This window comes from Uloborus diversus, unplaced genomic scaffold, assembly GCF_026930045.1.
Source record: "Uloborus diversus isolate 005 unplaced genomic scaffold, Udiv.v.3.1 scaffold_387, whole genome shotgun sequence".
NCBI classification, from domain to species: domain Eukaryota; kingdom Metazoa; phylum Arthropoda; class Arachnida; order Araneae; family Uloboridae; genus Uloborus; species Uloborus diversus.
This window is the reverse complement of record NW_026558557.1, coordinates 52,731-124,819: the sequence shown is the minus strand read 5'-3', so window position 1 is coordinate 124,819 and position 72,089 is coordinate 52,731. Positions and strand designations below refer to the sequence as shown.

At 33.6% G+C, this 72,089-nt stretch overlaps 1 protein-coding gene across 1 annotated transcript; it reads left to right on the top strand.

The window, feature by feature from the left end:
• Positions 1-31,184: 31,184 nt before the first annotated feature.
• LOC129233406 (transmembrane protein 104-like) lies at positions 31,185-50,791 on the top strand (the record flags this gene model as incomplete). Its single annotated transcript, XM_054867435.1, has 9 exons — positions 31,185-31,306; positions 36,081-36,216; positions 37,653-37,719; positions 37,826-37,890; positions 40,697-40,727; positions 40,810-40,909; positions 43,118-43,223; positions 44,637-44,730; positions 50,010-50,791. Coding segments are annotated over 9 exons (1,503 nt in total), but the record flags the coding sequence as incomplete, so codon positions are not given.
• Positions 50,792-72,089: the final 21,298 nt, after the last annotated feature.

Below are 72,089 nucleotides of genomic sequence, written 5' to 3'. Positions count from 1 at the left end.
TGGAGAAGCTAATTTCGGCCATTATTGGCTTATGGTTAAGATATATTGAACTTAAAACTATACGGACCAGCCAAGTACATACCATGCTGAAACGTGTCTGTGATGTTATAATGTCTCGGGGGGGGGGGGGGGCACTTAATTATTAGTTTTGAATATTCATAGAAAATGTGAGTAAAACTGAATTTTAAGCCAAAAAATGCTTTTTTTCATGTTTATGAGGCAGTAAAAAAGTTCTTTGTTGCACATTTATAAGCCATGAAAAGAAAACCATTAAAAATGTCCTCTATTATTTCTTATTAAATTGATTAATAAAAACTAAAAAAAAAAAAAAAAATGTATCTATATTGAACTTGTTTTATCTCAACTTATTATTACTAGAGAGCTCCTGGCATGAAAGAGGTTTAAGTAACATTTTTAGTCAGATATAACACTTCTTTTATTGGAATAAAATGATTCGTCACTAAAAATTTAGTTTCTTTAATCAAAACAGATAAGCAGATTAAAATTAACTACGTTATTAGTATCAATACAGCCTAGATTAAAAAGAATAGCTACCTTCATTATTTGAAGAAAAAGATTATTGGCTTAGGAAAATAAACTGAAAATTGGTCACTACCCATCTCCCCCCCCCCCCTCCGAAGCTTTATAATAAGTTTAAATTACATCTGTAATTGTGTATGCGTAGATTCAAAGAAATAATAGAAGTAATACATTTGTTAACACAATTGGCTACTCAAATTTAGCTCCACGTTTTTACTTACGCCTCTGACTTTAATTTAAGAAAATCTTGAGATTATATTCTTTATTTTGTTTGGTAATGAACTGTGTTCATTTATTTTTTTCAAATCAAAGAGAGCAAATGCTATCTTCCTCTCGCAGCACGGAATGAAACAGCAACGGCGAACGGTCGTCCAGAATGTAAACAAAAAACGTAGAAAATCATGTGATCACTGTTGACCAATAGGATGCGTGGTGTGCTCGCAAAGTTGAAAAACCACGAAGTTGGGAAACTCCGGGGTCTTTTTCGCCGGTGAATACTGGAAATTTCACCTCGTGGTTAAAATCTCAACCCCGAGTTAACGAACCGCGTGGTTAAAGGCGTTTTGGTTAGGTTAACGGTGAATTAGGCGGTAAGCCTTCCTTGTGATACTTCTCGTCGTCGTGGTAAAAACACTTGGAAAGAAAGTCTAAAAATCAATATAAGCCTGATTTTAGGTTATGAAATCAACTTAAAATGCCAAATTAGGGGGTATTCGGAACTCCAGCGCTCGAATACGCTACCTTGCGGTGATTTACAAAACTGCAAATGAAACTAAAACATTGCCACGTTGCGTTCCACGTGTGTCTGTTGACGTAAACACAGGCAGTTTGTTCTGAGTATTTATTAACGCAATCGATGTGTCTTAGTTTGCTTTCAGCTACAGAAATTAATTCGTCCCTTAGTAGTATTCTCGAGCTTCTCAAAATAATGTTAGTTTTCATTATTTCCTTAATAATTAATGAAAGCGAAAATTCTGGATTAACAAACTTGGGTAAAGTTAGGCAAGGTAAAAAAATTTATTGTTTTGTATGATTTTGTAAGAATATAGGGTTTTTTTTCATCTTAAATTAATTAAACTTACCATATTTTACAGCAGCATTTAGTTGGAATGGACAGTATGCAAAATATTTTCTTGAATATATTATCGTGGAACATAATGAATAACCGAGAAAGAATTTACTTTATTCCTTTTATTCTCAGCTGAAAGGTTTCGCCAAATTTGTTTAGGGTTATAGTTTTAGTATAGTGCGAGCAAAGTAGCATCGGCGAGATTTCGCGTTTTTAGTTAAACCATTTTTAATTTTATCATGAGTGGAATAAAATGGTAGTAAGATTACAGAATTCGATAAGTGAAAAGAAATAATGGTCAATCAACTGAAAAGAAAACTACCACCATATATCCGTGAGAATTTTGTTGATGATTTGCATAACGTTGCACAATTAAATCGTAACTCAGAAATTAGAAAAATCGAAACAGAAAATTTTTAAATTAACCGATTCGGGAATTCGAGAGAAATAACTCAGCTACAAATGGAAAACAATAAGCGCTAGCCAAGCAAGGCAAAAAAGTATCATCTTCTTTCGATAACAATTTGTAATGTCATATTGAATTTTCTAGCATTAATTGTTATTCTTGTCAGGCCACAATTATTATTTAGTTTTATCAAGAATTGATGAATATCGAATTCAACATCGTGGAAATGGCTGCTTAGAACTACGAACTACGTAGTTTGCATTAATCTTTGATGTTTAGTAATGCTTCTTGAATTCTCATTTCTTTCTACGTGGGCCAGAATATCCACAAGACTTTGAAAATTAATTTAAAAAGAATAAACCAAAAAAATCATACGTACGAACAAAAATCACAACACTTTTAGCATTTTCTTCGTTACCATGTGCGTTTGTTTTAGTTTTTAAGTCCGCCATTAGACAGTGACTTCAGTGCCTCCTATAGTTCGTTGGAGTTGCGAATTCCAACAATCCCTCGAACTTCGAGTAAAGTTCACTTTGAGCAGCTTTTAAAAAGCTTTAACATGCTGCAAAAATGGATCAAATATGATTTTTTTTTCGATGAGATATTCGCAAATTTATGATTTTCTTTAAATTGGAATACAAATCATGGAATAATTTTCTTCTAAATGAAAGGTACCCTATGTTCACCCCGACACTCATGAGAAAACGTGTATACGAAATTTCATTATGATCGGTTGGGTAGTTAAGGAGTGAAAAGGTAACAAACAAACAAAGTCACTTTCGCATTAGTAAGGATGTGTTTCTTAGTTTCTTTTCAATTGTATGCATACAAAAATAGTATATTTATTATTATATAATAATTTATTATATAATTATTATATAATAACCGGTCGCTACAGGTTGGTTGATCACGTGATAGCTAATGATAACGTGATTCAATCAACCAATCAACAGCTTTAAAAAAGGGGGATTTCAAGGGGACATTTGCCGTGGCGACAGCACCTCCAAGAGCGAAATGGGAAGATTGGGCGGCGGGCATATTGGGTATCGGGAACAGAGGGCCCAAATGTGCTCGGCGACCAATTGACGGCGCCCAAACTTCCTAAGACCGTCCCATGAGGGGGGCAAAAAGTTAAGATGCTAATTTATTTTCAATTTAATTGATCAGGGACGTGCGCAGAAATTTTGGGATCCGGCACACATGACTTTTCCGGGCTCCCCTTCATATTGTTTACCCCTATATTTTACGCCTCGTTTCAAAAACAATGGGCCCCTTTCAGGCTCCTCGGGCCAGCAGGTGTCCCTTCTCCCCCCCCCCCCCCCCCCCAACGGTGTGAGTTCGCAGAGCATGTATCCTCCACCAGTCGTCCGAGGTTAACTGCAGAGATTAACCGGTCCGGTTATTCTATGCGAACATACCTAATGCGTTCGCACTCCAGGTAGTTCTGTCCTCTGTCAGTCAGCTGTGTTGAAAGGCTGCGCCTATTGACACGGAAAGCCCGTGGCAGTAAGTAACCAAAATAAGCTATTGTCACGGGCGACGGAAGTGTGACGGTTACTATAATTGGCAGTTTATCACTTTTTTCTTTGCCAAGCACAGAATCTTGGGGAAAGGGAAAATCTTCGTTTTTCGTATGCAACGTTCCACGTGTTGCATTGTTGCATTGCTGTTTGTAGGTATTAATTCTGAGTCGATGCGCGGGGGTCGTCTATATAATAAAATTGCGTTGTTGTTTAGATTCTTAAATACATTTTATCCATTACTTTTCACATTTTTTTTTTCTCGCAATTGTTTTTTAAATTGTTTGAGGATATTTTACAAATTATGATTGGGGGCTGGGTGTTCATTAACATTGTTTTTTTCGCTACATTTTTTTTACTTCTTATTTTCTATCTCGGAAAGTGTACGTTATAATAATGTAGACATTCCGAGTTATGCATTGCCGAATGACGCATAATGCATTTTTTTTTATCCGGTTTTACTTTGTAGTTAAATTGTAGTTCATATACGATTTGAGGTGAGCAAGAGGATAAGAGGATTGCTTTTAAAGATTGAAATTCATGTTGCTGGGGCAGGGAAGTGCACGGGGGGGGGGGCGCCTATTGGCCTCGGTTCGAGCCTGAAGAGGGCCCGAGATTGTCAATATGAGGGGTGAAATTCTTTCTAGGAACGTAGGGGCAAACAGTATGGAGAAGAGCCCGTATAAGTCATTTGAAACGGGGCCCAAAATTTCTGTGCACGCCCCTGTGCACTGAATATCAAAAGATTTTTATGCCTACATATACATTTTGTACATTATATCAAAATTATTTTTGAATTAATTACTTTATTTAATGGACGAGCAAATATGATTTGAAGTGCTAGTAAAGGGAAGATAGTTTTAATGCCTTGCAGCAGGCCCGACAATTAGGAGGTTCATTAGGGACCATTGCCCCTCTGTCTAGATTAAAATTAATGAATTTTTACAAAAATGGTCGCGTGTTTTTTTTTTTTTTCTTTTTTTTTTTTTTTTTTTTTTCGACATAGTTTGCGTTGAGTTCTAAAACCTCCCAGAGAAATTTGAAATGACAGGACTGACTTTGCCAATTATTCGAGAGCAGGGAGTCTTGGAAACCCATATATAAATGTAATTTTTAGAGTTGGACTAAGAAAATTTATGTTTCGAGGCATTAAATTAAACGGGACCGCCGAGAGCCAAGGCAGGCCCCTTTGTCATTTTGGTCGGCGCTCCCCCCCCCCCCCAAGCAATATATAAAAAAAATCGTTGTCATTCTAAAAAGTTAAGGTTTTAATTAGTTTCATTCACTACGATGAAATGTTTTGAATTATATTTATGCTCAAACTTTATTTAAGAAATTGGCTGTGCCAGTACCTAGGGAGACAAAGGTGGGATAGGGGCCCCCTCCTCTTAAGGGCGACCATGCACAGAGCTATACTACCATGCTAAACGCAAAAGTTGTATGCATCTGCAGCTCAGTTCAAAACGAGAAATTGCAGTTTAAAGTTCTGCGCGTCCATGTGCTTGATTTAAATCTAACTTTTTTTTAAAAAAAAATATTTCCCATTGTCATATTACCGTAAAACATTTTAGATAGGTGAAATATGTGACAAAAAGAACCACATGGTGACAGTAACTCAATTTTGATAAAAAGTGCAGATACGACTTTTGTGCTTAGCACTGCAGTATTTAAGTAAAAATTATGGCCTGTGTTTAATCGATGTTTTAAAATAATTACTTTATTGAACTGAGAGTGCATATGAGGCAGTGAGAAGCAAAGGGATAAAGTGGCAAAATCAAAACTGGAAAATGTCCATTTAAAAAATAGATCCTTGTGCAAATCTCAAAGTGACTCCAAGTTGAGTCTGTATTTACTATTAAAAGCTATATCATAAATACCTTTGATATTGATGGTAAACTAGCAAAGTTTAACCCCATTTCATATTATTATCGTATACTATATCTCTTCTACTTTTTAAACGTTGTGATATGAAGTTACCACTAAATTTAGCATGGTTGTGTTAATACGGAAGTATCGAAATATTTATTATAATAAGCCGAAATGGGCCGAAGTCTGATGCGCGGGGGGAGGGGGACAAAATGAATTTCATGCCCAGTGTCTTCAAAAATCTTTAGTCGGGCCCTAGGGGGGCCCTGAAATACAAATGAGCTTCATGTCCAATATCAGAATGATCGGGCTCTGCCCCAAACATTTATCATAATTTGAATCTATAGATTTCTGCAATCTGCCAACTTTACGAAACTGAAACGCGTTTTCGTAATTCTTAACCCCCATCCACGTACTTTAAATCACATATATGTGAGGCAGTGAGAAGCAAAGTGATGTAAGGGGAATTTTTATCAACAAATAAAGATATTTTTTCCTTGTCTTCGCTTTTGCGAAAATATCAATGACATCATTGTACTCTCAATTCTGAGTGAAACCATTATTTATTTTTAATTAGCATGATAAATTAAGGAGATTTTGGGCCCCTCTGAAATCTAAGAATAGGGGACCTGTGCCCTGCGGTAATCAGGCTCTGGTTTGGGATGCCATTAAAAGTTTTTGGGGTCGTGTGACTTTGCATTTTGATATTGGTTTCGTTTTGGGTGGTCTCGCTCGGGGGGGGGGGGACAACAAGGCACCGAGAACAAGCCGCCGAGAGCCAAAGCGAGCCCCTTGTCAGTTAGGTCACCGGGCCCTGTCAAGGGGCTGGCAGAGTTACCCACTAGGCTGACATGGACTCGCGTCCTCCTTGTTTGAAGATGAGCAATCTTGCATATATGTTAAACTAGTGCAGTAACGCACATTCTTTCTGGAATGTTTTTGAATTAATTTATGTATTACTTCATTCAATGAGGGTGCGTAGTGCAGTTTTTAGTTAGAGGGAAATGTTTTAGCCCCTTATAAATTTGCATCATATAATGTGGGATCAGTCGTGAATGTCTGCTCGGTAAAAACTTTGGACTCGTGACTGGAGGTTCGCGGATTCGATAGCTGCCGTTGCTGGTCAAAGACCTTCGTGTACGCAATAGTGACGAGTGCGCGTTAAATTTACAGTGTTCACAAAGTTCTCCTAGTTCTCGTTCCAAATCAATACCTCGTTCTGGGTGTGCTGCAAGTGCGGTGCGGCTCCTAGTCTTGAAGTCAAGAAACAGAGTCGTCTTCAGTGCCCCGTATCTAACCAAGCCACGTTATAGTATAATAGTTAGAAGGTACGGGGGAGGGGGGGGGCACACGGAAAGGCACTTTGGTGCATTGTAAGTAATTGTTTATAAACATTTATACAAAAGCAATTTATCTTATCATTTTGCGACGCGCGCGTGTATGTGCGTTTTCTTTCTGCATTACTAGTAGCTCAAGTGTATACAAGTATGTATCATCTTTTTGCAGATGAATTTTTCATCTTGAATTGACAGACAATCATTCAGGGCAGTTATTTCCAAGTTTTTCAGGAAGGTGGCAAAAAGTGCAAACCCAATACAAAACTACAAGGGAAAAACAACAAAACACAATAACACAGGTGTTCTCAAACTGGATGCTATAGAAAGAGGTGCGGGGGGTCGCGAACTGTCCATGGTATTAATATATATGTATGGTAGGTGTGGCCAAATGCCATATGAATCAGTTCGGTCATCCCCCCCCCCTCCTAATTGAGCGGAGAAAAATTCGCCAGATCGTGATTCATTGTAATCAGAAGTCCAACTGATGATATAGCTTTATTAACAAGCAGATTGCCACAGAATAATTTAGCGAAAGTTATTGGAGGATCAGTATGACAAAAAAAAAATAAATTAATAAAAAGAAAGACTAAGAACATTCATTTGAGATTGATGTCTTGAATTCAAATTATGTTTTTTGCCATCACAAATTTCAACAAGACCCAACTGGTAGGGTTTCTTGTTTTTACAAATGGAATAGAATGGAAATGGCCAAGAACTTTGCACCCGACATATTATGACTGCTGATTTTCTAGAATAAGTAATGTGGGGCATATCTATAAAAAAAAACCGGAGATTAGGAAATAGAAATTTCAGGGAAAGCAAAAAACTTTTCTTATTATCGATAATATATTTCTTTATTTTTCCAAAAATATTATCAATTTCTCAGCGCAAAAGGTCCCCTATGCTTGAATAACTTTTCTTTGTGTCAAGGAATTTTTAAAGTTTTTTTTTTTTAATACATATTTATTTACTTTATGGTACAGTCGATCCTCGTTTTACGCGGATTTATTTTACGCGGTTTAAGATTTGACACCTTTATTTTATTTTACGCGGAGGAGTTTCGGTTTTACGTTCGGTTTGATGGGGCAATGCTAACAGATAAAATCCCCCCCCCCCCCTTTCAAAATTCAAACTCCTAAAGATTTCAGATTACATGTAATCAATTTTGAATTTTGGCGTGCTAATAATCGAGCTTGGGCTACTGGAGACATTTTATATGGGATTGTTCCAGAGCTTCTTCCAGAAGTAAAGTTATTAAACTCACACAGTTCAGAACTCACTGGAAGAAAAACTTTTAGGAGTGACAAAGGAGGACAAGAGCAACGAGGATACCGACATCGATGCCACAGAACCAAGAACGTTAACATTGAAAATTTTCAGTCATTCCTTTACACTAGAAATAATCTTTCTGATTTGTTACTGTAGGAAGATTCTATCATGGAAATAATCATGGTGCGTCAATGCTATGCAAAGAACTGCAGAGTAAAATTATTAACTGCTAAAATACTATCATAGCCAGCTCCTTTTCATTAACACTAAATTAATTTGTGTTTTCTTTATACATGTTGTGCCCAGAAATTGATTAAGTACACATTAAACTTGTTATGCAACATTAGTCATCACTAGAATGATTTTTTTTTTAATCTACGGAACCTAACCCCTATTTTAACACTAATGTTAAGTCTTAATTTACGCAGCCTTTCCGAGGAACGTAACCCCCGCTTAAAACGAGGGTCTACAGTATTTGATAAAATTATCTTCAATTGTTTACATGGGCCAGGGGGAGGGACAATTGTGCACAAGCCTGGGGTACATATGAACAGGATAAATAAATGAAATACAAGCAGGTCCGGATCTACGTACTCGCAGACCACGCGGTGAGGGGGGCCCATAGCCCAAGAAACTGACAAAATAAATTTTTAAAAACTTTACTCAAGTTTTAACATTAACAGTTTAAGAATACATTTTTGTAATGTTGTTAGAAAAAAATTGAGGAAAATTAAAATTCAACAAATATTACTAAAGCACATAAGCAGGGGGGGGGGCTGTAAAGTTATGGGAGACTTGCTTTCGTGCTGATGTAACATACAAATGAAATGAGTTTTCAAAAATCAGTGTAAAACCCACACAGCTACTCAGAAACGTAAAACATGAAAGTTAAAAACTTTAAAACAATAATAATAATAAATAAATAAAACATGCAAACAAATGAATTCAAAATTGAACCGTTAGGGGCCCTGCTGATTTTTTGCGGGGAGCAAACATTATATTTCAAGGAAAAAACTCCTTAATATCAAACCTTTACTATGTATCTAACAATTACATATTGAATGGTTTTTAACCTATACTGTGTCAGTTTCAAATGCACAGCAATGGCACTGTCAAATTTTAAAAGTCTCGTAGCCAAACCCAAATCTACGTACCCGAAAAACCCCACGGTGCGGGGGGGGGGGGAGGCTCGCCTTTTAGGGGCCCCAAGGCCAAGAAAGCAAAATAAATTTTGAATATCTGTACCAAAGTTTTAACAGTTGAAAATATTTTTTCAGTGAAATATTTTGCCCTATGTTCACATGACCCCCCCCCCCTCTTTCCGCTTCAAATTTGTAAAAATTTTCAATATTGTAAAATAGGTTTCATGAATAAATATGAAAAAAAAATTTCGAGGCAGGGGCGGATACGTGGGGAGGACCATGGGTGCCATGAACGCCCCCCCCCCCCCACCTAAACCGTCGACAATATTACCATCCGTCGATAAATTTAATAACTGCATACGAAATGGATGGATGTAGAATATCATGCAAATGTAATATTACACAAATTACACATTACGTTCAAATAGTACTTTATGAATAAAGTGCAAGTATTTTTCATAATCTTTTCGATTTATTAATTATTTTTTCAAGTAAATATTTTAAAAAATTGGTTCATTTTATTGCTTCTGATATTAATTAAGAACGTTTGTACCATGCTAAGCTCCTTATTCCTCCCCGATTTGGTACATTCAGAAAATTTTCGTACTTACAGCTCCATACTTTTCATCATCCCCCCCCCCCCCCCCCCCCGCTTACATTTTAGTCTGTGTCCGCCCTTGTTTGCGGGAACGCATCCTTTTTCGAGGTAAATGTGAAATTTGACATTTTTTTAGTTTGCCCAAATAAAGCTCAGTTTAAATTACTTATAGTCAAGTGTCCATAGTTGGGACAGTACCCTAACTTGGGACATTTTGCCGAATTTAGTTTAGAGGGCTGGTACACCTGCCAGTATTTCATCAGTATGAAATAAATGGTGTTACAGAATAAATGAATAGTTATCTTTTGAGGCTATGAGAGCTAAACTCTAATGTTTTAGCTTTATGGGTTAGTTTAATGATTTTGAAAATTTAAAAAACATGCGATCTTTAAGAATGGAAATAACTCGGCTGATGTACCTGGTGTCTTATTTGAGTAAATTCATTTCCACTTAACTAATTCGGTTTAACTAATTTATTCATAAATTTAAGAAATTGCAAATACGCTCCAAACTTGGGACACTGTTCCAGGTACTAAGGCATAAAGTGTCTATAAGAAATATTGTGAAAATAAAGTATATAATTGCATCAAAAAAAAGCATAGATACAAAATTTTAAAAAACGAAGATTTTTCTGATGACGATAAATGGGTCATACAGTAGCAGGACAGAAAAGTGTCATTGTTAAAAAAAAAAAAAAAATGGAATTAATTGATGAGCAAAAGACGTTTTTCCAAAATATTACATATGTTAGTTCTACTAATGAAAATGAGTCTCAAAATATTGATTCGACTAATTTATTTGTTGTGAACTTTACGTGTTATGAAGTAATGAAAATGAATATGAAAAGATGTGAAATGAGGAACATGGAGAGCTAAAAATCAGCTGCATTAAGTATTACTTGGGTTCACAATTGCTTTTATGCTTCCAGATATAGAGGAAAACGTTTATTCAGAAGCATTAAGATGACTAGGGAGGCATGCAATATTTTCAGGGGCAAGTATAAATTCTAAAATCTTTGAGCGTCTACAAGATTTTATTATTTCTATCTAATTATTTTTTTTCTTTATTGAGTTGTAAAAATAATGTCTGAAAAGTGATAGTTGGTGTCCCAAACGATTATCTTTTGCTGCATACATTAAAGAAAGATCAAAATATTAAGTGTCCCAAGTTAGGGAGTGGGTTCCCTAACTTGGGACAATGAACATTTTTTTGCTGTATTTTTAAAGGGACTTATCAACAAATTAATGCCCTGTCCTTAGGGGAAGTACTAAAGCACATTCTAAAAAAAATAATACTTCGTTCAAATGGAAAACAAATGATTAATGTGCTACTAAAGGTAAAATTTCAAAGCTGTCCCAAGTATGGGCAATTGACTGTATGCCTTCATTTTGTCAAAACTAGTTTGTTTATTTTGAAAGAAGTGATTTTTCATAAATTTACGATGTATTTGCATTATTTTTACAATAATAAAACACATTTTGGGGAACCGAACCGGTACAATATATATAAAATACAGCTTATGTTCAGATCTTTAAAATATTAGTTGAAAATACAATGTAATAAAATTTGGAAGTATGAAGTATGTGTTAAACTTGCAAAAAAATCTTTCTTAAGCCGTTCTCTTTTTACAATTTACACCAATTTCATTTCTTGTCTCTTGAGAACGTTCCCACGTGTCTGCTGAAAGACGGGATGTCGGCAACTAGGAGGACAAAAGCTTTTTTCTGAAACTCTCCGCACGTGTGGATGATCTCCCCCTACCCCCTGCATTCTTTGCGTTTGTGGTATAAAACGAATAAAAGAGTTGTTATCGCGGGGTCACTCAAGGTCACTGTCCGGTCTTAGATGTTGAAGAATGAGAGAGATGACTTCCAGTGCCGTAATGGCTGAATTAGAATAATTTTTGAGAGTTTTTTTTTTTTTTTTTTTTTTTCAATTTTGGTCCTTATTTTCTGTTTTTTAATATTTGAATCGATGAGCAACAAGATGCTGTAGAAATTTGAATTTTTAGTGAAAATGAAAAATAAAAATTCAAATCAAGGACCTTCGATTTTTTTTTTTTTTTTTTAAAGGAAAGAGCGCGGTTTTATTTTAAAACAAAAGAGTATTAGTTTTTCGTATGGAGTATGGAGTCGTTTTTCAGTGGTTTCAAGACGAACTTAAATGTAATTTGGTGAAATCAAACCAATTTATACAAAAATGTTTGATTAAAGGGTTATTATGATAATGTTTGATTAAAGGGTTTGATTATAAGGGGGAAATTATGAAAACAAGGTTTTCTTTAAAACGCTTAACATATATAATTTTAAAAATGCAGTAAAAAGTTACGGTAGTACACTAGCGCAGCCAGAATTTACCTTCGGGGAAGATCATATCAAGTCTTTACACAAAGTACTAGGATTGAGATTTGAGAATATGTCTGAAAATTTTTAGTTCTGCATGGTCACAGAACCCATCCTATCTTAACTCCTTCTTTACCCTAAAATGAATGTGACTCTACGACTTCTATTCTGACTCAGCATCCGTGACTATATGCAGAATTGTAGAATACATTAGTACATAGCAAAAATATAATAACAAAACAAATCAATTAATTCACAATGTTAATTGCATTACCTAATCTCCTTAACAATTAAGAGCGGCTCGTTGTCGTAAGAGGGAGGGGGTAAGAGGGGCAGACTCAGACTTTCAAAAGAAAAGGGGCAATGCCACTTGCAACAGATACTGAAATAGGAAAAAAAATGTTTTAACTTTTCCACAGGTCAGAAAAAATATCCTTCAAATTAGTGTTAGAAATGAGAATTTAAATTTAGGCGTCATGTTGGATGCCTAAGTGGGCGCTGTTTTCAATTCGTCAATTACATATCACATCCAAACATAAAATTTGTTATTAAACACGCTGCCGATAGGACATTTGTAAAATAATCAAATGGAAATGGTTTTCGAAGACAAAATTGATTTGCATTTGAAAATTACTTTTACAAATTCATCAATTGAGTCAATCACGGGTCTTTTTATCTTAATCACAATAAGACAAGAAATAAAAGCTTCAACGTGATCCAAAATGCTCTGCCCTGGTACCTATAGTTAGAAATCTCTAGGCATCAAATCAAAGTTTTTGATCTAAAAATGAGACTAACAACCGCTTATTTCAAAAACTGCTTCAAATTGATTTCATCAAGGAACTTTAAGAAATTGATCAGATATACATTTTCTTAAGATAAAAATGTCTAGTTTGAATTTCCACTATAGGTACCGTTTTAAAAGAGTTTGCACGAACCAATAATAATAATTTAATAAATAAATAAATGCAATAATAATAAATAAATAAATAAATAGTCCAGCTATAATTTTATTCATAACTCTAATGTAAATTTTTATTCTCCCCTATATGTCTACTCTCTCTTTCATTTAGTAGAAGTGACCCTTTCCTGATCATTAACGTTTCTAAAGTAAAAATTGATCACCAAATTTTTATTTAAAAAAATGAAATTTTAAGGAAATATGAACTAACAAAATTCTCACCACCATGTCTTTTTTCAGAAAGAGCTGAACTCATTCACTTATCCCAAAGTTTAACTTTTTTCCCCCTTATATAAGAATTTTTATTTATAGAGCTTTACCCATCAAAAATGCAAACAAGAATAATAGAAAAATATCAAAATGTATTTTTCAAACAAAATATTTATGAACAATATAACGTGCAGCCATACGTGGCTCATACGGGGGAGAAAGGGGCGACTGCCCCGTTACTTTTTTCAACAACAGAGGGCCCTTGCTCCTCCACTTTTAAATTAAAAATTATGGATCGATCAATTAAAGCTAGTATTGGTGAATTCACGCGTTGAAATAAAGAATTGCCTTATAAGTGCGCGTCAGTGGCGCAGAGCGGAAAGGGGGGGGGTGTTTTGCACGCATGCATTGTTTTGAGTTTTGATCAAAAAAAGAAGAAAAAACCCTCCAGAAAGAAATTCTGGCTGCGCTAGTGGTGTGCGTTTCATATTTTTCTCACGGTTATTATTTTCATAAAAATTGCCAACTTGGCCCAATGGAACTTTGAGTTGGGAGGAGGAAGTCTACTGTGGCCATCTGCTTCGATTTTTGAGAGATCATTTTAGTGAATAATTGCGTTGAAACTGGCCGTCTATGCATCCAGCATTTGTTTGAATTTAACACCTTGAGTTCAAATTATGTTTTTCGCAATCACGAATTGCAATAGCACCCTACTCGTTGAGTTTCTTTTTTCTACAAATAGAATGAAACGGAAAAAAATTTGCACCCTTCTTCTTATGATTGGTGATTTTCTACAATAGGGCATACGAGGCATATCCATAAAAAAAAGAAATAATGATTAGGATGCGGGGGAAAAAGATAGAGATTTTGTGGCCGATATCGACGAATACACTTATCATAAAGATCATTTACAGGGTATACCGTGTGTATTTTTATTTCTTATCAATCATAATGATGGGAATAAGTCATTTGGAAATTTTATATTTAGATGAAATTTAACTGTTTAAAGTTCATCTAGGTGCTTTTCTCTAAAACGAAAAAACGTAATTTTACACAAAGAATCCTTTTTTTAATGTAAAGTCTGCTTGAGTTAAGCCCCCAAAAAAATATGAGTAAAATCAAACCGCAGGTGATTTGAAACTCTAACAACGGAAATTGCGCTCCCTAAATAAATAATAAAAACAATCGGTTTCAAGGTAATCTGAAAAATCAGAGCAACATCAACTTTGGTCAAGTCAGGATAATAAGCAATTTCTGATTTTTCAAAACAGTTGTGAGTTTTTTTTTTTTTTTCTTTTTTTGATGTTTTGTTTTAATGGACCTTGAAAATTATATGAAGGGTAAATTTTTCTCCCCAATAAATCTTTGCTGCTCTTGACAGCTCTGCGTACTCGGTCTTAGAAATTTGGCTCTGCCTTTATAGCCGAGTGGGATCTCAAAGTGTGTAACATCATCGGCAGTTCATTTCATCTCTGTCCCAACATTAAAAGTTTTACATGTTTTTGGAAAGCATAAGTTATATTTGCTCACATATAGTTAGTGATGTAAATCATATCGATAATGAAATACAATTTTTCGAAATTAAACATACGCCTCAGTGTTGAATTTTAGATATAGATTTTTTGAAACGAAATTAAATCTTTTACATTACATTTAAACTTAAAATAAAATTTAAAAAAAATGAATAAATAAATAAAATAAAATCTTGAAAGAAAAAAAAGCGTGAAATGAAAGCATGTGTCAAGTTTTTTTAGAGATTTTATTCAGAAAGCCCAGGACAAAGCTATGACAATAAATCAGGTAAAAATAAATACTCATAAAAAATAAATAAATAACTGTTAAAACTGATTATTCTGGAGCGTGAGTCCTGAAACTTCGTGCGCCCTCCCGCATCTCGGGTATTGCGGGGGCGCTATTTACGCCACTGGAGAGTTATAAGTTTTATGCGGGATGGGGGAAGGGAAGTAAACGACCAAACTGACTATATAGTGGCCCGGTTCGGGCTCCTAGGCAGAGTTGAAATTTCTCCTCACCCCCTCAAAATAATAGGAGCAAAATTTCCGGGATTTAAAAAACGCAAAAATGTCCCCCCCCCCCCCCCAAAAAAAAGAGAAAACCTAATTCGGCTATTTTTGTTGACGATTCCGCGAATTTGGAGAAAAAATTGTCGCTTTAATATTTTTTCTTTTTAAAAATTCTTTGTATTTATTTATTTATTTTTTTTTTTTTTGTTATGCCTAATTTTCTTTCTCGTTAGATGTTATTGTAAGATATGCACGCACTGTCGTATTTCATCATTTTGTGAAATATTAACATGATTCGGCAAAATGAGGTTTGGCGAGCGAAGCGAACAGGAGGCGGCGCTCCCTAGTAGTTTCATAACACTTGTTCTCTTTTATCCTTTGAAGTTTAAAACATTCCATTCTTTGACCGCGCAGATGAAATTTTTTAAAATGGTTTAAACATGAGTAAAAAAAAAAACGAGTACATTCCAAATAATTCTGGAGTTTTTTTCAAAATCAGGCATTAGTGCTGTTTTGATTAAAACCTGTGTTTTAAGATCGAATATCTAATCAAGCTATTTTATGCCTATGAAGCTGAATCTAAGCTCTGAACTTCAACAGTTTGTGCGTTCCGGGCCTAATTACCGCACAGGCCAAGTAGGCCTGCTGATCTTCTTACGGGGTCCGAAATTCTTGCAATACTAATGCGTAGCATTTAAGAATCATGTATTTTTAAGAAAAAAAAAAATTAATGATATATTAATTGGAAAAAAAACTGTTTTGATACTTCGTTAGTATTTCTTTTAGTTTGTAATTCTGTAAGAGAAAGACTTAAATATGGTTCCTAGTTTTCTTTTTCCTTAAAGTAAACTGACTAATTAAGCTCAGAAGACTGAAAAAAGAATTATTTGGCAAAGTAATCTTTTTTTTTTTTTCATTTTAAATGTTTGAGTGGGAGTTTCTAGAAATGGAATGGAACGGAAATAGCCAAGAAATTCGCACCCATCATATTATGACTGGTGATTTTCTAGAATGGGTATTTCGCGGCCAATCCATAAAAAAAGGAATGATGATTGGAATACGCTAATAAACATAAAAATTTTATGGCCGCAATACAATTATCATAAAGATTATTTACCGCGTATAACGTTATGTACCTTTATCAGTATTAAATGATGGGAATGTATAATTAGGTTAATATGTTCTGCATTTTAAATTCATTTATATGGTGGTTTTTTTTTTTTTTTTTTTTTGGTGGTGGGGAGGGGGCAATATCCTCTTCGCTATTTAATTGGGTTATAAAAGTTTTAATTTATAAAATGAATAATTAAATATAAAAAAGCAGTGAGCAAACTGACTGCACAGGGCCCCGCGGCCCTATATGCAAGGGCCCCGCTAGAGCCAGTACCGATAATGCGGTAAAGTTCAACAATATTTTGGTTTAACTTAAAGTGATAGAATAGAGACAGAGAGTTTCTCTAAATTATTGTGAGCCTTGGGCCTCCCTTTTTGTTAGTCGGGCCCAATGTGCGTTTACCATTTTATCATAGCTGTCATCTTTATTTATAATAGAAACATTATCCTGTTATTGAACAATCGCGAATTGTTTTTATCATCACTTGACCAAAGTTGATGTTGTTCGGATTTTCCAGATTACCATGTTAACTGTTGTTTTTATATTTATTTAGAGAGCGAAATTTTAGTTGTCGTGTTTACAAATCCTCTACGATTTGATTTTATCAATATTTTTTTCGGTGCTTAACTCAACAGACAAAAAATAGAAAAAGGGAAGGGGAAAGGGGTGTAAAATTAGGTTTTTCGAAAAAAAAAAAAAAACACCATATAGATGAATTTAAAATGCAGAACTTCATATAAACCTAATTATACATTCCCATCATTTAATACTGATAAAGGTACATAACGTTATACGCGGTAAATAATCGTTATGATAATTGTGTTGCGGCCATAAAATTTTTATGCTTATTAGCGTATCCCAATCATCATTCCTTTTTTTTATGGATTGGCCGCGAAATACCCATTCTAGAAAATCACCAGTCATAATATGATGGGTGCGAATTTCTTGGCCATTTCCGTTCCATTCCATTTGTAGAAACTAGTAGGGTCATATCGCAATTCATGATTGCGAAAACGTAATATGAATTCAAGACGTTCAAAATTCAGATGATGTTTCCTTCATTTCTTTCTTTTCTTTTCTTTTCTTTTTTTTTCATCTACGTACGATTTGAATAACTTCTTCCCCCGTCTATTTGATTAATCTCCCAGTCATTGCGTTCACTTACGTGAATTTCTTACCACTCCTTACTTTTCGATTTTATTTCCTTTGTAAATTGTAACTGGATTTACATTCCAGAGTTGAAAGTTTCCACTTTTGAAAACTGCCCATTTTAAAAACTTTTTGATGACTCTTTTCTGTTCTCCGGTTTTCATTTTTACATATTTCTTTACTTAAAAATCATTCCGCCTTTTTGCTCGACACTCTTTTTTATTTGCTTCCGAGGCAACATTAACAGAAGCTAATTTTTAAATTTAAATATTTTAAGAATATCAAAGAGAAAATAAATGTCAATCACTCAAGAAACCTCAATTGAGTAAACTTTAATACGGCACTGAAAATCTCAGTCAAACTCCAATCTTGTAGCGACTTCTGGCTAAACGCAATAACACCTGCTTTTCTGCAATCAGCACCAGCTTCTTGTTATCACTCATTATTTTTCATTAAAATTAAAAGAAAAGAATATCGCTATGGAAAATGAAAGAATGTTTCAGTTTCAAGAATAATAATTAAAAATAATGTGTGGTTAAAACTAATTTCGTGCCCAAGGCAGCTATTGGGAATTGCGGCCTGAGTATGATGTATGTGTGAAATGTGAAAACAGGAGTGCGTGCTCCCCCCCCCCCCCCATGTAATAGTTACTGGTGAAGACTGTGTCATTAAACATTTTAAAGGTGTTTAATCGGGTATCTCTTTTATTTTTCGGGGGGGGGGGGACAGGGGGGCACTCTCATTCCTTTCTTGAGCTTGATGGTCTTCGTATTTTGAGGTGTACCATTACTCTGGAGAGGGATGGGCAATCCTGGTGAAAAATGTCTGATTTTAATGACAAAAACTGGCAAATGTGTTAAGCAGAAAATGTGTCCACACGCTGATGCTGTTTAAATCTAAGAGTGTGATTAATACTCAAGCAAAACAATTCATGTTACTGATCAGTTAATTAATTTTAAAGCTTTTTAATGGGCATTTTTCTTAAATATTTTAACAACTTTAATTGGGCGAAGAGAATACAACATCGAAAGTAGCGTAAACTAAATAAATGTGAGGCCCAAGGCCTACAATGCTTTGGAAGCCCCCCCCCCCCTGTCTATTCTGTTACATTAAGTCAATGCAAATGTTTAACAATATTTTAGAGGTATGTTTTAATTAATAAATCATAAATTTTCATTATTTTCACAAAAATGCATGACTTTTTAATGCTAAGTTGGCCTGTGCGGTAATCTGGCCCTGCATTTCTCTCATTTAAAATACTTTACATATAATTTTTAAAAATGTCCTTCAATGCTTTTTTTTTTTTTTTTGCGCTCGCCGTTGAATAGGAGAGGGGCATGAAAGTAATGCAATGAATCAAATTCATAAAATATTATATAGTTCTTTCATTAAAAATGCTATGGCTAAAAGAAAACAAAAAAAACTTGATTGCGCGGGATCTTGATCCTCTCATTTGCGCGGGTGGGGGGTGTGGGTGACCTAATAACATCAAATCCTCAAATCCTCAAAAAAAAAAAAAAAAAAAAAAAAAAAACGCACACAGTTCTATCATTTAAAATGTTCTGCGCGTGTAATTAAAAAAAAAAAAAAAAACATCCATATCCTTCTTTTTTTGCCTTTGAGCGCGCGGCGGCGGGGGGAATTCAAAGCAACAAAATAAAATAAATCCGCAAAACGGTGGGGGAGGGGGCAGGGGAAAACGTTAATTCCATCACAATACGCAAGAAATCAAGTGGTAATTACGAATACAGGGATCACCGCTTATATGAATCACGTTTCATCAAAACAGTCGGCTAATACAATAAAGTTGGATTTTGTTCTGTTTTTGACGATTTGATTCATTAAAGCTGCTGTGATTTGATTAACCACTGATTCAATTAACTAGCGTACACTGTATCTCAAATTTCATTCATGAGAAGCGAGGAATGAAAAAAAATCCGTTGCTTCAAAGCGATTTAATAAATTCACTGGTCATTTTCCGCTTAGTAAACTTTGTCATCTGTAAAATAGCGCAACTTATTCAATAATACCTTTAAATAACTTAATACATAATATACGGTCCCCTCATTTTCCTTTTAAACGCTTGATTAGTCACGGAATGAGGAGGAGAATACTTGCGCCGCGCAATGCCACAGCTGCTGTCACAGACTATTCCTGGATGTACTTCCGGTCTTCTGTGGCAATAGCTGTTTTTGTTGTTTAGCGTCACGGGCTTTCCGTGGCAATAGCCAAAGCGGTGTTGAAAGTTTCTATCGTCGCAATTCTATCTTCTCATCTTTGTTTTTAAGCAATTATCTTTCTATTATGATTTCGATCAAAGCTTGCTAATAAAATTGATTCGAATCTACACATGTGGCGGTTGAAAGACGTCACTTGATAATAAACAATTTTGTGAAAATAACGGAAGAACTCATAAGTTTGATTCACGCTAAGCATGTATTTGTTTACACTCTGAATTGAAATTTTTTGATTGACAATTGTTGGACTAGTGAAGACAGCATCAGCACATGAAAACTGTACAGTTATGTAAAGCTAAACAATGTCTCTTGACAACTATGACGTCGCCGTAACGCCCCCTTTTTAATTCACATAGCTGAAATCACAAGCGAAAAGCAGAAGAGATGTAAGAAAAAAATTAATCTAATTCAAACACATTTTTTTAAAACTAAAAAGTATAATAATTGCTGCATGAATTATATTTGTGCAGCATATTTTGCTATGAATACCTTAATGCTATCGTTTTTTAGTTTAACATGATTTTCTTTTTAATAGATCGAAATCCATGTCTTCCCCATTCTGCTTTTTGATTATTCATCCACTTGTTTTGTGAAGAATACCTATAATAGGAAATATGCCTGCTGGGGTAATTGATGATGGAGAGGGATATTCCTCTATGGTATTATTTCTGAATTATTATTTTTTTATATATGGAAACTAAATGATTTGTGTCTTCTTAAGATTTTTGTTGTGAAAATTCTCGGGATAATTCATGATCACATGATGACAGGCCTGTATCTGTGTACCTGCAAACCCCACTGCAAAGGGGGGGGGGCACATCCTTAAGGGGCCCAACAACACAGGAAATTGAAGAAAAACTTGGAAAAAAAAAACGCTAAGGCTTATAAACACTGCTAATCTCTGGAGAGGGGCCTACAGATTTTTTTGCAGGGGATCCCAAAATTTATAGATCCGGGCCTGCATGATGAACTTACGAAAAGAATCTTATGCAGCCGTCTTTTCTTCTAAAATAGTATAATTCTAAAACATGTTCAGTTTTCAGGAGTCCGGAATTAATCATTTTGAGGTAATTATTGAACACCTTTTTTTTTGGTGAACAGGTATTTCCAAAGCAATTAAACAAAAATTAATCCTGTTGATTATATGTATTGCCTGGAGCAAAGGAGTATCAGAGGGGACATGATCCAGTTGTTTAAATTTATCAAAATGAATGATGTTAATGGATTAAATTTTTGCACCAAAAGCAGGATGAGGGTTCATTGTTTTAAGCTTTTCAAATCTCAGGCTGACCTGGAAATAAGGAAAAACTACAGCTTTAGTAGGGTTGTGGGCACTTGGAACAGCTTACCAGAAGAGGTGGTAACGAGCAAGGGGGTGGATAGCTTTAAGAGGGCCATTGATCTTCATTGGGGACTAATGAATTGATTAGGACTAGCTAACTCGGCCAAGAGCCTGTTGCTGGTCGTCAAATTTGTATTTATTTGTAATAATAAATAATACACTGCATCGAATAAATGAACAAAACCACTTGATTTAGTTAAGCAGCTTGATAAAATGAATTTTTGAAATTATATTGGTTTTTAAATATAGATTCTTAATGCATCCAGAAGTTTTTAGTCTGTTGGTAAAAGTTCTTTTTTTTAAATGTTTTTGTTTTCAGAAAAAATTTGATTTTAAAAAATAAAAATGAGGTTTCTTTATGTTTTTTTTTGAAGTATTTAAGTAACTTTTGATAATTTATTTATGAGGTGCAGGCCCACCATTTAAGAGGTCTAGCAGACTTAGATAAAATAAAAAGCTTTTTGCAAACACAAATCCCAACTGGGAAATTTTCTGCAAATAATTATTTTGCCAAACTCATCCTTGAATAAAAAATTAAATTTATATTCAAATATGGCAGAGGCAAAAAAAAGTGCTTTAAATCATTTAATTTTTTTTAACAATAACATATAGTTTGCGTATTTTTCACCAACTGAAGAAAACTGCCAAAACCATTATTTTTTTTACACATGTGCTTTAAAAGGCTTTTGGAGAAAGGCTTTAACAGAAATAAACTCGGGGATTTTCTTGAAAATTCGCTTAAATTTTTTTTTTTTTTTTTTTTTTTAAATCAATGTTAGCAGTTTGAAAAAAAAATTCTGCAGAGCCAAAAATTTTCTGCGAACGTCGTTCGCGCGTACGTCTATATTATGCAAGACTAGAGTCTAGAAGGGGCAACTGCCCCTTCAGGAACCCTCTTAGTTTAACCCTTTCCCCCTGAATTTGAGTATTTAATTTTTTTTGCAGAAATATGTTTTCTTTTTTAATACAACATCCTCACATATAAAATTAATAGCCAATGATCAAGTAATGTTCCTGACGTTACCAACAATGAAATTCTCGCCACGGAATGATAATTTGGTTATATTTTCTGGCGATGTTTGACATGCAGGGAAATGCTTTATTTTGATAAGGCCTAACTGGATCCGGTATCTTAACTGTTTTAAGGTAAGACTCATTTTAGGAGGGTGAAAAAATGGAAAAGTGGTCGACAATGAACGCTGTTCTTTGAACTTAGGGTTCATCCACTGGAATTTGGGTTAAAATTTCAACTATCAAAATATCTCCAAACATGCAAAGGCTTCGTTCAAATCTAGAAACAATTTTTACCAGTAAAACCTTGATGGGCGATTTTCTAGTACATTGAATAAATACCCTTTATGCCTCATAGAAAAATAGGAAATGACCAGCCTGGTCAGGGACACCCACAAGAGAGGTTACAGCCATGCCCGGATTACCCAATAGGCCAACTTAGGCCCTGACCTAGGGGCGCAAGCCAAGAAGAGCGCATATCACGGAGGAAAAAAAAACAGCTCCTTGAGGGAAAAAAGGAGGAAAGCAGCGTGTTAGTATTTGGAGTATAAAAATCCAGCTAGAACAGACTGTAACCTGCCCACTGAGCAGAAAAAAAAGGGAAAAACAATTAGAGAAGGGGCATAATGCTTGAGTCAAGGTACCGTTTCAGGTCAAAATAGATAATTTTCCAGGGGTGCCGACTCCAAAAGTGCTGCGATCAGGGTTGGCAAAAACCCTAGTTTTTTTAAAAAAGCACACGGACCCAGGGTTTTTTTGGGTTTTTTTAAATAAAACCCAACTAAAGCTGGGTTTTTTAAAAGAAATGTGGGTTTTTTGTCTTTTTTTAGGGAAAATATAGATACTTGTAGCATATTGTAGTGAAAGTATATGAACAAAGCACAAAAATTGTCTTGGGGAGAAAAAAGCTCGAAAATTCAGCGTTTTCTGAAAAAAGTATGAACGACGACAAAACCCAAGAATGGTGAAGTTTCAGATTTTTTAGTTTCCATGATTATCAGCAGTTAAGGCAAAGTTACTTCTCGAGTGATAAAATCTATTGTTCGTTAGTTTGTTTTTCATTACTACATTTTTTTTTTTTTTTGAATTCTACTTTATTGTATTTCATTTTGTTATGCAAAACTACTGTAGAACCTCAAGTAGTTTAAATCCCTTTCTACTGAATTCCCGCTTAATCAAGACATTTCTCTGAATTTTATTTGCCCGTTTTTCTATTTCTGTGTACAGGGTAAGAAATATTAAACTTTTTCGTAAGATAATGAAAATACTGTACATCCTATTCTGTTTTCTCTCCGACCGTTTGTAACACCTGTTAATTTCTAAAAAATATACCTTGTTTATTCGAGATTTGTGACGTGTTGGCTTGCAGAAAAGAATTCAAATGAAAACCTTTTAGCTAGAGTGGTTTCCTCTGTACAATCTACAAATATTGAGAAAATTAGGCGTGACAGGACTTAGTCAAGATAATTTGATTTATTTATTGACCAGTTAAAGAAAAAAGTTAAATATATTTAAATAATTTATAATAAAAGTATTTTTTTAATGTCATTAAGAGTTAAGAAATACTATTAAAGTTCAAAATTCATTTTTTATGTCCATTGTCTATGGTGAAGAACAAATAAAAAAGAAGTTTAAATTGTGAAAGTATTTAAATTAATTAATTTTTTTGGAAACTTCTTGGAAAATTTAAAAAAACCCAAAAGTGGGCTAAATAATGGGTTGTTTTAAATGGGTTTTTTCAAAAAAAAACCCTTTGGGTTCAACCCAATTGGGTCCAATCTGGCCAACCCTGGCTGCGATGCTCCAGCCTTACCCCTCCCCCCCCCCCAAAAAAAAATTGGGAGAAACAAATTTTCTCGATCTATACTTGAAAATTTGGACATTTTTCCAATTTTAGCTCAATTCTTTTAACTAAAAACTAAACCAATAAAACACATTTTGGCATAATTTAATATTATCTTCCCATTAATTAAAGACTTAAATTACAGTAGAAGCTAAACTGTGCATAAAAGGCGGGACACGCCGATTGGGAATTCATCAGTTTTTTGCATAGTTAATCGCTTGGGGGAAAAAAGCATGTTTAATAATGCTACCAGAAATTCAAGAGTAAAATTTTGTTATTTTTTATTCAAAACACATTTGGATCACATTTCTGATCATTTCGAAGAAAGTTCCAAACATTTTGGCTTTATAATGTTGGTTTAGCCAACAAACTTTTACAAAATGTATTCATTTCTTCTGAATAAAAATGATTTGTTTTTTTTTTTTTTTTTTGGAATCCGAACTCCTGCCCCCTACCTTTTTTTTTTTACGTCCTAGACAATTATTCGCTTGCAGATACAGTGAAACCTCCGAATAGCGACAGTCAAGGGACCAGAAGTTTTGTCCATTATTGGGAGGTGTCCGATTAGGAGAAACTACTTAATTTTACCTTTTTCAAAATGGGCTGTTGTTCCCTTTGTAGAACACAATCAGAACAATTGCAAAAGGTTTACTACATTTTACGTCAAGTGTAATTAATCTGTTTTTCTTAATAAAGGTATACTGACAGCACACACTTGTCTTGAAAAGCATTTAATCAATAAAAGTAATCAGTTAAAAGAGTTTGACATCTCTTTTTTGCATTACCAACGGCGGCGATTCGGCGGAGCAACCCCCCTCCCCCTACACTATTTATGGTTAATTTATTTATTTTATCTCGAGTATCACTATAGCATGATTGACAGTTGGCAATATGACTTTGAATATGGGCAACTCTTTTTCATGTCTAAAAATTAAACAATCCAACGAAACCACGGCGCCATAAAGCCGACTACTACTGGCGCCGGTCTGCTCAATTGCATCTCCCGAGAACCCCAGTTAGAAAATGCGCCCAGTTTCCTCTTTTTTATCTTAATTTTTGAATAGTTATGTGTACAAAATTCATTAAAATCTTAAGAAAAATGTACGTTAATTGTTAGACTGACATCAGTTTTCACTTATCTGCTTCAATACTCTCAAAACTAGCCTTTACAAAATTATGACTTTTTTTTCCTTTTTTCATTTTTTGCTGCCCGCAAAAAGTACCATGCCTTTTAGTTCTTTTTTTTTCTGCCCACAACTTTTAAGGGTGCTCTTCACTGAGAGTCTGAAAGATTCGGATCTAATGTTAACCTACGGGGAAAGTTGGAGCTTGTTTTACAAATTCCTGTAAAGTTTTCGGATCCGTTTTTTTTTCTGAGTATTTTTCAAGACCATGTCTGTTTCTTTTAGTTTTTACTTTTTTGATGTGTCCATTCTCCGATTTTTTAAAATTCGAGATAAAATGAATTTCTTCGAAAACGAGGTACTGTTGGACATTTCGCTCTGTAAAACATCTGCAACTCGTGCTATCGAAATTTTAAGAAAGCCCTGACACGCAAAATATTTCCAGCTCTCTTTTGAGATCTTGTTTGAAATAATGCGACCATTTTTTAAACAAATATCATGTTCTAACTATTGAAAAAAATTTCAAAATACGTTCACTTTTTGCATTTGCCCCGCCCTAGAATAGTTACCTCCCCTTTTTGAGGGGTAAAAGCTAATGGGGTGTAAGATTTATTACCCTCTCATTAGTTCCCCTCAATGACCTCCGCTGGACGTCCTTTCTTCTTTCCTCTTTTCCTAAGGCTTTCGTGAAGAATCAAGTGCTTTTGAAAGTGAATCCATGTAGATGCGTGCTATTAGCTGTTAAATTCGCAACATCTGCTTTTTTTCAAATTTGTGGTTTGAAAAGAAATAGATTTGAAAGGAATATTTCTGAGTCAAATTGTTTATTTACAATATAATGAACATTGTTACAATGCTGTCGAATGCGAAAAGTTGACATTTTTCCCTTCCAGTAGAAAAATATTTTTATATATTGATTAAATCGTATTCCAGATACTGGATATTTTGCATCGTTTTACATGTGTTTTATGTTACTACAAATGTTACACACATAAAGTGCTTTCCACAGCTCAACAAACATTTTTGAAAATTATTTGTCTTTAAGAGCCAGACTCGTCAAATTTCTTTAGAAGGTTTGGGAGGTGGAAAATTCAATAGCGGAAAACATTCCGTACACCAACATACTCATTAAATACATAGAAAATCATGAAAAATATATTAGCAATTTAATATGATTCAGTTAATGTAAAAAACACACCGTGGTAGAATTACTAAGCATTGTATGTATTAGTTTTAATGACGTTTTCAGCCTTATGTTGCCGACAAAGCTAACTAAAATGTGAACAATATAGAATGGGGGTTACAAGTTTTCACTGTTTTCTATTTTCATTCTCAGAAGCTAGATCAACATTTTAATACAATGTAGAAAAAATTAATTACAGGCATAAAGGTTTTCAGGTCACATAAGCACCCCCCCCCCCTTAAAAAAACATCATTAAAGATCGTCTTAAATTTCGTTTTTATGGCTTTAATTTCAAAAAATTTCGGGAAGGGAGTTTGTGAAAAGTCCTTCTTTGACCATAAAAAAAAAAAAAAAGTCGTCTAAAATTGCATTTTTGGATTTCAAAAACCTGCATGTCCCCAACGTTAATAAAGATGGCCTACAATCATGTTTATAACACTTTAAAAATTTTGCCTCCCCCCCAACATCACACTAAGACTGCGTTTTTAGACTATTTCGAAAAATTTCGGGGAAAGCTTTCGAACTCCCCGTTTCCTAACAGAATTGAAGAACCTGAAATTGTGTTTTTGGCGTTTCAAGTTCAAAAATTTGCTGGTGGAAGATCACAGGACCTCTTACTTACTTCCAAATACTACCAGAGATCGTCTAAAAGTGCATTTTGAAAATTTTTATTTTCGAGAAAATTAAAAGGCATAGCCCCCAAACAGAGTGCTTGGGAAAATAGGGAGTATTTCTGAGTAAATAGTATGCTTACGATAAAGATCATGTTAATTAAATATAGAAATGGTTCCCTCTCCTAAACAAGAAGCTAAATCCTTTCTCTCGCTGTATTTACATATTACTAGGAGTCAATAGAATAGAAAATGTGGGATCTCAAAAAAGATTTTTGTTCTATACGAATGAAAATTACTTGATAATCATTGGATTAGAACATTCATTTTATTCTGTGACTGAAGACAGGATACGATAATTTTTCGGCACAGAAGTGCGTAACACAGAACTTAAAAGAAAAAGTTTGTCTTGTTTGTTTTTTTTTTTTAATTGTGAACCCTTACTTGTACCTATAATTGCTTTCCTAAATGTAAGCTGTTCATTTTCATTTTTGTTTCAACTCTATGTATTTCCTGCAAATCTGTTTCTTGCCCTTTTTTTTATTTTTTATTATTGATTCATTAAATGCAAGATGCATGAAAACGAGGCAGAGCGATAAAAACTTTAAAATCTGGCAGAGCGAGGCGTTGAGATTTTTTTCATCTAAGTATTTCGAGATTTTTTTTTTTTTCAGGCAGATATACATGTAGGTAATATTTTCGTGCCTTCTGAGAAAAAGGACAACCCTTAATATTTATTATGACAACTAACGAGGATCAGACACCAACAAGACTCATTAGAAAATTTTAATAAAAACTCAATGTGTTGAAGTAGAAGCACTATATACACTATATGACCAAAAGCATTGGGACACTTTCAAAAATTCACGTGTTTAGGGATTTCTCGAGAAATAATAGACCAATTGCTCTATAATTTCTTTCGAATAAAATGTATACTCTAGTTGTCATTTTCCAATAAAAATTAAGTCTGCTATTCATTTAGGGGACCGACAACAAATTGAGTAAAAAAGTTTTTTGATAATTTTTCATTGCAAATTGCTGGGAATAAGCTATAATTTTCAGAAATGAGTTAAAAATCTATCAAAAACTTATTTTTATATTTTTGTGAAAGTATCTCTTATACCCATGGAAATATAAGCATTTCTTTCAAAAATGCAAAATTTTTTTGAAGGTTTTCGCCTTATATTACGCAGAGTATTTCGTCAAACGTTACTAAACTTTTAAAATATTTGACAGCATTTTAGAGAAACATAATAATAAAATTTGAAGTTAAAATATTGAAAATTTGTTGAAATATGAACAGTTAAAGCTATTAATTTTTCACTGCGCAGACACGAAAGATAGCAATTTATAACGTTCATAATTCAAAGCTCAGATACATCCTACAATCCATGAAAAAAATTCCACCGCAATTTCTTTAAATTTAAAAAAGTTATCAGCAATCTAATGAGCCGAATTTCTATAATTCTAGGATAGGCGACGAATGGTAAGGAATTGTTAGCAAACTGGCAACACTTTCCTGCCATCGTTATAGAGTGATTCATGATAAGAACAGATTATTTGTTGCTGGTCCCCTAAATGAATATCAGACTTAATTGTTATTGGATTTGACGTCTGGAGTATACTTTTCATGAGAAAAAAATTACAGAGCAGAGAGCAATTGGTCTTTTATTTTTTGAGAAATCCGTAAAATTGTGAATTTTTGAAAGTGTCCCAATACTTTTGGTCATATAATGCATGTAATACCTCATGTATTTTGCCGAATTTAGTAACTGGGAATCTGAGACTCTAAAAGTGCTAGGTTTAGTTTTATTGCAAAATTTCAACGCAAGATAGTTTACAAACATTGAGAGTGGGGGAAGGAGTGATTTTTGCCTTTGAGCTTGGAGCAGGGTGAGCACCCTTGCATACAAAGATCAGAGAAAAATCTTTAATTTTTCAAATTCAGGAAATCCTTATCCGTAGCCGTCCGCGACTTTGCCGTTGTTATGCTCAATTTGAAAGAACTTTCACCATAACAACCCCTTGAGAAATGCTATCGTAGCCTTCTCATCTGCATATAGTACTTAGATAAATAAATAAATATTTTTTCAAAAAGAAAAGGATTCAAAGATAAATATTAGGGGAATTTTCTGGTCACCAGTGGTGAGAAAAGGCATTTATAGTAGCCACATTTTTTTCTAGTCGCCACTACATTTGTAAAACAGGTAACTAACCAACAAAGTAGTATTTAATTTAGCACTAAAATATAAATATTATCAGTTCAAATAAAGGTTAATGTAAGTAATTAGTGGCATTAATGTTTATTGTACAATCAAGTATTAACTATGCAAAGAGGATCTAGTTTCATTTTTAAGAATGTTTTCTGCTAACTCGGATGGGGTTGGGGAGAGTGGCAAACAGGCAGAGGAAGTGAAAGAATTTCGCCAACCGATAACTAGTTAGTCCCCACTTTTATTCGGCACTCGATTTTTCAGATTTATTAAGTAGGATCATCCATTTTTAAAGAATATTTTTTAGTTAGAATTTGGAGTTCATTTCGTTAAAATTCAGTGTGGTCATGTAGGCTATCTTTTTTTTTTCCTTCCTTTTTTGATATTATCAATTTTCAATAACGAACATTTTTCTAAAAATAAAACGAATTTATAAATTTATTTATTGCAAATATTCATTCATTCGTTAATTTTTCCTAGATGAGATCAGGAACCGTATTAATGGGGAAAAAAATCTTCGTTTCAAAAATTAATTTTAGTGCGAATGCAAATAAATTAATATCACAAGCGGGATTGCAAAATGCCGCGCCTTTTACACTGAGTAATTTTTCTTTTACATATGTAGTCAAGACTCAAGAGGGAAAGAACTAGAATTTCCTTGGAAGGGTCTGTAAAAAGCTGCGGTTTCATTTCGCCGTCAGCTATTACCTCCTTCGACTACTCTTCACAGCAGGGGAGCGTCCGGTCTGTCCCCCTGCAAAATGTGACAGGTCACACGATCCACACTTTCATCGGCCACCGCTCGTTCTATTGGTTGTTGAAGTGTCAATCACTTCACTGATGAACATTGCTTTCGTTTAAAGAAAAAGCCCATTTTCAAGCGAGATCGTTTTTCTTCCCCACTGAAGAGCAGCCTTAAGATCTAGTCGCTGCCTCTGCCCATTACCACTCTTTTAATTCCAAGAAACAGTGATAAGGAAATGACGGGGGTGGGGGGGGGGAATATCAGTTGTGGAGGATGAAAAGCTTTGTAAGTAAGGCTAGCAGTTACTAAGATATTCTGTGAAAAGAAAAAAAACCGGAAGTGCTACGATTGCAAGGGAAATTTTTTGTGAAATAACTGTCCGTTATTCGGAGTGTCCGTTATTCAGAGTGAATTACATGGAATGGCCTATATTGAGGGACTGGGGCTTGCAAAAATGTCCGTTAATTAGAGGTGTCCGTTATTCGGGAGTGTCCGTTAAGGGAGGTTTCACTGTACTTTTTAGTTGCATGCACAGATACTTTATATTTTTATCCGACTCTGGTCACATCATAGGAGAAAAGTCTGATAATCTTTTGAAAATATGTATATTTCAAACAATGTAAATAGCACAATATACATATACTTGTTTCATAGTCTTAAGCGCACAAAATGAATTTCAAATTTAATCAAATTGTATTACATATTTTTTAAAACATTGAATATGTATCACAAATTTTGTGAAGAATAGCTATCAGTTTATATTTAAGGTTCTTTAGTATTTTTAATATACAAGTGTCCTTTGTCTTAGTTGTGAACAATTTTTAAAAAAAATTGCATTTAAATCATTAATCAGTTTTAAAAATTATTTCAATTATGATAAATACGCATCCTATTTCTTTTGATTATGCATTAAAACGTGCAACATTATGCATACAAACTGTATATGTACACATATTAGAGTGCTTTTATCAGGGGTGCTCAATCTCCATAAGAGCAAAGGCATTCCCTAAATATTGCACCCCCCCCCCCCAAAACGAAAAAAAAAAAAAAAAACTCTCAAAACAACCTTTCTAAAATTTTCAATGGAGCACTCTGCGCCATGACCCCCTCCTAGGTGGGCACCCCTGCTTTTATACAATACAGTTTCGGCCAGCTCTATGGTGGTTAATTCTAGTTTCGGCTGGTTTGAACCGGTCACATGGCCAAAATCGGTTTTGTGCAGCCAAAACTACAACCCTGCCCCCCGGTTACCCCCCCCCCTATATTTTACATTGTTTTCTTATTGCAATTAAAGTTTTTATCTTGATTCTTCTTTTCTATCCTTATAGATGGGGTTGATGTATGTCTTCAATTTGATAGTAGGTACTGGTGCTCTTGCGATGCCAGCTCCTATAGCAGAAGCTGGTTGGCTCCTAAGTTTGATCATTTTAGTAATTTTAGCATTTATGAGGTAAAAAATTTTTCTCTCAGCTTAACTTCATAAAAAGTATGTAATTTGCTTTTCTTCTGCTCCAATTGTCAACTAACTTTTTCATTCTCAAACAAAGTTTTACTGTATTCTTTTTTGTTCTGTCTAAAACCGTAAGCTGTAAGACTAGTATTTTTTAAGCTTATAGAGTGAAATGAAGGCCCTAAACATTCATATTTTTAAAAAATTGGTAAACATAAAAAATGGTTACAGTTAACATTCAGAGTGCTTTTTCTTATATTTTATTTTTGTATTTAGTTTTTTTAAGATTTTAATGCAAGTATTGTTATTAAAAGTATGTATATTTTATAAATGTTCTTAGATGTCCCCCCCCCCCAAAGTCTGCTTGTACTAATCATCATTTTCTTCCCCTCTCCATCTAATTATATCTCCTTCCCAATTCTCTTGTTACAAATTTAATTTTTATGACTGGGTAAAATACTGCTCTGAAACTGAAAAGGAAATTTTAAAACCACAGTATCCAATTGATAACAAAAGGAATAATACTTAAGTAGATAGAAGTATTAAGTAGATAGAGTCTGACTTCAGTGGTTGTTTGATTTTTGAAACTTTGATCAAAATTAAGATTATGAATTTCTTAGAGACTAATAGTCTGTTGATTAGTTTGCAGTATTGTTTCAGGAAAAGTAAATCGTGTGCTACTAATTTATTGCATTTCTATGACAAGGTTACCTTGGCTTTAGATGACAAAAAGTGTGTGGATGTTGTTAATATTGATTTTCAAAAAGCTTTTGATAAGGTACCACATGTTGCTCTTCTAAGCAAACCAACTAATATAGGAAAAGGAGGGAAAACTTTACTTTGGGTTAGGAATTGGCTTACTGGAAGGAAGCAAAGAGTAGTTGTTAGAGGAAATCATTCTAAATAGAGTGATGTTTTAATCTGGGTTCCTCAGGGATCAGTTTAAGGGGCCTCTTCTGTTTATTATTTTTATGAATGACATTGATGAAAATATTTCTGGAAACAGTAATTGTTTTGCTGATGATGTAAAAGTTATGGGGATTGTAGAGAATGAGGAACAAGTAAAACAAAGTAAGGTTCTTCTGCTGTTATATAGGAGTTTAGTAAGACCTCATTTGGAGTATTCTGTTCAGGTGTGGTCCCTTATCTCAGGAAAGACATTTCACTGTTGGAAAGGGTTCAAAGAAGGGTTACTAGACTAGGAAGTGGACTTTCAGATTTAGACTATAATAACAAACTCAATAGGCTTAATATGTATAGCCTGGAGTAAAAAAGAGCCAGAGGGGACATGATTCAGTTGTTTAAATTTATCAAAATGAAAGATGTTAATGGGTTAAATTTTCTCATGGAAAGTGTGACAACCCTGTTCGTCACACCTGCCTCCAAACACAGTTCGACCTCCATGTGAAACACACCTCCAGTCACCAGCCTCGCATTTTCGCTCCTATGGTTGCACGCCGCTAATAACTGCAACCACTCAGTTAAATGAATGACATCATGCTGTTTTTTCCCATGTGGCGGCAGTTTGGATCAGATTGAATGAAAAAGTAGTTCGAAAAAAGTTGTTCGTCTGGCGACTCCCGGACACCGATTGGTGTTCGGGGGGTTTCGCTGGATGTGTGGATATTGGGCTGATGCTAATGCCTTCTGGAACACCAGATTTTTGTTTGTGAGACGATCGTAAAACCGCATCCAACTTAATCCGTTGAAACCTCCTGTCTAATACATTAAAGATGACGACATCTAAGTAAATAATATATAATGAAATCGTGTGCGGGGCAATTTCAAAATTTCCTATAAAAAATCGAGTGCTTCGCCATCTCCGAACTTTTGCAAATTGGTATTTAAAAAAAAGATGGCAAACATGCCATCATTCTTCACGTATTACATCGGACAGGTCGTATAATCCAATTTTTTGACTCTACAACTTTTTGCAATTTCACTGATGAACAAATTGTAATATGTAATTTTTTTTGACTCCACGTGATCATTGTTTTATAAAATATATGAGTTTATTTGAATAGTAATTGTCTTAAACAATGTTTTACTTTTGTGTACCATACATGTGCTGATCAGCATCTTTTAATATCATATTTTCAAAATGGCCATTTCTTAATCTTTAACATTTTCAACTATACGATCATGATTTGCAATGTACTCTTATATACTCTCAATGAATAAACTAGCTGTAATGTTTTTTTTTAATTATTCTCTGGCATTATTTGTGAAATGTGGATAAATTCTTTATCATTAGTATTCCATATCTTTGGCAATTTCCATATCAGAAAGCAAGACAAAAGGACATTGTTTTAAGGTATTCAAATCTTAGGCTAACCTGGAAATTAGGAAAAATTACTTATTTAATAGGGTCGTGGGCACTTGGAACAACTTACCGGAAGAGGCAGTAATAAGCAAGGGGGTGGATAGCTTTAAGAGGGGCATTGATCTTCATTGGGGACTTATAAATTGACTAGGATCAGCCTAGCTGCTCCCAGAGCCTGTTGCTAGTCGTCACATTTGTATTTGTATAAGCCTTTGTCTGCCCAATTCTTCCACTTGTGCTGTAATGTATGGTAATCAGTGGTGCACACAAGAGGAGGGTACAGGGGGTCTGGCCCCTCCCATGGCCTTTGAATTTTTTAAATTCACTATAATCCATTGCATGTAGTTATGGTACATAAATTAATTTCAAGCAAAGACAACAATTTCAGATTTAATACATGAAAGAAAAACAAAATATCCCTTTCTTCCCCTACAAAATCATACTGTGTGTGAACGAAATTTTTTCTATAATGATGATTTTTTGCTTTGCTGATTTATTTTTAACTATGAGAAAAGTATCAGGGCCGTAACCAGAAAATAATTTTGGGGAGGGTTTGAAAACTTTCATGCGGAGCTTAGTGCTATTTGTGCTAATGTTCAAGTTGTCAGGTTATCTATTACGAAAGCGTTTTACGCAATTAATATACATATGTGTGTATTCTGGTATTTTAATTAGGGTATTTGTCATTCATAAACTAATTGTATTAACTAATGCTAAATAATTATTTAATAGTTTTTTTAGACGTTTTTTGTTCTTGACACTCAATAAAATCAAAAGAATATGTTTGGATGAGAAATGTCTGGGATGTGAATCTTCAATCCTAGACCCAATCCCTTGGAGAAATTCCTGTGTGCGCCACTGATGGTAATCCTCCTGGTAGCAAAAGCAGTGCAATATTGTGATGTGTGTGGCAGATTCTTGAGAAAGTCTACTGAATATTTCTTAGCTGGAGAAAAATAAACCTAACATTTTTTAAGAAAAAAAAGAAGAAAAAGTACTTTTAGCTACGAAAGATTTGTATCATGTTTTCAGAGATGCAATGCACAGGTTGCATGTAATTTATTAGCATCTTGTTTTTAAGCATTTCTCTGAACATTTATATTCTATGATTGATCTAATGTCGGTTTTTTATGCAGACCATTTTTCGAATTTTAATCTGTGTCGCAGACTACTGAAAACATTTCTGCTACTGAGGTAATCCTAATGCTTCATGCTAAAAACTAAGAGGGGGAGGGGGGCAGGGTGGTTGGAGAATGTCAAGTTTAAAATGGGTAATTGAGACAACTGTTTTGCCTTGTGCTTTTCCTTGAGGCACTTCAAAATGGATAAGCTCTGCTAAGTAATTAAAAATTGCTGAACATTTTGAATTTTCTTTCAATGGATAAAATTTTACTCCCATTTTTTTTATTTGTTTAACTTCTACATGTATTTTATTCATAAATAATAAATGTGCTCCTGTTTCAAGATTTTGTTTTATTTTAATTGATGTTTTATGGAAACTTTCCTTTTCTTTTCCCGTGTTCCTTTTTTTTCTGTAGAAAGTTAATTTTAAAGTTTGCAAGGTTTTTTCATAAAGTAGCCCTCAAAAATGTTAAGGGATTACTATCTAACCATTGTTGTTTTTTTTTTTTTTGCATAAATAATTTTGTACGATAACTATTTTTTATCTTATAGTAATAAAAAGGTTAATATATTGAAGAAGGTGACAAAAAATACAGCACGATACTTAATGTCTTTTAGCTAATTAGTTGCATATTAGCATTTAGCTTCAGCTTGCATTAAATGGACAACTGTATTTTTTCATAATGCATTTTAGTTTTAGGTTTGACTATTTAACAGTTTGCTTTAATTCAAAAGTTTTCTAAAATATCAAACATTTAACCAAAATGTTATTTTTTAAGAAAGGGGGGGGGGAGGGATCCTAAGCCTTTTTGGAGACAACTTAAACGCTTATTAAGTACTCTGAGATGATTTCGTAGTCTGACTTTTCAAGTTTTGTTCATACAAAATTTATTCTTGTATTGTTACAAAGGTCACATAAAAATTGCTTTGAATTGAAGTCTTACAAATATATGATGTGTAAGAAGAAATTAATAAATGCCTTTGTGCAACAAAGTGTTACAATAGCAAACAATTTATATCAAGCACAAATTAGCAAATTGATTGTAGTCATGTGTTTTGGAGTTTCAAGGAACTACTTTTTCAGTTGAACTAAGTGAGCTTTTGGAGAGAAGCAATTAATTTTCATCCTAAAATGGATTCCCTGAAACCCCAATACAAGTGTCTGCAATCAGTTTGCAAATTCTTGCTTGAATTACGTTGTTTCCTATTGTTGCAAATGATGTGCAAGCTCATTTTTGTGTGTGCAAACTTGTGCTTGTTTATTTTATTTTATTTATTTATTTATTTTTATTTGCAAAGTGTTCCCTACAGTAAGTTTTTTGATTTTAGCTTTGTGACTGTTACTTTTGTTACGGAATCCATGGCAGCTGCAAATGCTTTAGTTCACAGTCGCACAGTCCGTCATTTGAAGAAGGTGATGAAAACAGATGAAGAAGTGAATGAAGATAGTAGCCAGCAGCTAGTAGTTAGTATGATAGAAAAATTACTGTATTGCTCTATATTTTGAATCTTATAGTACAGTAAAACCTCACTACAATGCTATCCGATACAACGATAATCCCTCTACTGCGATAATATTTTGTGGTCCTGGTGAACTCGCATAGGAATTAATGTTATCCTCTTCTTAATATTGCAATATTCTTTACAGCAATAAATTCCAGTAAAACTATTTTTTTTTTACATTTTCATCCCCCCTTTGTTACGATAATTTGGTTTTCAAATAATGAAAAATATCCTATTTTATCAACTTTTGCCCTTTTTTCCGTTTTTTCTGACAAGAGAAGATTTTCTGCTTATTGTGTATTTATTCCTTTCCACCACTCACCACTGTAAGAATTATTAAAAATGTTACATACTAAAACTTAGAAGTTCAAAAATGGGTGAGAACAGCAGACAAATCATATAAATATAATGCTCAAGGAATCCAACAAAATGGGAATAATAAACAGGGTTGTGGTAAATAAATTAAATATTCCTTTTGTAAATCTATAAGAGACCTCATTACTAGGACAGGAAAATGACATGAAACCTGGGGACAAGCTTTAAAACGACGTACCTTTGTTGTTTTTTGTATTGTTTTGTTGAACTAATTTTAAATAATTAAATTTAGTTTAACGATGCTATTTTACACCTTTAATTATGTTTAATTTAGCACTACAAATCGAATTTGTGAAATGTTGATATAACATTTTTTAACTATTTAAGTATATTTGAGAAAGCGAATGGGGACGCGCCAAAAGAGTGACTTTCTGGATTTTTCATAAGTTTTTGTAAGAAAAAATGAATGAGTTATTGCTTAATAGAAATGGAATAACATCGAAAACATTATTTCTAGCTATTAAAAAAAATCTAGGCCAAACAATCCTTGTGTTAAGCTTGTGAGACATAATATTGTTAGAATTTTGGAGAATCACCCAAACACGTTTGTACCTAGATAGTGCATATCATCGCCCCAGAGCAACAGTAAGACATCTTAGTGTTATTTCTGGGATTAGATATCTTACTGTTGCTCTGAGGCGATGATATGCTATACATTAAAATAAAATGAAAAAAAAACCTATTGAATTCCCAAAATATGTATAGGGCCTCGACATAACAATATATCCCTCTACAACAATATATTTCTTTGGTTCCCAAAATATTGTTGTAGCGAGGTTTTACTGTATTACATTCAAGTTTATACAAAAGGGAAAAAATGCATTCTTTTGTGCCTGTCACTTTTTGTATTGGACCTCATTCTGAAGTTTCCAAATTTTTTAAAAAGGTGTGATTGTTTTCAGGCTTGATTTCATTCATTGTATTACTTTTTTATTTATATATATTTTCTCTATTATCAATATAAGTTTATATCACTTTCAAAAATTTTTAAAACTCTAAATGTTCTTTTTTTTTTATATTTAGGAACAATTTCTAACTGATGAAGTAATATCTAATTCTTTGGAAAATGAAAAAGTACCTTTACTGCTGAGTAGTAAGCATTTTATTTTCTTTCATGTAATTTTTTTTAAATTAAGAATTAGCTATATTGATTTAAATATTTATCCTTGCTTATCAATAGGTTGCATTTTTTTCAGACTCTGTTGATACCATATCTGAAACCTCAGCTGAATATTTTAACATAACAGAAAGAATAGAAATGGTAATTTTCTAAATTATTAGTTTTAGAAGAATTCATCAAGGCATTTAGGAAGGGAAGTTATTGGGAAAAAAATTTGCCATGTCCTCTTTTTTTTTACACATAGATATTGGCTGCTTATTTTATTTTAATTGAAAAGCTACAGTAAAACTTGTCTAGAAAACAAAAAGTACAGTTGTGGCCAATATGTGTGAAAGCCACATCTGATTCAAAAATCAAATCCTAAATGTTAACTTAGAGCAGCGGTTCCTAACCTATGGGCTGCGAACAGCATGTTACTGGGCCATGGACACTGGTCGAGAATCTAAACCAAAATATATCTTGGGTCTTTTTTTTTTTTTTTTTTTTTTTTAGTTTTTGCAAAAATTCACTTATTAGTTGTACCGTCACTCAAAAGCTCCCGTTGGCTCATAACCAATAAGCAATTTTAAGATTTAGATTTTTCATATTTCTTAGGAATTTCCCCCCTATAATTGAAGAGATGAAATCTAGTGAATCAGAAACTACTTTAAAGAAAAGTGAAAGAAACTACTAATACCTTCAAGCTTCAAGCATGGGTGCAAGACCTTCCGTCGCAGGAGGGATTTCCGTCTTCGACAAAATTTCCAAGACGGAGGTCGGGACAGATAGCAATTCGATGACTTTTCTTTTAGTTTTTTCTTTAAAAAAAAAAAAAAAAGTGTGTGAAAAATATGCTTTAATTACTGGACTGCTCCATAACCACGAATTGAATTTACATCGACATTCTCTCCATTTTCCTTTACATTGACATTCTCTCCATTTTTGGCCATGGGCTTATTTTGCTTGCATCATGCTCTTGGATGAGTGGCTTTTAGACTCGCTCCGTTTGACTTTTTTTTTAGGTTTCTGTTATTTCCAACTCACTGCATTGCAGACTGAGGTGTTGCTCGCTATTCTCCCTGATTTTTTGATTCTTCTTTGTTTTGAGCTGTCTTCGGATGACTTAAAAGGTAGGGTATAGGAAGCTTCTTTCAAAAAGTTTCCAAAACTAAAGTATTAAAACTTTTAGACGGTCATAAGTCATGTTTATAAATAAGGAGGGTACTATTCCTAGAAAAAAATTAAGAAACTGAAACCTTAAAAATTAAAATTTAGGACATTTGTGGTGAACTCAGAGGAATGGGGTTCGGGAGTTCTCTTCCAAAAATTTTTTGATGCTGAAATATTTAAAACGCCACTTTAGACTGTAAGGTGCTAGTCCATTATCATTAGTCGCCCATACATTCCCCAACCTTTCCTTCTTTTCTGGTTTGTTGGGGCTACCTTGGGTAGTCTTTCCCATCAGAACTGATTTATGTTGCGAAAGTGAAAATCTTATGTCCCAAGCGATTTTATTGCTGCAATAAAAATGTTTATGATCGGCAAAAAAATAAATGCGGGGAGCTGCGAATGCTTTTACCCCTAACATTATCCAACATTGTCGAAAACTGGAACTTCAATTTTGAAATATTGCCGAAGGAGGGTTCCTGAACTCCATCCCTTCGATAATGCAGTCAAAAAGCATATAAACGTGTGAAAAATGGAGTACAATTTCGTTTCTAAAACTTCAATTTCGGGGAGAGCCCAGAGCGCACCCCCCCCCCTCTTTCTCCAATATTTTTGAAGGAAGGTCGCCCAATATTTTGATTTTGGGACTATCTGTCTTAAACAATTGATGTAAGAGTCCCTGAACCCCTCCTTTCCCTGAATTTTACCAAAATTGCTTACCATTGCGTTTTTTGGACTTCAATTAAAAAAAATTTTCTGGGAGGGAACCCCCAGACCCCCGTTATTGGTGGTTTTTAGATTTTTTGGAATTACAATATCTAAATGCTTAAATATTACAATTTAAAGGCTTAAAACTCAAATCAAACACAGATTCAAAAACCTGGCATTGCTAAAAAACTACAACTTTTATACACATTAATTTTTCCTTAAGCACAAATGCCTTGCTGAAAATATTTTCCGTCTTGAATACATCACCAAACTTGCACCCATTGTTTCATGTTAAAAATGCTCATCCTTTAACTGGCATGACTATAGCCAGAGGATTGAGACACTTGAGGGGTTTTTCGACAACCTACCTATTTAAATGAGACTTTTCACGGCAGTTTTTCTTAAAAATAATATAGAAATGCATTGAATGTTGCGAGTTATTTGAGATTAATAAACTATCCAGCTTCAATCCAGATATCAATTCCTACATAGAGGAAAAACAGCGTCAACAATCTCATGGAGCTTTAACTTTGATGACTTGTTCTTGTGTTTTCTCACAGCCCTCAAAGCAGAATACTTTAATATGTTCTGCAACATAAAATCATTTGACCAAAATGGTTCTGCAAGTACTTCAAGCATTGTACACATAAATCTGCAATCTTTAGGAGTTTGGATTGTGAAAGAGGAGAAAATTTTATCTGTTTGCATTGCTGCATCGCGTAAAACCGAAACTCATCCGCATATAATTGAAACTGCATAAAATAAACCTGTGTAAAACGAGAGTCTACTGTATTTTCATTAAATAAATCAATCCGCCAAGTAAAAATCTATCAAACCCTAAAAAGTGTCTTTTGAACTGTAAAAAGTGAGGGAGCAAGGCCCCTATACTCTTGAAAGTGAGGGAAAAGTTGCCCCCTTGACCACCCGTACAAGCCGTCTATGACTGAATGTAAGAGGTAGTGGACTATTGTCTATATTCTTACAACATTCTAAAATTTTTATTCTTGTTTACTCATTGGTAAGCTTATCAATTAATGTATGAAAATTTTCTCATTTGTAAGCTTTAATCATTAATAGTATTTATTTTTCACAGGGCAAGATGGCTTTTTTATTTTTTAATAAATGTAAGTTGCATTTTATAATTATATTCAAAAGAAAATTTTAGTTTCAAAGTATTGTTTTGTTAACCTTTTTTTTATATTTCAGATGGTGTAAATATTTTTTACATTTGCATAGCTGTATATTTATATGGAGATCTTGCTATATATGCTGCTGCAGTTTCAAAATCAATTCGTGATGTATCCTGGTGAGTTATTTATTTACATAAATTTGCATAATTAGTGAAAAAACAAATATAGTGCCCTTAGAAATTACATCGCTATCTTCAGTTTATACAATGATTCATCAATTTTTCCAAAAAGAAAGAGTTGAATATGAGTAAGAGGGTCGAGAGGCAAGTCACAAATAAAGTGCTTATTCATTATTCAACCCAGTAATTTTAGAGAACAGTAGTTCACATTATTTTAATTTTTTTTTACTGCAATGTCCACATTTTAGTAAGTTAAATTTTGAACAATTTTCTAATTCAATAATTGGTACTTATGACATTTATCTTGAATATCAAATTCTAAACTGAAATGACGTCAAATTCACGTCAAATCAAGCAAAAAAAAAAAAACTCCACCTGATCTTCTTAGATTTTCTTAAAATAAAACTGAAAACCATTATTTTTGGTAGATCGAAAACTGGAACTGAACCAATATAATGTTTAGTTGACCAAATGGAAATAAATTATGGTTTGAAGCTCTGTTTAAACTGCTCTATAATTTTTGCAGACTTAAAATAACATCTCTAAGCACAATCCCAGGGTATTGTATTACATTTTACAACATTACTCTGAAGTCACATTTTATAATGTTTTTGAATTACCAAGAGGGAAAAACTTTTTTTAAAAAAATATACCTCAAAAAGTTTAAATTTTACAGCTTTGTGAAAAAATATTTTATGCTTAAAAAGTATTCAAGTAACAAGTCAAATTAAAATGACAACTCAATTCTCTTTAAAATGAGCTATTATACAACTGAGATTTTTGTGATATGTTCAATTTTTGTGAAAGGTGCATGTATTCTTTTATTTATTATTTGCCACTTTTATTGATTGAACATGACAGGTACATAAATTTTTCTTGTTTTTCAATTTTGGCTGTATTTTGATCCTGATTAAAACCAGTGATTTAACCAATCATATGTGAAAGGCATGATCCTCATAGCATTTTGTCTAATTTTAAGTTTCAGTAGATAAAGAGTATTAATATCGAAATTTCATTTTATGTATGCCCTTATGAGGGAGCATTCCTATTAAACACACCACCTCTTCAAACGACAACAATTGCTTGATCGAAATTCTTCGCAAAAATTTATTGCAAACTTGTCTTGTTTACATAACTCCCTATCAAAATCACTACTCTAACCAAATTTTCTGAATTCATTTGGTAATATTAGAAAGACTGCCATGTTTTGAGTGATTTCAATGGGTCTTAAATATAAATGTTTTGAAAAACATTTTCTATTTTGAGAAGAATCTTAATGTCACTAAAAGTCTTGTTATTGTTTCTATTGTAAATTTGAATCGTCAGCTTCATAAACACTTTAAAAACCGGATATCACCTTCCTGTCACAAGAAAAGCTGAAATCTTACTCATTTTTCTTCAAGGATGGATCCAGAAATGTTTCAAAGAGGGGCGATTGGGGGGGGGGGACTCTTCCACAGCATTTAACCCAAAACAACTAAAATATAGAGATTTATCCAAGGAGACCCCCGATTTTTTCTTTTAGAGGAACTTTTTCCGTTAAAAAGGTATTTAAAATTTTAAAACTTCAATTTCGTAATATTTCTGGATCCTGGGGAATTTTAAAAATCCTCTCTCCTCACCAAAGTTCGCTTAAAACATGACTTCAATTATGGAAAATCGCTGGTGCGAGATTCCTCAAGGGAGGTGTGGTCGCTCCCATAGCCCCTCCCTTGTATCCGTCCTTCTTTTTCTTGCATATTTATATTTACTGACTGTTATGTTGGGCCATGTGGAGGTTGAAAGAGGCTTGTATATACTTATGGATCTGTCTGTGTACAGTTTTAATATCTGCAGGGGTGTCTGCCTAGGAGGGCAGAGGGGGTCATGGCAGACTGCCATTGAAATTTTTAGGGGAAAGGGGTGTTTTGTGGTTTATTTTTGCTTTTTTGGAGGGGAGGAGGCTTGTGATATATTTTGGAAAGTGTGTTTCCTTGCTCTTGGGGGGAGAGGGTTACCCCTGATACCTGTAAGCTAAAGCTAAAGTGCTGTAACTAGCAAATGTTGAATTGAAAAGGTTCTAAATTCAAACTTTTTTTTTAAAATCATGGTTTATGTTTACCATCCTAAGGAGCATGTTAGGTTTATTAACTGAAATATACTGTTTTTCTCATGTGTTATTTTATGTATTTGCTATTTTTTTTTTTTTTTTTTTTAAATTTTCAGCACCTATGTTCCTGAAGATGCCATCTGTAATGCTACCTTAAATGGTACTATTGCATGCTGGGATTCCCTTTCTGTTACTCGAGGTCAAGCATATTTTATATTTCTGGTAAGATTTGAGAATATTGTTGCTACATTTCTTATATTAATACTAGTGACGCTAATATTAGTGGGTTTTATGAATGCTACTTTCCTTGGAATTTTTATCTCTTCATATTACTGAGAATGATAATCATTTTCATTTTTTTTTTTTTTAATTTGCTCCAAAAGGGCATTACTAAAAATTAGAAAGGTAGAGTTCAGATATCTGGATCGAATTTGAAGATTTGTTTTTCTTTTAGTTTTATATTCACTTAGATAATAGTCTTTAAACTATCATTGCAAGAATGTAATTATAAGAATGTCAAACATTTGCTCTTTTTGTTATCTATTGATGATCTGGTATTTCTGTGCCCATACTCTAATCAAACAAGTTTGATGTGAAAGACATTAGACAAACTCTTTGTTGAGAAGTATCATGCAAAAATATTTATACATATTTTAATTTCTTGTAAACAATTTTGTGTAAGTTTGTTACAAAACAGTTTTTTATTGTAATCATTTGAAATAGAGTTGTGTACATAAGTAAATATTTTTATTATTTTTTAATAGTTAAAATACTGTATTTATTCATTGAAACCTAAGTTTTTGATTGGAGAATAGCTCAATATGACTGGTTGTTGGAAGATTTCAATTTGTTTTACATAAATATGTCTATTCTGCCGTGTATAGGTAAAGGGCAGAAACTGCAGAGTTTTCTTTTTGCATTTTTGCCATCTATGGTACGTTGACTTTATTGTACAAACTCGCTTATTTGGTTTCCGCTGAAAAAGAGGCGCGAAAAAAATGTCTAATTCCAACATTTTCCTATTGTTAGTACTGAATCCACCACACATTTCTTCAAATATTTCGAAAACTAATTTCTGCATATATTGCCATTTACCTGCACAAGGTGCAGTATTTTTTACGTAAGTAAAACTACATTACTTCTATACTTTAACTATCACTTACTCTTGCTGTAACAATTATACTGCATTGAAAGTTCAGTTCAAGATTATTTCCGTTTAAATTTTTTAGTTTTATAATGATTAGATATGTCTTTAAGAGTGGGTTTAATAATTTCTTAGAATAATTATGTTAACTGGTTCCTTGAAGTAAATTATTTGTTTTAGATTTCCTATAATTTTCTGTAGATAATTTAATAACTATTTTTACCAAAAACAAGGAGCATCTTTTCAAAATATATTTTTAGTTAACGGCTTAAACCGTTTTAAACACTGCATTTTATTTAATATGCAATGCTTTTCAGGTAGGGCAAAGAAAGGAAACTATTATCATTGGTAAAGTGAATCAGGGAAATTTGGTGAACTTAATTAGGGAAAAATCAGGGAACTTTTTTTTTCCTGTTCCTGTTGCCACCCTGTAGTGTGTTTAAGTTTTGAGAAAAATGAAAAATTTTTAACTTTCCTTCTTTTTTTTTCAGACTGCCTTTTTAGCTTGCTTAGGTCCATTCACTTTTTTTAATGTTCAAAAGACAAAACACTTGCAAATTTTTACAACAATCATGAGATGGTTAGGTAAGTCAGTAAGGAAATATGTTTGTGTATGTATAAAAGTAAGAGTTTAGTTGATGTGTGGTGTGATTTTTTTCTATGCTATTATTTTTAAATGCAAGATCTTTTGGTTAGTTTTTAACTTTACAAATGCTTTCTTAGTTGCAACTGGATTTGATGCTGGAACATTATGTTGTTGAAAAATTCTATTCTATTCTGTGTTCTCCTTTATAATTATCCCTTTTTCCTTAAATAATAATTAAAATTGAAAAAAAAAATCACCAATTGTTTTTATGGTATGTTCTGATAGACAAAAGTAAAAAAGGACAAAGCAAATTTAAGTTACTATAAATACGATAAATATGTATAATTTTAAACTTAAAAAAAAAAATCTTTGTTTACTATTACATGCAATCTATTTACAACATTGAATAACTTTGCATTGTTAAAAATTACATTTTTTTCAATCTAAAACATTTATAACTTCCGTCAGTTGTCAAGTTATGACATCTGACACCTAAATTTGTTTAGGATTCAGAGCTAAAACTACCTTCAACATTAGATATAAAGAGGGCATAATCCATTTTAGGTACCAGAAATTTGGATATGATCGAAATTTTTTTTGTTTCTGTTGTTTTAAAATAGAACAAATTTGCTTTGTGAAATTTTTTCTGTTCAAAATTATAATTTTGAGCATTTAAAAATATAACGCTTATAAATACAGTAAAATCCCTCTAATGCGGACACTAACAGGGAGAAAATTTTTTGTCCGCAACAGAGGGGTGTCCGCAGGACAAGGGTTTAATAATGTTATTTGCTTTGGAATCGGGGAATTAAAAATTGTCCGCATAAGAGGGGTGTTCTCTAGAAGGGGTTTTACTGTAATGTTACATTAAAGTGACCAAATGTCCCGATTTTAGTGGAACAGTCCCACTCGCTGAATGCCCTGCGAAAATGTCCCACTTTTACCTTCAAGTCCCTCTTTTCTGTCCAAGTTCCTTCCAATAGGGAAAAATATAAATGTACTAGATTTTTCAACTCTTAGTACACAATCATTGCTAAATTTAAAATATCTTCTTTTGACAAAAATAAACTTTTTATATTAACTTAAGGAATTTTCGAGAGGTGATGAAAATATGCTAATAAAAATTTCTTCCAATGGTAAATAGGACTGACAGCTGTGTAAATTTGCTGTAGGCTTCTGTAACTGACACTATATTAAGCTACTTTTCAACTTGAGTTCTTTATTGGTATATCTGAATTATATCTCATTTACTAAAGAATAATTGCTGAATTCATAAAATCTGTATGTGCCAGGGAAGGGGGGAGGGGAGGGGCCTCAATTTAAAACTATTTGTCATATGAGATCTAAAAATCTTCAGTTTGGTGACATTTGAGCCTCTGGGGAAAAAAAGACATTGTCCCCCCCCCCCCCCCATCTCCTCTAGCCAGTTATATATCCTGATTTTTAGTCTGAAAATTCTGGTCACATTATGTTACATGTTCTGTTTAGAAATAATAGAGAGAAAAAACAAACAGAACTTATTACTTTCTTTGCTCAATAATTGAGTCAGTGAGTTATTGTAATGATTTTTCTGAATTTTGTTGAATTAGGAGTGAATTATATTTGAAAAATTGTTCGGAGTTGAAACAAATCTTTTTTTTTTTTTTTTGTTCCGTGGCTCTAAATCGGTGATGGCCAATATATGGTCTGTGGTCCAGACGTGGCTCCCTTATGGGCCATTGTTTTGTTCAGTGTTACAAATCAAAAATCTGTGATTTGTCACAATGGCACAAATTTAGAGCCAAACATTCATGCATTTTTCTAGAAAACATGCATAAATAAAATAGCATCAAGTAATCATAAGAACAATTCTTGGTTAGTAATTCTCTCTTTTTTTCCATGCTTTTCTATGCTGTTAAGGAAATTTTGAAACATATTGAATTTTTACTTGTTCTAGCCCACAAGAATAGTTTAATTATAAGGTATTACCCTCTCAGACAGTAATATGTTGTGTGAAATTGCGAGTTCGGTGTACAGTTAGACATTTAAAAATCGCTGTTTTAACCTTTTTACTAGATGACTAAGAAACAAGTTCAACTCAATGTTTTTCAGATGGGAGAAAAATATTCAAAAGCTTTTGGAATTCTTTTCTCTAAGATTGCTATTGAAAATCTTTCCTTGTGTAACTTTACTTGCAGAGACAGAAACACTTTATAAAAATCTATACTATTCATCTGCCTTCATTGTTTGAAATGTTCTAATGCATCTTCTTCTTTTTTTTTTTGCTGTTAACTTCTTGTTTTTTCTCAATAAATATTTTTTTCCCATTAAAAAACAAAGCTTTTTGGTATATACGAGGGGGGACCCAAAAGAAACCGGACTAATGTTGCGATGCCAATCCTAGATATTGTAGAGTGTTCTCCAGCTAGATGGCTCAAGTAAAGACCTTAACGAACCAGCTGTGCAAGTGGCTTCAGTTTAGTTGATAACGTCTGATCGTAGTGTTGGTTTTCTCAGGTGTTGTTGCTTTACGCCTGCGAACTCATTATGGCAGATTTGAAAGAATAAACTGTAAACTTGAAATTTTGCTTCCTGTTTGAAAAGTCGGCAACAGAATAGCTTACCAAATGCTTCAGCAAGCTTTCAACGTTGATGCTATGAGCCGTACTTAAGTTTTCGAGTGGTTTGGGCTCCTTAAACGTGGTAGCACGAATGTTGAAGATCATGCTCGTTCTGAGCAGGGCTGCGGAGTCGGAATGAAACTGACCGACTCCGACCCCGACTCCGACTCCTGGACTTTTGAAACGCCCGACTCCAACTCCGACTCCAATTTTTTTTTTTAATTGTATTTTTTCAACTCCCTCTCACCCTTCAGGGGAAGGGGGACAACCTCTAAACAAGGATTGAAATATTGATTCCTCTTTGTAACAATTTCGTATTTTGTTTTTTATTGTAAACCCAAGACGCATACGACGTTAGAAATTCAATTAAAAAATCAAATTTTCCAATAGTTACGATTAAAAAGTGAGATGACTTAAAAATCCCTTTTAAAAAAAATTGAAAAGGATTCTCTGTAATTTGCCCCCTTTTAATGTTTGACAAATAGATATTAATCAAATCGTGTGCTTTTAATTTTTTAAAGCTGTAACTTGAGAGAAAAAAAAGCTTTTTTTCTAAATCCAAGTTCTTGAGAGGGGGTGGTTTGCTCCGGTTGACACTCATCTGGTAGACGACACCCAAAGTTAATTTCAGAGTTTATAAAAAATATAAATACTTTAATTCTGAAAATTTTCGCGAATGTATTTTAAATTATATTTCATCAATAAAATTTCAACGAAAATAGGGCACATATACGCCAGGAGCTAATTTTACACAAAATGCGGCGGTATACAAATTTGTACGAATAGATTTTATCGTACTTATATTTCTTCTTCACTACATTTTCAATTTATTGGCTGCTTTAGAATTAACCTTAATATGAAGATTTTTAAGATTAACTGCAATTATTGAGTGTTGTAATCAAGAAATCATTTACACTTATTTTGTTCCATACTTTTTAGTGAGAACCAAGCTTATAGAAATAGTCTTAATAAAGAAAAAAAAACATTAGATTATTTCATTGGATCTTTTGGATTGGTGCTTTCGCGCCAGAACTTATTTGAATTTGACGTTTACCCTCAAAAGTGTCCAACTGAGCTACGGGCCTCGACTTACTAAATTGTTATGTTCCCTTTACTATTTTATAACTGAGATTGAACAAAACACTACATTTTTATTTTTATTTGAAAGTGATTACTTGAAATTGTTAGGCAACAAAATCGTTTGCTGACAGTTGCTATTAGTTAAATTAAAAAGCAAGCAAACTAGGGGACGGCTACAGAAAATTCGGTAAGCACTCAAGCTAGCTGATTGCCATAATGGCAATTATTTTTTCATTAGTATTTTTTTATACATGTAATCGAAACAATTGGTAGTCAGTTTTTAAAAAATGCAAGGAGAGTCAGTGAAAAGGAAAGAAAAAAATAAACCCCGAGTCGGAGTCGGCATGTTTTCTAACGACTCCGACTCCTTTACCCCCAAAATCAGTCCGACTCCGACTCTTTGACTCCGACTCCGACTCCACAGCCCTGGTTCTGAGGGCTCTTCAACGTCTCGAAATGATGGAAACGTTGGAAAAATCCGCCAAAAAATCAACGAGTGTTGTCGTTTTACGACTGACAAAACTTTAGAAGAAACAAGAGTGAGTTAGATCTCGCGCGTTCGATCAGAAGTATGATTTCTTCACCATGATAACGCTCCCGTACTCACAGCCTTCACTTTGGCGCTTGAGGGGTGGCCAGTCGTTCAACGACCCCCGTATTCGGCGGACCTAGCCCCTGTGATCTTTTTCTGTCCCCGAGGATGAAAAAAAATCTGAAAGTGAAGCGTTTTGATGATGTAGAGGCTATAAAAATGCTTCGCAACGGTTGAAAGAAAAGTCGGCAGCAGAATAGCTCACCAAATGTTTCAACAAGCTTTCAAGAACGATGCTATAAGCTGTACACAATTTTTCAAGTGGTTTGGACGCTTTAAACGTGGTAGCATGAGGTGTTGAAGATCATGCTCGTTCTGAGCGCCTTTCAATGTTTCGAAATGATGAAAACGCTGAAAAAATCCGCCAAAAAATCAACGAGAGTCGTCGTTTTACGATTGCCGAAACTTTGGAAGAAACAAGAGTGAGTTGGAGCTCGTGTGGGCCGATCAGTAGACTGCTTCCTTCACCATTATAACGCCGCCGTACACTTAGCCTTCACAATTAACCTCTACTTGGCCTCTCAGAGGTGGCCAGTCATTCCTTGACCCCCGTATTCGCCAGACCTAGCCCACTGTGATCTTTTTCTGTTGATGAAAAAAATTCTGAAATCGAAGCGTTTTGATGATGTAGAGGCCATAAAAACTGCTTCGCAACGGGCACTGAACATGGTCAAAGCTAGAGTTCCAGGGGAGCTTCTAACAGTGGAAGAAAAGAATTAACAAGTGTATTTCACCTAAAGGTGAGCAATTTAAATGAGACAAAAGAATGAATAAACTAATATATAAATATTTTAGAACAAAAATCCGGTTACTTTTGGATCCCCCCTCGTATTTCTCTAAAATCAGTTTTTTCCTTTTTTTTTGTTTAATTGTTTTAAAACTATTTATTAGTGAATATTTTAATGCTTATAAATGTGCAATTTTTATGTATGCCTTCTCAGATTTGATAATGACCTTTTCATACTTGTTGAAACCCAAATTTATGCATATTTAATTTTTTCAACAGCTTTTTCTACCATGATTATTATTGCTGCTACAGCTCTCATTCAAGGAAAAGGAAAAGGTCATCCAAGTGTTGCAAGCATCAAAGGAGTTCCAAATTTATTTGGAGTGTGTGTATATTCCTTTATGTGTCATCATTCTTTGCCATCACTCATAACTCCAATCAAAAACAAATCCCGTCTTCTGCGATTATTTATTGCAGATTATTTATTAATTCTTTTCTTTTATTCATTGCTTTCGTTTACTGGTATATTTACTTTTGAGAAACTCCAAGATATGTATACTCTGAACTTTGAGCCTCAGAACTGCAATGACACCCATGCAGGGGAGAGCATTATCCCGCAGAACTTTTCTTTCATTCGTTACTTTCTAGCTCTCTTCCCTGTTTTCACACTCAGTACAAATTTCCCTATAATAGCTATTACGTTACGAAATAATTTGAAATCTCTATTTTTAAAAGACAACAAAAACTATGGTATATTTGTTGACAAACTGTTGTTTCCAATTTTAGCTGTGATACCACCTGTGGTGATTGCTTTCATAACAGAAGATTTAACAATTTTAGTTGGCATAACAGGATCTTATGCTGGTGCTGCCATACAATATGTTGTTCCAGCATTGTTAGTTTACTATTCTAGGCGTGATGTACTGTCCACTCTAGGTTTAGGTGTAAAAAATAAACATGCTTCACCGTTTAGACACACAGCGTGGATTATTTTTGTTTTATTTTGGGCGCTTATGTGCATCGTTTTCGTCACAGTAAACCATATCATCCAAGGAAAGTAAGACAAGTATTTATTTCCAACTGATTTTTGTTAATGCGGGTCATCAATTGAGACATTGACACTGAAAAGAGTGTAATTCAGAAAATGGTTTCTTCTTATTTTTTTCTTTCAAATTGCAGAAGTATTCTAGTCTTCAAATTTATGAAAATGATATGCTAGTAGAATTCAAACTTATTTAATGAAGTTCTGCCAGCATATAGTTTTCATAAGTTTGAAGAATGGAATACATCTGTGATTTGGAATAATTAAGCAAGAAGAAACCATTTTTTGGCCTAACACCAGGGTTGGCATGTTTCTGCTGAGGCGGTTAAAACCACTGGTAGAAACCGGTTAAAACCGGCATGGCTGCTACATTTGCCGCAGAAACTGGCAAAAACTCACAAAATGGCAAAAGAATTATTGACACATAGTAGAGAATGCATGGAAAAAAAATTGTTTACCAAAACACAATCTAATTACAATATTATGACAATTCAGAATCAAATGTTACACTCTTTAGACCCTGCATTTGCCTCTTCAAAAAGGTGGTTTCAAAAATCTAAACAGGTTTTCAATTTAATATGCAGAAATGAGAAAATATAGAATAATCTTGCAACAGAAAAGTTAGCAGGCACTGCGTCAAGGAACAAGCAAAGTTCATGAAACTTTCTATTGCATTTTTTTTTTAAAACTGGTCTACCATGCAGTAGCTGAGGTAGTGGTCAAAATTTGACTTGGAAAATAAATTTCAAGAAATTGGGCCACTTTGTTTTGCAAAGCTGTGATATTAGGTACAAAATCAAGGTTAATATTGGCAAGTAAAATTTTGGGACTTTCTTCTTGAAGCACATGATGATTTCAATCACAAGCAATTTAGATGAAGGATATAAGCGAGCAAATTACAAACAATAATGCCGGTTAATTTCTGTAGGTCACTCTCCTCTGTCCTGAACACCCATATGATTTTTCGTACTTTATTGGATTAATCCAAATATTACGAGCATCTGCAATTGAAAAGTTCCCTTTCTGAACTAAATCAAGGGCGCTGGCATAGAATTTTATTTTTTACAAGAATGAAATGAAGTTTCAATGAACGCTATCTACTGGAGTTGAGTGTTCATCCATGAGAGTTAGGGTTACAATAAAAAAATCAAAATATCATCAAACATACAGTTGGTTCATTCAAATGTAGAAGCAATTTTCAGCCGTCATACTTTGGCGGAAGATTTTCTTGTCCAGCATTTTCCAAAGTATGTTCCGCGGAACCTTGGGTTATGCCCAAGTATAAGAAGCGTTCCGCTTCAAGTTAGCTATTGTATAAATTTATTTTCCACTCGTTTTAAGAAAAATGAAATAATCAAGGATCTAAAATGTCGCTCCGTTTTTGAAGTAGTAATCGTCACAGTGTTTTGCATCGCCATGTCATAATAAAGTAAATACCATGTGATTTGAAGAAAATTCTTAATAAAGCTACATAAATAGTTTAATTTGTCAAATCTCGTTTTCTCCAATCGAGACTATTTAGCAAGATTTATGAAGACATGAGTAGGCAGAAAAATCACTACTTTTCCGTATAAAATATGCTGTCTATCCATACAAAAGCTTTCCAGCCTATGCATACCTAAAAACAAATTTAGTTCTTGGATTATGCTCCTGCTGTATGTTGTACTCAACATTCCGACATAAAGAAAAAATTCATTGCTATTATAAATTTTACAATTAATGTCATTCTTTATATTTATATAATTTGTTGCAGGGACAGTAATAAAACTGTTGCAACGATTATTATGTCTTCATAAATAGGGTCTTATTTCAAATTGAAGGTAGTATTTTTTATTTATACTCCCTCATAGTTTTTCAAAATCTTTCGGTGTATTGTTGAATAGTATGCTGCGGACACGGGCGAGCTCAGTAAAACACTGAGTTTGTAGCTTAAGAGTCACGGTTCAATACTGACAACAGTCGAAGATCCACCATGAGCAATAACTTGAATAGTGCACTTTCCATCAGTTGTGGTGGAAGTCTTCCAAAGTTCCATCTCAAATCAATACCTTTGGCAATAGTGGGCAGGTGTTACTTAGTACCTGATCAGGCATTGAAAAAAAGCTCTCTTTAGGACCCCTTAAAAAATAGTAAAACTACCTCTGTGATAGGAACAAAGGACCAGTGACAGATTTATTGGTTTGAGGGCCGATAAGTGCATATTTGGGGCCCCTATATGTCGATCACAGAACTGTACAAAAGAGTTACCATAAGCATTTTTGTATACCCTTCAGGGTCCTTTGAACTTAACAGTTTATGTCAGCCAGGTTGACGCAATTTGCTCTCTTGAGGAATTTCAAATGTATGTGTCATCGCAACCATTTTGGATTGCTTAGGTGCCTCAGCACAGTTCTAACAATGCACAATGCATAAACACTGAATAATGAAAGAGAATATCAGTCATGCTGGACGGAAAAAAGCATTCAAAGTCCTTCCTTTGAGCAATAAGTGCAAAAATCAAAAGCGAATCCACAAATGTTTCATTTGAGGTCTCCTTGTAGTTCAGTTTTTTCAAGATAGAAGTAGTAATACATGACAAGATTCTGTTGTTACAACCCTTTGGAATGATTGTTGGTAAAAATTTATCTGCAAATATTCTCTCCTATTCAGGTACGTATATGTACCAATTTTTATGCGAATCTTTGTTTTATTGTTTGACAGATAGCAGTCACGATAAACGTGGAAGTCGTTTGTTTTGGAACTAATCTCTGAAGAGATTAGTGGCAAAATTAATCAACATCAGCTCACATGAAGATGCATGTGCTTACTGCGTTTCTTTCAATTCCATGTATTACGTTTCGAGTTTGATCCCCCTCAAGAAATCGGTGAAATGCGTGCTAAACACAAATGGACAGATAATTTCCAAAAATGCTTAAGGTAGTTTCAGCGCACCTTAAAACCTGCTAATCTGCCAAAATGCAAAAATTCTCACTTAATCAATAGTTTCTTCTATGCAGAAGAAAGTAATCGAATGCTGATCATTTTTCGTTTTTATCATTTGACTTTTAGATCGTTAACATTTTGTCTTTTTGTCACAAACAGAAATGTTGCTCCTTTAAGTAAAGCCAATCACTAAGGGTTCCCTGACCTAAAAAGTTTGGGAACCGCTGTTCTAGTCATTTAATAATTACTTGAGTTGTTAAAGATGCTTTTAAGTTTTTGCCAGTTTTTACAGGTTATAACCAGTTTCTGCCACTGGCACGGCAAAAATTACTTTCTGTTGGCAGAAAGCCATCCCTGCCTAACACCGTTTTCAATTTCAATGCCTCAATTGAAAAACTGTTTAGTGGTTATTACTGTTATTCGAAAAAAAAAAATCTTACAATCTTAAGTTCCTTTTTACTGATCAAATTTAAGAAACTACAATATTAAAAGTGATGTATTAAAAACGACTCATTTTTCAATTTTTATTCTGGAAAACACTATTTTTGGAACAACTTACTACACGTCAGGAATTATGACTTTTGTTTCATTTCACTATCAATCAGCAGTACCATAATTTAATAGAAACTCCATAATATTTGATTTGTTACAATGTGCTGAAATATTCTATAGTTTATTTATTATTAATTTTCATGATATTTTATTGATTATTAGTTTTTATAATATTTTATTTATTACTTTTGTAGCTGTTCAATTACAATATAATAGTTCATAATATTTTACTGGAGCCAAAATTCAAGACAAGATGGCAAGATTTTCACCATTATTTCTTAGATAACCCTTCTTGAAAACATTCTAAGTGACTAAAAACTCCACCCACAATAGGTTCAAAGTATTTCATTGAAGTGGGGAAATATACCTTTTTTTTTTAACTTACGTGTAGAGAGTTATTGATATGTACTATTGAAAAAAAAAGAATAAATAATCATACAAATGTTCTCTTTTTATACTATTTTTCAAAAATTGAAATTATACCTGATTAGGATTTAAAACTTTTATTACATTTTAGAATATGTGCATATTTTGTGAGGTAAATGAAAGCAATTTTTAAATATTTGGATAGTGTGGAAAAAATGTGACATAGAATGCAAACTTTTGCAACAAAAATGCACAAATGATTTAAAAAGCCGACTAGCATTGCTACTATTTCTTTCTCTGAAAAAATTATGACCCTTTCAAAATATTAATTTTGGAGAAAAGTCTCTTCTCCAGTAAAAACTTGGAATTTCAGCTCCAGCTTTATAATTGTTATGCTTGTAAGAATGGAAATTTCTGATAGTAGTGTTGTTGTATTTTTCTCACAAAATATTTTGAACAAGTAGGTAGGAGTTCGCTAGTTTCGCATGTGCTGAAAAAATGCTGTTGGAAAATATCCATAGTAATTCTCTTTCTTTTGCATCAATAACATTTTGAACGTTCCAATGGTTTTAAGTTTACATTTCATGTCATGTTGTCAAAATTTGCATAAGTTTGATTATCCCGGATATTTGTTTACCCAGAACAAAGCCTTTTCTGACTTTCCCCCTTAATTCATAGTCTAATACACTTAATCTATATACATAAATGGCTACTTCTGTAGTTTACTGCTGTAAATCTGTCCCGGGGGCTTCAAAACTACTGCACCGATTTTGACCGTTTTTTCACCATAGATAGCTACACTATCAGGAAGAAACATAGGCTATAATTTATTCCTAAAAAACTTAGTTTAAAAAAGTTATTATGGAAAACAGTAAATTTCATGTAATTTCCCCATTGCATGGTTAAATATAAAACCCATTGTAAAAAAAAATTCTTGTATAATATTAATAGTAATCATAAGTTTTGAATCAAGGCTTCTCTGGAGCAAGCATGAAATTTATTGCTTTCTTAGGATTTTTGTCCTTATCTATGCCAATAATCGAGAACGGTGCAAAGTAAAAAGACAATTGATTTTGGCAACAGTTAGAAAACAGAAAGTGTTTATGGTCTAAAATTACACAGACCTATGAAAAATTGATTTGTACAGTAATGAGTGACTTTTATTACATTAGGTGCGCTGATTTCAAATACGACATTCATTTTTCTCAATCACATAAGAATTTTTCATCAACTGCGCTTTAACATATAGGCAGAAAAGCCTTTTTTTTTCCTATTATGAAAGAAAGAAAGTCTTTTCAAAATATCTGTAAGTTTATCAGTTACTACGAGTTTATGCATTAAACAAAATTCGGGTTATGAAAAACTGATTGTACAGTAATGAGTGACTTTTATTCTATTTGGTGCACTGATTTAAAAGATGACATCCCTTTTTCTCAATCACATAAGAGATTTTCGCGAATTGAGCTTTAACATATAGGCAGAAAAGCCAATTTTTTCCTATTCTGAGAGAAAGCAAGTCTTTTCAAAATATTTGTTATTACTTACAAACGAGTTCATGCATCAAACATACAATTAGAAGTTAGTTACTAAATATATAAATTTTACAACTGCTTGATGTTTTTTATACATTTGGAAATTCCAAACTGTAAAAATAGATTCATGAGAAAATACTGTTGAAAAAGCCTATATTATAAAATCATACAATGACATGTGCAATACATAATATATGTAACACAATTGTGTTACATATTTTCAAATATAGTTGTGAAAAAAATTGTTCTTTCCTAAAAAAATTATTTTTTTAAACAAATTATTTCATTAATATTGCAAATTTAAAATTTATAAAAATGTTTCAAGGTATTTTCAATTGCTACCATGTGTCTGCAAAATGTACTTTTGTAATTTATCAGGAAATTATTTTGATTTAAGGAAAATTAAGCCTGTGTTACATGTACTTTTGAAACTTTTTCAATTTAATATATTTTATGCATATAATGAAGCAAGGTTAAACTTGGGGCTTCCGAAAAAGGTGCCAGACAGGGTAATGTACTCGTTTCTTCTAAGATTGCACACAAATAAAAATAAAAAATAAAAAAAACTTTTGTTAAACTTTTTAAACAAATTACAAATTAGTGCACCTGATTTTTTTTCCAGAAGATAATTGAGATAACAATACTATTTCAGGTTAAATTTAACTCATCACTGGGCTTTGAACTACTGTAAAAAAAGTACCTGATTAAAATACTTGACCAGACCTCAAGAAATTCTTTTATTAGTTACAATTCTGAATTAAACTTTTAAAACACTGTGTATGTGCAATATTGTTTCTGTGCAGACCTGTATTATATATATTGTGAAAGTCAAAGGATCAACTTGCTCAAACAACCTTAGATATATTTAGCCCTACGTATTTTTAAATGTTTAAAAAACTACACCTTCCAATGGATTTTGAAAATCCAAAATATATGATAAACCCATACTGGTTGTACTATGCACAATACAGTTTCAAATGTTACGGATTGAAAGTTTTGGTAAATCCGGAAGCTTTGATGTATCGGTGAAAGTTGATTATGTGAACCAAAAATAAAAGGTTGAAATCTGTTCTTGATAAATAAAAATTAAATTGATGATTTATGCCAGTGGTTCCCAACCTTTTCTCCCTTGAGAACCCTTTCCAAACTCCTAAAGAAGTTGGCGAACCTCTTGGGTACTAGGTAATAAGAACCAAGCAAAAATAAAAAAAAAAAACGTGCACACACATACACAATAAAATTTGGGAGATTTTTTTTAGTTTAATGCTGCTCCAAACATAATTGCAAAACATAGAATTACAAATATTGCTACTCACTAAAATGATTGCAAAAACATGAATACAAAACAAATTCACCAAAAAATAAACACAGCAATTATTCAGTGTTGGGCTTCAATCTATTTTGAAAAAAAAAAATTTTTAATGGAATATTTGTGGAGCAAAGAGCTCAAAGTTTGGCTGAGATTTTTCTGACACAAGGGTAGATTTATTCCTATCACTAAATCATTATTCCTATCACTAAATCAAAATTTAATTAAGAATGATCTTTAAAATATCTTTCAGGGAGCTGTCTCAGATTAACTAAATTAACTTTTTTCTTCTAGTAAAATTAGAAAAATCTCTGAGCTTAAGTCTTCTTGAAAAGGACTACGAGCCTAGTTGATAAGAATATACTGCGCACATTAATCGTTTGATTGCTGAAGAATTTTCTTGTAATTACACTATAAGTGCGGAGTAAAATGCGAATATTGAAAAATAATAGAAGCCTCTATTTTTCATTATATGCATTTGCTCTAATTTTTATACAAAAGGTGATTTTTAACAAAACAAATATTTTAAGCTCACTTACTACAAGTGAAATTTTCTACACAAATCTCATAAATTCCTTGTTTAAATATAGCTCAAATTAAGTTGCATGGTTAAATTCCGTTGATTTTATTTTTACTGCAAAACCTCACACTACCAAACTTTCACCCATGAAAATTTTCTAAAGCAATTAATTTTCCACACTTCCTGTGGTATTTTTGAGTTGCTGGCCATTCTTTCTCTTTTTCGACAATAAAGCGAAGTAAATTGTAGTCTATGTAGTGTGAAAATTATAGCACAAATAGTGCGATCTCACGTCCATGAATTTTTGACTCAACACACGAGAAGAGCGATAAGTCTTCGTCAGACTCAAATGGTAATCTGAATTTCGGCGCTTTGCAATGACAGGCTAAATTCTTTTAAGTGTAAAATATGTCAGCATGTATGCGAATATTTTCATGCGAAAAGTATCGAATGTGTGAAACTAAAATGAATAAAAAAGGAGCAAAATTTGCTTGAAATCACTTACACATGAGACTTCATCAGAAACAGGCATGTTAAAACTCGGCCATTACAATATTTTTTTCTCGAACCACCGGTTGGGAACCTCTGATTTATGCAATTAATGCTGTTTTTTATATTCTTATTGTTGGCACATACGTAAAGTAAGCATATGTAAATCCCAAACTATCATTCAGAAATTCTTGTTTACATATTTTCATTTTAAATGTTTTTAAATGCTTGAAAACTAATTGAGTTAAATGTCCATTTTGAATGTATTGATTCCTATTTAAAAACATTTTTAAAAAAAAGTTATTTTTGTTAATGATCCTTTTTTTAGATATAGGAATTTACAATCATATTCATTTATTTTCATCTAGTTACATTCAATATTTGTTTGTTCTTCTCAGACTGACTAAAAGGCTTAATTTAGCAGGATACTATTCTAGTTATTATTTAGTTATTTTTCAAAATAAAAACACTAAGCATTTTTAACATTTTGTTTTCAAACTCTTTATTTTTTAACCCAAATTCTTATTTTTTGATTAATTTTTACAAAGGGCAAAATTCAAGTAATTTATAATTTAAATAATTTAAATACTTAAAACCTACTAGAAATGAAGTGTGAAGCTGGACATAAGATTTTCCCTCCCTCCCTTCCCTAAGTACAGCTCGTCTGAGACTGCCCCTTAAGGTACTTTAGAAGTTCATAAACACTGCCTGTTTTCAAGACCTGATACACTTCTTCCTTTTTTCAACTATGGATTCATGGACTTGCTGCAATGATACTGTCTAGTTGGTGATATAAGCAACAACATTATTCTTATACTCTAAATTAATTCTTTTCTGTTTTCCACTACGGAAGGCTGTTCACGTAACTGAACAAATCAGAACATTGAATTTAAAGTTTGCAATTCTTAAAATGCATTAGTTCTGAGTAATAACTAAGTTTCCATTTATGTATCATTGAAAAAAATTCAGTGTTGGTATTTTGCAGTTAATTTCGGTTTCGCATTTTGGTTCAGTATTTGGTTTTGGCATACTGCTTACTTAAAAAAAAAAAAAAAAACAGACTGCTTTAAAACCTTTATTATTTCTGAAACGAATCTTTCTCAAAAATTGTAATTGTAAAAACAGGCCCCTTTAAAAAATTACTCTGACAATAATAGACTCTTCAGAAAGTTATTAGGACTCATGAATAAAAATAATCTCCTTAACTGCCTATTCCTTTTGTATTAACAATATTTCCACATATTTCTCTTTTCTTCTTCCTTTTTTTTAAAAATTCATGTGCCAACATTTTGGAGAAAAGAAAGAAAAAAAAATTCAAAAAATTACTTGTGTTTTGAAGTTTAAATTTATTTTCACTACTTAAAAATTTACAAACAAGGGTCTGAAAGTGAAAAAAAAAGTAGACAGACCCCTCAGGACTTAATAGTTTCTTGGGAAGAAGCATTGTGATGAATAGCACCTGTATGAAAAAATATGAGGATTGTGTATAAATGTATATTTTTGTAATTGATTTTATAGTATTTATAATCAAATGTAAGTTTCTTGCAAAAAATATTTATTTATATAAAATAAAATTTTGAAAATAATCAGTAGTTGATTCAAATATGACTTATTACTGCATTTTGTTTATTTGAAGTTCCCTTTTTTTTGCAGCAGTTAACGGCAATAAACTCTTAAATATCCGCTGGAGCCGGCAACATGGTGCGGTTCGACCCGTTAATTGAAGGCGAAGCTTGGGTAATTTGTTGGTAATTGGGGTTGAAAAGCTTAGCAGCAGTAAGTTACCCCTAAATCTTGGGCTAAGCCCCCAGAACTACATGCAATATACCATACAGATAGGTTATCACATCCAGAGACTGCACTTTCGTTCTTATTTCAATTCAAATGAATTATAGGAGGCATTGTTTTCTCTGACCAATGGCTGCTGAAAAAAGGAAAACCAAGACCCACCCACATGCTTGGAATATGACCAAGTTCAATATCTGTCTTGACCTAACAAAACTGAAATGTTGTACCTCTTTGGCTGATTTCTTAAATTACAAGGTGGCGTTTCAAGTTTAATACCATATTGCAAATTCCGTTCTCTAATTTTCCTCTGAGTATCTCCCCTTCATAAAGATGGACGCTTCTGAAATAAGACGGAGTCAAGGGCCAACTCTTGACAGCTGGACTTGATCTCAAAGTGATTAAAATGATAATTTAAGAGTTACAATGGCGAGGGGGTTAGGGGGGGGGGTGATGTGAATATAATCTTTGCACGTGCCAAAAAAAAGGGGGGGGGGGTGGAGCAAGTAACAATTTAAAGATTCCTTGACATTACTTTTCTTAAATGATAATAAAGTGTTTAAATTATTAACTTAAAAATTTTCAGAAACATATCGTAATTTTGGAGGCAGAAATTTTTTTACTTTACTTTTGAAAACAATTCAAACGTTAAAAATGCCAAAAATTAGACTAGAAAATGAAAACAAACATCATTTTAACGAGTTGTTTCTAATGGTGAATTGATTTTTTTTTTCTGAACTCAGCAGAGGCTACAGAAATAAGAGCAGAAAATCTTCAGAAAATATTTTTATAGACTACCTACCAGGGCGCAACGTCCTACCTTTCAGATCTCAAACTACCTATTTGTCAAAGTTCCTGACTGTAAATTCTACACATTCAAGTTCAACATTCATCCGCACATAGGATTGGGACTGACACCGAGACACAGACGTACAGAACAGTTTATATAAGTAACGATACAATGCATGAAATTCAATTGGTGGATCAATAATTTAAATTTTTGTTTTCACCTTTCAATTTTTTAGAACTGGTGTAACTTTTGTTACAATATTTTTGAGCTTAGAGAATTCTTAATGTTTTGTGTACGATTTTCTATGAAAAGAATTTGTTTAAAATTCGCTTTTTGGCTGTTCCTGGTAAGTTATTTATGTAATAATGATTAGTCAATAATCATTGATATTCTTATGTAATATGTGTTGAGTTCTATTTGACTCAAGATTTTACTAAATCGTTCCAAAAATATTTTCAACTTTTAAAATTTAAATTTCAATTTATTAATTAATTTTTTTAAAGTTTTTTGATTTCTTGAACCATTGGTCAATTAGTGGTGTTTCCCCACCCCAGTGTGGTAGATCCGGTACGTAGATCCGGGCCAATGTTCGATGTTTTGGTGCTTTAACAATACTTTGAGGATACTAATAGTCTGCTGAAGATACAACCAGCGGCGTGCTCAGAGCTTCAGTAATGGGAATGGCTGTAGCACTAGACCAGGGAGCCTATAGGCTTAGATGACTACTGGGAAAGGGGGTGCATGATCGTGGTGAAATCAAAAAAATTAGGCGAGTGTATAAATCAGGTTATTTCAATTTTCACTTCCTTTTACAAAAAAGGAAGTATTGTATTCGCGAAAAAAATTTCACTCAAAAATCGGCCTTAATTTCCATTTTTCTCGCCCCCGAATGAATATTGATTTCTTTTTTCAACCCGACCACACGTGGATACATGCCTAAGAACGTATAGACATCTGAAGAATCTATTTTGACGATCGCAGAGTTAATTACAACGAGTTTTTTCGTGACGTCCCTATGTGCGTATGTATCTCGCATAACTCAAGAACGGTATGTCCTAGAAAGTTGAAATTTGGTACATAGACTCCAAGTGGGGTCTAATTGTGCACCTTTCTCTTTTGCAGACCCCGAAGAGTTCCTATTTTTCCTTCTTTTTAGAGCTCTCTCCTTATTTTCCTACTTTTTCCTTCTTTTCCTCTAATTTTTCTTTCTTTAGTATAGCACTTCTAATTGTGCATTGATTCTTAATCTTACAATGCCGCACCGATAATTTTCTGCATGTTTCAATTTTGAAAATAAAAGTAAAAGAAACAAGTGGATCTTGAGCTTTTCATTGACTGACTACAGTAATTTCTGGAAGGAACGCCGCGGCGGCGTCTGCGTCTTCAAAAGTTAAATTTTCGTAAGTGACTTTTTTGCCGTTGCTGCGTTTATGACCGACTTTTTTTTTTTTTTTTATCGCCCCGACTGTTTCGTCTTACTGTTTAAACGAATCAATAAAAAAATAGAATTTGGCACATTCTGATGCAATTATATATTATTTACTTGTCAATTAGAAGCTTTAGTTAAAGTAAACGGCCGACTGTTCAAAAAGTGCTGGAAAAGCCGAATTTCCTATTTGCCAATATTTTGTATAGATGATTATAAGTGAAATGGAGCTAAATTTAAACAGATATGCAATGTAAAACCTTAAAAGGAACATAAGGAAGCAAAAAATGAAAAACCTGTACACTGTACACATTTTATTGATGTTAGTACAAAAAAAAGCGAAAGATTATAGAAATTCGCAAAAAAGGACTACTTCAAAAATAATCGCAGAAACTGAATTTTTTCATGCTTAAATATAATTATTGTTCATTCTAAATTGTAAACATAATTATAAAATTTATAAAATTTCATTTTTTTTCCTTGCAAAATCTTAGATGGGCAAAACGTTCCCGATTTTTTGGAGAAAAATCGGAAATCAATTTAAATGCGAGATTCCTTTTTTATTTCTACACATTTTTAAAAGTTGTTGGTCAGAGCCACAAATAAATATGTACTGTATTTTTTTTTCTTTTTAATGGGTATTTTCTACTCTGATATATCATCATCATCAATATCGATGAGTTGCTCATCATTTTTATGTGCTGCGTTTATGGCAATGCGGCATTTCTGAACATTTAAACTTTTTTGACAAACTCTTTCTCTTTTCGGTGTACGGTAATTATACCGATGCGGCATATCTACTGTAAGTTATTGTACTCAAGGCGCTTGATCAAAGGGAAGGATGGAGAAAGAGATATATGTAGGCATTTGATACTAGGTGCTCCCCCCTCACTCTCACACTCTTAATTTCGTGAACAATTTCCGAATGAATATTTTTGTTGTATGGTGAGGATTGAGAGAAACTACATGCCTTCCCTTTTATGCACAGAGGAACATAAGTAACTGATCTTTGTTTTTGATAAAAATGTTATGTTTACCATGCATGGATTTTTCCTTTTTTTTTCGTGACAACGATTTTGGAACAAGAAGGGCGTAAAAAAAATCAACAATATTGGTTTTTATTTCTTGATTAAAATTAAAACTTGCCCTTCATTTTTATTTTTTCCCCCAGGGGTGGCTAGCGAAGGAACAAAAACCGCACAAAACTTGTAGGGTAAAGACCCCAGTAATTGGCACTTTAAGAGTTTGTCCTTAAACTTACCTCTGTTTTCAGTACTTAAAAAAAAAATATTCTCTTGCAAATATTTTTGTATCAAAGAGTGCACATTTGTGCATCTATTTGGTTCACTAAAATCAAAAAATATTTGAATCAATACTTTTATAAAAATATGCATATAAAAAGTTACCAAAATCGCCAGTAATTGGCACCTGATACCCCAGTGTATGACACCTTGTGATCCAGTAATTGGCACATATTAAAAGAACTGGAAAATCACTTTATTTTTTTACTTTTAAATTACATACGAATTTTATCATCATAAGAAACATGAGTAATGTTAATGTAAAGTAGGTAATCTTTACTAATAATAAAGCAGAAAGTCTTTATGGGTGGATCTCTGTCTATCAGGATCTCTGTCTGTCCGGATCTCTGTATGTCAGGATCTCTGTCACGCGTATAGCGCCTAGACCGTTCGGCCGATTTTCATGAAATTTGGCACAAAGTTAGTTTGTAGCATGGGGGTGTGCACCTCGAAGCGATTTTTCGAAAATTCGATGAGGTTCTTTTTCTATTCCAATTTTAAGCCCATTTTTCTTATAAATTTGATAATATGGGAACGAATGTGTTTATCTTTCTTCTTCTTTATCCTTACTAATAATAAACTTGGAAGTTTCTCTGTCTGGATCTCTCTCTGTCCGGATTTCTGTCTGTCTGTCAGTATCTCTGTGACGCGCATAGCCCCTAGACGGTTCGGCCGATTTTCATGAAATTTGGTACATAACTAGTTTATAGCATGGGGGTGTGCACCTCGAAGCGATTTTTCGAAAATTCGATTTTGTTCTTTTTTCTATTCCAATTTTAAGCCCCTTTTTCATATAAATTTGATAATATGGTGAAGAATTTGTTTTCTTTATCTTTATCTTTACTAATAATAAAGCTAAAAGTATCTCTGTCTGTCTGTCTGGATCTCTGTGACGCGCATAGCGCCTAGACCGCTCCTCCGATTTTCATAAAATTTGGCACAAAATTAGTTTGTAGCATGGGGGTGTGCACCTCGAAGCGATTTTTCAAAAATTCGATGTAGTTCTTTTTCTATTCCAATTTTAAGAACAAAATTATCATAAGATGTTCGAGTAAACTACGAAATTATCATAACGTTGAACCGTAACATCGGTACAAACCAATTAGAGAGAAAATTCGCCACACAGGCGAACCAAAAAACCTTTTAATTTTTCTATTACGGGCAAAGCCGTGCGGGTACCACTAGTTTTATATAAATTAATGCTAAATCACTCTTCTTCATGTTGGAAAAGTATTTCAGAGAAATAAAAACATAAATTTGGAATGTTCCATGGAAAAGATATTGAAATGAATGCTGTTTCATCCTTCGGTTTACAATTTTGATTTTACGAATGCTACCAAGTTAGGTTCGCCCCAAGCATAGTTAAAAACTCATATAGCATACTTTTTTGCGTAAGTTTTCCTCTTTTTTATTTATCAAATGCAACAAGTCGGTTTTCTTTCTCTTAAAAAACCACCCGCTGCAGGCGGCATTGAGATACCGTAGGTGGCGAACGGGGGTTAGCGAGTGAATCGAGCAAAGGACGAAGCCTCCAGTATAAAATTAATTACTGACTAACTGTCATTTGGATATTTTTCTGGTGAAAGTCACTCCAATTGACCAAACAGCCCTATTTTTTGTTCAATTTTGAACAGTTCAAAAAAACTTAACATTAGCGCCTACGCGGAAATTCAAAGCAATTCCGAACTTTGAGGCGAATTTGCTTCAAACAAACTTTGTAGGAAAAAGCTTTTGATAAAAAACTTGTATATAAGATATCTTTTTGATTTGAACAATTTTCCGTTCAATTTTGAACAGTTCAAATCCCTTAACATTAGCGCCTACGGGGAAACTGAAAGTCAATGTAGATTCCGTACTTGAAGGCGGATTTACTTCAAACAAACTTTGTTGGAAATAGCTCTTGACGACCTACTCCCGACTCCGACTCCGAGAATTTAGGGGGACCTGACACCGACTCTGACTCCTGTTCCCGACAATTAATCGGACTCCGACTCCCCGACTTCGACTCTGACTTCGTAGCTTTGGCAAACATTTATACACGGAGGACAAATGACTGACTCCGATTCTTGGATATTCGACTCCGACTCTTTTATCCCAAAATGAGATTGACTCCGACTCCGACTCCGCTGCTGTGGTTCTAACTGTGAAATAATTATTGTTGATATGATTTGTTTTTATTTTCACGCTAAAGTTTTAATTTAGGTATTTAGTTTTCGGTGAATAAACTCGAAAAATATGCGCAGACGATTTTTTTTTTTTTTTTTGACAATGAAAATTATTTTTACTTTCTTCTATATCTAATATATAGAAGAAAGTATTGGATTCGTGCAAATTTTCGAATTTCGAATTTTGACGGATTCGTACGTTTTGAGGTGTGCTGAGTCCATTTCGACCATTTTTGGAAAATGTCTGTCTGTCTGTGTGTGTGTATGTATGTGTGTGTGTATGTATGTATGTGTGTGTGTATGTATGTGTGTCACGTCTGTGTGTGACCAGTTTTTTGTGGCCGCTCTACAACAAAAACTACCGCATGAAATCAAACGAAATTTTGTACACATATGTGCCCCTATGTGAACTTGTGCCCATTAGTTTTTGGCGCGAATTCCTCAAAGGGGGGTGGAGCAATGGGACGTTTTTCGAGTTACGCGTGCTTGCTATTCCTCAGGAAGTAACTGGCGGAATCAAACAAAATTTGGTCCATATGTTGGTATTAACAGGAACAGGTGCTGATTCAATTTTGGTGTCAATAACTCAAACGGGGGTTGAGCTATAGAACGTTTTTTGTCGTCAATTGTGACTGCTGTATCTCAAGAAATAATGAACGGAATGAAAGAAAAATTTATCGGCAAGTAGCCCTTAGTGGGTATAAGAACTGATTTTATTTTTGTGTCAACAGCTAAAAAGGGGGTAGCGCAATCACCCGTTCTTTTTTTCCATTTTGAGTGCCCTATCTCAAGAAGTAATGCTACGTTCTGGTTGAAATTTGGAATATATGTGAATCCATATGTAAACAGGCTCTGGTTTAATTTTGACGCCGATCGCTCCAAGAGGTGTTGATTTTTTTTTTTTTTTTTTTTTTTTTTTTTGCGAATAAAAATATTTTTATTAATGCAACAATAAGAAAGATAAATCGTAATAGATTGTCGTCTGCGTATTTCTCGTGATTTTAATTGTATGGAAATGATAGGAAATATTATCTCAATGATTTAAAATTTTTAACTGTTGCCATCTTATGTTTGTTAACAAATAAAATATTTGTAATTAATTCAAGCAAGGCTTTTAAAATAACTTTCAATTTTCGCTCTTTGCTTTGCTTTTGCAATAATTCAGACATTGGGATGGTCGTCAAGTTTTTGCATGTGTAATTTTGTTTTTGTTAGGAATATTGCTTCCTCGTCAAGCATGGGGAGGGATCAGAAAAAGGAAAAATATAGAAGAAAGTTTCGTGATGGCCACAACATACTAGTTTTAAGTTGACATTTTATTTATTTTTTTTTTATTTTGGTAAGTGCATTAATTCGTTTAAAAAATTATTTTCGGCAACAGGGGAAAAAGAAACGATTTTTTTTTTATATGATGTATTTATTTTAATGAACTTATTATTATTTTTACTTTCTTCTATATCTAATATACAGAAGAAAGTATTGGATTCGTGCAAATTTTCGAATTTTGACGGATTCGAACGTTTTGAGGTGTGCTGAGTCCATTTCGAACATTTTTGGAAAATGTCTGTGTGTGTGTGTGTGTGTGTGTGTGTGTGTGTGTGTGTGTGTGTGTATGTATGTATGTGTGTGTGTGTATGTATGTGTGTCACGTCTGTGTGTGACCAGTTTTTTGTGGCCGCTCTACAACAAAAACTACCGCATGAAATCGAACGAAATTTAGTACACATATGTGCCCTTATGTGAACTTGTGCCCATTAGTTTTTGGCGCGAATTCCTCCAAGGGGGGTGGAGCAATGGGACGTTTTTCGAGTTACGCGTGCTTGCTATTCCTCAGGAAGTAACTGGCGGAATCAAACAAAATTTGGTCCATATGTTGGTATTAACAGGAACAGGTGCTGATTCAATTTTGGTGTCAATAACTCAAACGGGGGTTGAGCTATAGAACGTTTTTTGTCGTCAAATGTGACTGCTGTATCTCAAGAAATAATGAACGGAATGAAAGAAAAATTTATCGGCAAGTAGCCCTTAGTGGGTATAAGAACTGATTTTATTTTTGTGTCAACAGCTAAAAAGGGGGTAGCGCAATCACCCGTTCTTTTTTTCCATTTTGAGTGCCCTATCTCAAGAAGTAATGCTACGTTCTGGTTGAAATTTGGAATATATGTGAATCCATATGTAAACAGGCTTTGGTTCAATTTTGACGCCGATCGCTCCAAGAGGTGTTGATTTTTTTTTTTTTTTTGCGAATAAAAATATTTTTATTAATGCAACAATAAGAAAGATAAATCGTAATAGATTGTCGTCTGCGTATTTCTCGTGATTTTAATTGTATGGAAATGATAGGAAATATTATCTCAATGATTTAAAATTTTTAACTGTTGCTGTCTTATGTTTGTTAACAAATAAAATATTTGTAATTAATTCAAGCAAGGCTTTTGAAATAACTTTCAATTTTCGCTCTTTGCTTTGCTTTTGCAATAATTCAGACATTGGGATGGTCGTCAAGTTTTTGCATGTGTAATTTTGTTTTTGTTGGGAATATTGCTTCCTCGTCAAGCATGGGGAGGGATCAGAAAAAAAAAGAAAAATATAGAAGAAAGTTTCGTGATGGCCACAACATACTAGTTTCGTTTTGAAAGCTGTTAAAAAATTTTTTTAATGGAAAGAAGTGTATTAGCTGCTTTGTTTAAAAGATGCTGCTATTTTATTTGTTCGTTTTTTTGAAGAAAAGTAAGGAATATTTTATTCCTAGAAATCAGCTTAAAATATTAAAAAAAATATGTTTGAAAAAATTTGCGATTTTAGCTATTTTTGAGAATATTGATCAGGTACTAGAAAGTAGTATGGGTATACGGGAAAGTAGGCTCGTCTAGTTCTAGACGGAACTTCTTGTTTTTTTTTCAAATTCAAGCATCTGCCCCTCTTTATGTTAGAATGCATGTCAGCTGCTAATTATTTTTAACTAAAACTAATTTAATGTTTGCTTTGATTTTTACTTTCTTCTATATCTAATATATAGAAGAAAGTATTGGATTCGTGCAAATTTTCGAATTTCGAATTTTGACGGATTCGAACGTTTTGAGGTGTGCTGAGTCCATTTCGACTATTTTTGGAAAATGTCTGTCTGTCTGTGTGTATGTGTGTGTGTGTGTGTGTATGTGTGTCACGTCTGTGTGTGACCAGTTTTTTGTGGCTGCTCTACAGCAAAAACTACCGCATGAAATCGAACGAAATTTGGTACACATATGTGCCCCTATGTGAACTTGTGCCCATTGGTTTTTGGCGCGAATTCCTTCAAAGGGGGTGGAGCAATGGGACGTTTTTTGAGTTACGCGTGCTTGCTATTCCTCAGGAAGTAACTGGCGGAATCAAACAAAATTTGGCCCATATGTTGCCAGTAACAGGAACAGGTGCTGATTCAATTTTGGTGTCAATAACTCAAACGGGGTTGAGCTATAGAACGTTTTTTGTCGTTAATTGTGACTGCTGTATCTCAAGAAATAATGAACGGAATGAAAGAAAAATTTATCGGCAAGTAGCCCCTAGTGGGTATAAGAGCTGATTTTATTTCGGTGTCAAAAGCTGAAAAGGGGGTGGCGGAATCGAATGTTCTTTTTTTTCATTATGAGTGCCATATCTCATGAAGTAATGCTACGTTCTGGATGAAATTTGGAATAAATGTGAATCTATTTGTAAATAGGCGTTGTTTCAATTTTGGCGCCAATCGCTCCATGGGGGGCTGATTTTTACTTTCTTCTATATCTAATATATAGAAGAAAGTATTTTATTCGTGCAAATTTTCGAATTTCGAATTTTGACGGATTCGAACGTTTTGAGGTGTGCTGAGTCCATTTCGACCATTTTTGGAAAATGTCTGTCTGTCTGTGTGTGTGTGTGTGTATGTGTGTGTGTGTATGTATGTATGTGTGTGTGTATGTATGTGTGTCACGTCTGTGTGTGACCAGTTTTTTGTGGCCGCTCTACAACAAAAACTACCTCATGAAATGGAACGAAATTTAGTACACATATGTGCCCCTATGTGAACTTGTGCCCATTCGTTTTTGGCGCGAATTCCTCCAAGGGGGGTGGAGCAATGGGACGTTTTTCGAGTTACGCGTGCTTGCTATTCCTCAGGAAGTAACTGGCGGAATCAAACAAAATTTGGTCCATATGTTGGTATTAACAGGAACAGGTGCTGATTCAATTTTGGTGTCAATAACTCAAACGGGGGTTGAGCTATAGAACGTTTTTTGTCGTCAATTGTGACTGCTGTATCTCAAGAAATAATGAACGGAATGAAAGAAAAATTTATCGGCAAGTAACCCTTAGTGGGTATAAGAACTGATTTTATTTTTGTGTCAACAGCTAAAAAGGGGGTAGCGCAATCACCCGTTCTTTTTTTTTCCATTTTGAGTACCCTATCTCAAGAAGTAATGCTACGTTCTGGTTGAAATTTGGAATATATGTGAATCCATATGTAAACAGGCTTTGGTTCGATTTTGACGCCAATCGCTCCAAGAGGTGTTGATTTTTTATTTATTTTTTTTTTTTTTGCGAATAAAAATATTTTTATTAATGCAACAATTCGGAACTCCAGCGCTCGAATACGCTACCTTGCGGTGATTTACAAAACTGCCGATGGAACTAAAACATTGCCACGTTTTAGTTCCATGTGTGTCTGTTGACGTAAACACAGGCAGTTTGTTCTGAGTATTTATTAACGCAATCGATGTGTCTTAGTTTGCTTTCAGCTACAGAAATTAATTCGTCCCCTAAGAGTATTCTCGAGCTTCTCAAAATAATGTTAGTTTTCCTTATTTCTTTCAAAAAAGTATTAAATGGTGGACGCGTAAACAAGAAAACTCTGGATTAACAAAATTGGATAACGTTATACCAGGTAAAAAATTTTATTGTATGAATTTGTAAGAATATGAGTTTTTTTTAATCTTAAATTAATTTAACTAATCATATTTTACAGCAGCATTTAGTTGGAATGGACAGTATGCAAAATATTTTCTTGGATTTATTATCGTAGAACAAAATGAAAAATGTTTAACCTAGAAAGAATTTACTTTATTCCTTTTATTCTCAGCTGAAAGGTTTCGCCAAATTTGTTTAGGGTTATAATTTTGGTATTGTGCGAGTAGAGTAGCCTTGGCGAGATTTCGCGTTTTTAGTTAAACCATTTTTAATTTTTATCATGAGTGGAATAAAATGGTAGTAAGATTACAGAATTCGATAAGTGAAAAGAAATAAAGGTCAATCAACTGAAAAGAAAACTACCACCATATATCCGTGAGAATTTTGTTGATGATTTGCATAACATGACACAATTAAATCGTAACTCAGAAATTAGAAAAATCGAAACAGAAAATTTTTAAATGAACCGATTCGGGAATTCGAGAGAAATAACTCAGCTACAAATGGAAAAAAAAAAAAAAAAGCGCTAGCCAAGCAAGGCAAAGAAGTATCATTTTCTTTCGATAATAATTTGTAATGTCATATTGAATTTTCTAGCATTAATTGTTGTTCTTGTCAGGCCACAATTATTATTTAGTTTTATCAAGAATTGATAAATATCGAATTCAACATCATGGAAATAGCTGCTTAGAACTACGAACTACGTAGTTTGCATTAATCTTTGACGTTTAGTAATGCTTCTTGAATTTTCATTTCTTTCTACGTGGGCCAGAATATCCACAAGACTTTGAAAATTAATTTAAAAAGAATAAAGCGAAAAAATCATACGTACGAACAAAAATCACAACACTTTTAGCATTTTCTTCGTTACCATGTGCGTTTGTTTTAGTTTTCAATTCCGCCATTAGACAGTGACTTCAGTGCCCCCTACAGTTCGTTGGAGTTGCGAATAAGAAAGATAAATCGTAATAGATTGTCGTCTGCGTATTTCTCGTGATTTTAATTGTATGGAAATGATAGGAAATATTATCTCAATGCATAGACTAATAATAAGAGTAGACCGAGCTTTCTCATTCTTGCTGATGAAGAAAATTGGTTCATAGATGTATCATGTGACTAGTGGAAGGGCTTGGCGAAGACTTAGGCAGCATGGTTGCTAGCTGGCAGCATTATCTATAGTTTGGCATTCGACATGTATTTTAAGACAATGTGTTTTCATTAAAAAAAACTTCCAGGTGCA